Source organism: Antechinus flavipes, chromosome 5 (assembly GCF_016432865.1).
Source record: "Antechinus flavipes isolate AdamAnt ecotype Samford, QLD, Australia chromosome 5, AdamAnt_v2, whole genome shotgun sequence".
Lineage (NCBI taxonomy): Eukaryota > Metazoa > Chordata > Mammalia > Dasyuromorphia > Dasyuridae > Antechinus > Antechinus flavipes.
The window spans coordinates 27580834-27652922 of record NC_067402.1 but is presented as its reverse complement, the minus strand read 5'-3'; the positions used below and the strand labels follow the sequence as shown (position 1 = coordinate 27652922).

At 36.1% G+C, this 72089-nt stretch overlaps 1 long non-coding RNA gene across 1 annotated transcript; it reads left to right on the top strand.

The window, feature by feature from the left end:
• The first annotated feature begins 40122 nt into the window (after positions 1-40122).
• Positions 40123-60466, top strand: LOC127539019 (uncharacterized). The gene is made up of 3 exons (XR_007947808.1): positions 40123-40216; positions 56666-56810; positions 60308-60466. It is a non-coding gene; the product is annotated as an uncharacterized LOC127539019 (long non-coding RNA).
• The last annotated feature ends 11623 nt before the right edge of the window (positions 60467-72089 follow it).

Below are 72089 nucleotides of genomic sequence, written 5' to 3'. Positions count from 1 at the left end.
AAAATCAAAAATGCAAATAGTTCACATTCATTTCCCAGTATTCCTTCTTTGAGTGTAGCTGTTTCTGTCCATCATTTCTCCAATGAAACTCAGTTAAGTCTCTTTGTCAGAGAAATCCACTTCCATCAGAATACATCCTCATACAATATCGTTGTCGAAGTGTATAATGATCTCCTGGTTCTGCTCATCTCACTTAGCATCAGTCCATGTAGGTCTCTCCAAGCCTCTCTGTATTCATCCTGCTGGTCATTCCTTACAGAGCAATAATATTCCATAACATTCATATACCACAATTTACCCAGCCATTCTCCAATTGATGGGCATCCATTCTATAATCAAAATTTTCTATGTTGTGGTCAATAGTGATCTCTAGGTCTTCTTTGGTCATAAATTCCTCCCTCTTCCACAGGTCTGAGATAACTATCCTATGCTCTTCCAATTTATTTATCATCTCATTCTTTATGCCTAGGTCATGAACCCATTTTGACCTTATCTTAGTGTTAAGTGTGGGTCAATGAGGGGCAGTATTTTTATAACAAATCTGGGGGTGCTTCTGATGACCAGGGAAGGAGAGTAGAGAAAGCGCCTTTCATTGAGTAGTTAATGTTCAGCTCCCCAGAACTCTCATCAGAAAAGCCTCATTTCCTTGAAATCATTTTCCCTCTTGCTGAAATACTCTTTGAATTCTGGAGGTTGCCACAGAGAATTAAGTGGAGAACCCCACTCCAATAGTACAAGAACTATTTCCCCTTTCTAATGGAGACTTCAACAGGTCAGACGTTAAGTGAGCAATCACAGGTAGTTGATTGTAACATCATAAATAGTTTATTATTAATAACATCTTCCCTCCATGATATCTTTCACATATACCTTCTCTTCTCTGCTCACTACTACCCTTTTTGGAATAAATAGTCTTTTTATTAGTCTCTCTATTCCACCTTCTTCATTCCACACTTATCCTGTTTATCAGCACATGTTAATTAAAATTCCCCTCTGTATTAGGATCTGTGGATGCAAGAACCCCTCCTCCTAGAGGAGTCCCAGAAAAACATTCTCTGCCTTCATGATGCTTATTATTTTAAAGCAGATAATAGTTATAAATAGAAATATACTTGTATATATACACAGAAATATACTTATAAATCTGACCTGATATAATACAGTGGGGATAATTATCATATACTGAAAAAGAAATATGTAAAAGACATATGCATGTATGTAAATACAAGTTGTATCAAAATAACTTGTGTATAGTTTACATGATTGTACACAATGTATAAAATTTGCATATAATTACAAACTATAATATTTTATATAAAAAATGGCTACAGATATCTAGAATGGTGGTATCTAGACGTAAAACTGAAGCTGAGCTTTAAAAGGTGTTAGGAAGATCTAAAGGACAGAGGAGAGAAGACAGATTATTTCAAGTTCAAGAGATGACCAGGGCAAAGATATTGTTGTACATAGATCGGGCAGGAAGGCCAATCTTAGAAAATGAAGGCCTGAACTAAGGTGATTGTGGTTTGAATGGTGAGAGGCAGAAGAGTGCAGGAGCTCTATTGAAAGCATAATTGGTGACTCTTGGTATTTTAGAAGTGAGAAAAAAGGAAGAGTCAAAAATGATTTTGGATTTGTGAATCTGAGAGATGTATAGAAAGGAAGAAGATGGAAGGACATATGGATTTGGGGTAAGGGAAATAATGAATGCTTTTGGATACATTGAGTGAAATGCCTATGGAACTATTACCTCACAATGCCCTCCCTCTATCTCCATCTTGTACAGTTGATGTTTTTGAATTCAAATCTATGTTGATTTTTTTTGTACCCAAGTGCAAGACTTTACTTTTATGCTCAAAAAATTTAATCTTATATTATTCATCCTCATGTTCTAACTGAAAAACTTTTTTTGTTCCCCTTTTTAAAAAACCTGGATAATGACTTTGTCATCCTTCTAGCTGGAATAGAGCTAATTTTTTAAAAAGCATGTCTTTGTCTAAGCCAATGATAAAAGTCTTTGAAAAGCATGTGTTCAAACAGAGATCTCTCTACTAAAGAGCCTTGTAGTATGGCAATAATCCATTAATGACTACTCTTTGGGTCCAACTATAGCCCATATCTTTCTACTCCTTTCTTAAGAATAGCAAGAAATATAATATCAAATAATGTGGTAAAAATAATAAGTAAAAATTTATCTATAGTGTTCTCTTGACCTATCAGTTTAGTAATCCTATGAAAAAGGAAGTATGTTCATACTGACATGACATTTACTTCCTGAAGCCACAATGATGCATTATGATCAATGCTTATTTTTTCATGTGCTCATTGACCATGTCTTTAATATGTACTCTAGATTATTTTCATAAACTTTTCTACTTCTGTTCCCTTTACATCTGAGAAATTTTTACATTGCCTCAGTATATATGTATAAAAATTGGTATACAAATCAAACATTTACTGATAATTAATCATAATTTTGTTTCACCCATATTCACAATTTAAGAAGCTTGGCACTCTAGAATTTTGTTATACATATATTTGTTATACATATACACAAATTTTAATAGTATTTTATTTTTTTCAAATTCATGTAAAGATAGCCTTCAACATTCACCTTTGCAAAAACTTGCATTCCAAATTTTTCTCCCTCTCTCACTCCCTCCTCTCCAAGATAGTAAGCAATCCAACACAGGTTAAACATGTGCAATTCTTCAAAATATATTTCCATATTCATCTTGTTGAAGAAAAATCAAACCAAAAAAGAGAAAAAATGAGAAAAAATAAGCAAAAGCAACAAAAAGGTGAAAATACTCATCTTTGATCCAGATTCAGTCTCCATAGATTTTTTTGTGTGAATGCATTTGGCTCTTTCTGTCCTTTCTATTGGAATTGTCTTGAACCACCTCATTGTTGAAAAGAACCAAGTCCATCACAGTTGATCATCATGTAATCTTGTTGTGGTGTTCAGCGTTCTCTTGGTTCTACTCACTTCACTCATTGTAAGTTTTTCTAGGCTTTTCTGAAATCATCCTGCTCATCATTTTTAATAGAACAGATTCCATTACATTCATATATTGTAATGCATTCAGCCATTCTCCAACGGATGAACATCCATTCGATTTCCAGTTCCTTGCCACCACAAAAAGGGCTGCTAAAAATACTTTTGCACATGGTGGTTCTTTCCCCCATTTTATGACTTCTTTGGGATACAGACATCACACCCATTTGGAGGTATAGTTTGATAAAATGAAATAAATGAAAAATAAAGACCTAGTCTCAAGTCCTATCTTCGAGATTTCCTGGCTTTGTGTCCCTGGGCTCTAATCTAGAAAGCCCTCTATGATACTAGGTTAAAGAGAAGGTGCAGCTCTACATGGGGAGAGTAATTTGCTTGTCCAGGAATTCCTTGTCCCAGAGGAATCATTGTAGATCCAGCAGGGCATAGAGAAAGAGACCAGGAAGATCCAGCTTCAACTCTAACGTGGCTCTGCTAAGTCCATTTAGTTCTCGGGGTGCCAGGGAACTCCCAGGCTACAAGTGGCAGAATATTTGCCAGCCTCCATTGATATAAGGAGTTTTCTCCCCAGGAAATTCCTTATAATGAAGATGTCACAAGTCCAATGCTGTTTCCTGTCCCTCCCTCCCCATTTTAAATCAATATAACCATTGGGGAGACTGAGGCTGATCATGTTCAAATGATTTGTCATATAGCTTATATGTAAGATGGGGAAAAAATCCTGGTGGGGCTCCTAATGCAGTCACTGGAATAAATACTTATTTAAAAAAATGTAAATACAGCATTGTTCTCATTTCTATTCAAATGGATGCAAAGAATGATCCACCTCCCCTACACACACACACACACACACACACACACACACACACACACACACACACACACACACACACACACACGACCTCACAGGAGCCCACCTTTATGTCTCCTGCTCCATAAAAGATTAAGAAACTTGAATGTAAACGAGTCATCTGCCTATTAGTGAATCATCACCACATTAGAAAGCTTTCAACAACCAATCTTTCTGCTGTTCTTCGACAACCTTGACCTTCCTTCAGTTTCTTGCCACGTGAATAATATTACATCACATCTAAAAAGAACAATGTAATCATCTTTTCTATTTGCAGCCCTAAGACAGTCAACAGTATTTGATACAATCAGCATGTGTCTTGATACTGAAGGCACATGGTGACAAGTGTAACTGAATGTAGTTATTCGGCTGTCATGAAATGCACCTTATGGTGATAAACTTCAGCCATAAAATTGGAAGACTATCACATAAACATGTTTCAGGAAGAAATACACTAACAGAATTCACTGCTAGGTTATTGTTGGAAACCCACATTCTATTTATCGAGGGGGCAATTTTTACAGTACGAGGCAGGGTTGGGATGCTCATTACGTTTTACAATGAAGTAATTACTGGGTGGTAATTTCTTTATTTCAGCCAACAATTCTATCTAATTAGCCAACAATAAATTGAAGAGGCGAGATTAGAAAAATCTGGATGGACAGAACAGAACAGGGTGATGTTTCATCAACACATGTACTGAATTTTTTCAATTTCAGTCCAGCTGTCAAAAAAATATGAGTCCATTTTTTTTTATTTCCCCGGCTATAATTTTCCCTCCATTTCCTTGCTCCTCTCAGTCAATTCTCGTTAAAACCATGGCATCATTCATTAGTTAAAAGACATATTAATTATGTTGATGGGGCATCTGAGATACATTGTGGGGCTGGTTTATAATGATCAGATGTTGTATTTCTATAGCCCCTAAACTGAGGATATAAAACTTCTTTATCAGCTTGTTTCTGCAGACTTCATTACCCCCCTGAGAATGGGGTACCTATTCAAATTTTTGGTCTTCAGGCTGGAAAAAGAGAGACACAAGGGCACTGTCGGGATCTTTTTGACTCTGTTGCTGTATTCCTACATCAAAGCGTGTCCTGCTCGGGGTTTAGCATGAAGTCTTGCAAGGCAGGATTGAGGGTCTTGTCAATGTGGGTATGTGCTCCTCCTGTCATCCAAGCCTGTTGATTCTGTTTAACTATTGTCTCTGCAGCTTATATAACTACCAGAGGGACCACCCTACCACTTGGGGTCCTAGCACTAATTCTCTTGATCTCAAAAGGATACAAATGGGCTAGCCAGTGGTTCTCTCTTGTTCTTATCATGTCAATGGTCTGCATTAAATTATTTTTGGCTCTTACACATCCCCAATGATATCTTTCACATTATTTTGCTTTAATAATTCTTTAATAATAATAATTTCTTTTTAATAATTTAATTCTCTTTAAATATTTATAATGAGTTACAGTAAGGTGAGCAGATTGTAAATTAAATGTCTTGAATAAATATTTCTTGAATGAATGGATAAATGAGTGAATGAATAAATGAATTCAATTTTACTTGATCTAGAACTAGAAGAAACTTTGGAAGTCATTTCATTCGATGCCTATTTTATAGCTGAGGAAACAAGCTTGGGAAGATGGTGACTCACCCAAGTTCACACGGTAAGTATACATCAGAATCAGGATGACAATAATTCCTACCTTCAGGGTAGACAGTGGGGTGTGTTGAATATTTTAATATGTTCTGCTAGTGTGTCTAGTGATATGAGGGGGAAAGGAATATTTCACTCCATCACAAAAGGAGAAGCCTCTATCTAGAGCAGTCTCCTTTTAGTTCAGGAATCCAGGTCCTTGAAGGACTTTAAAAAACAGTACCTCTTCTTAGAAACCTTTTCCCATTGACTGAAAGTGAGATCTAATTGACCTGAAGGCCAATTTTCATTTGCTGGACCTGCAAATAAAAGGATTGCTGATGCATTTTTCAGTATACACAAAAAAGTATTTGAAGTAATGCTTATACTTTTGGGAAACATTTTATGTGTCACATAATGCTCTGCCTCTCTATGGATAGTTATTTGAAGGAGTCTCTGTCCTTGCTCTGGTTGGTTTTATTTCTATCACTTCATTCTTCTCTGGATTCATCTCCTACTTTCCTGACTTTTTTTCTCTGTTTGTTTTTATGAGGCAATTTAGAGTTAAATGACTTGCCATAAGTGTTAAGTGTGTGAGGTCATATTTGAACTCAGATCCTCCCAACTCCATGGCCTAGAACCACTGTGCCATCCAGCAGTCCCTTCCCTGACTTTCTCATCAGTCTTTTCCCCCTGAAAGTTCACTCCCCTCCTTTGGCCCCTTCCTCTGATAGGTTGTTTTTTCCCAAACTAGATTTCTGCTCCAGAAAATAACATTCCAACAATTTTCTCCACCAAGCCCCCAAGTGAGGACATTCTTTACCTTCTCTTAACTTTTCAGTTTTTTTCAGTTGTTGTCATTCCCTATTAGAATGTAAGCTCCTTGAGAGCAAGATTGTAGGTCTTTTGCCTGTGTTTGTATCCCCAGAGCTGTATCATTCTCTTTTCTATTGAGATAGTGACACCTCAGATTCAATGGTAACTTTCCTTTATGCTCCCTCTAGCACAAATAAGCATGAACAGACATTCTACTGGTGGATTTGATGTCTTTTAGTTTAAATTCAGTTATGGAAATGGGAAAAATGAATTTTTTAGTTCTCTGGTTAAAGAGACAGGCCTTCTGACTTGTATAACAAGAAGATAAAGCTAGACCTGGAAGGGTCCTCCATTATAGTTTTATATACGGGTCCCCAGCTTTTTCTGGGACAGGGACCTCTGGCCATCTGGGCCATCCAGAATAATCTTTGATTCAAAATGCATCAAATGAAATGCATCAGATTAAAAAGGAAACCAATCATATTGAAACAGTTATCAATTTCAAAATTTCCCAGACTCTGGGTTAAGAACTCCTGATCTAATCTAATGTCTTCCTTTCACAGATGAGAAACCTGAGATCCACAAACTTGTCCAAGGTCAAACATTTAGTTTGGAGCAGAACTAGGACATTAACCCATATTCAATTCAATAAGCATTTATTGTAAGACATTGTGCTAGGTGCTGGGGATAAAAAAAAAAGTGGCAAAAGGCAGTCCCTATCCTCAAGGAACTTCCAATCTAATGGGAGAGAACAATGCAAAGCAAGATGTATTTAGGATAGACAGGAAATAATAAAAGAGGCAGTTTAGAGAGTTGGGGAGGGCTCCTGGATTCCACAGCCTGTGTTGTTTTCCAATGTTTCATTATATCACTCTCAGCTGTTACCAACGCCAGAAACCTGAGAAACAACTCTCTTGTGGAACTACAGTGCTCCAGACTGAGTTTTTCTTCCAATTTCTTAATTGCAGGTTTTATAGTTGGAACATATGTATGTTTCAGTGATTTCCCCAACACTTCACAATACTACTCACAAACTCAGTTTTACAATTAAATGAAAAATCAGAGGGGAATATAATAAACTCTGCAAAGGCTGCCCTTATTTTCAGATAATTTAGCTGAGCATAGGAAGGAGCAAAATCTAGAATTTAAAAGTGAAGTGATTTCCACCACTACCCCTTTCTCCTCTGCTCCTCCTCTTTCCCTCCTTTTCCTTTCCTTTCTCTTCCCTTCCATCCTTCTCCATTCTTCCTCTTTATCTTCCTCCTTCTCCTTCATTTTGTGTGTGTGTGTGTGTGTGTGTGTGTGTCTAGTTTTATCTTTTTATGATAGTGTAAGTCAGCAGACTTGGATTTAAGTCCATACGCTCACACTTAATTAGCCATGTGACCTTGAGCAAAATACTTTATAACTCTGCCCTTTAGCTTCTTTATCTGTCAAAAATTTGTCTGGGAACCTAAAAAATGATTTTTTCCCCCATTTTTCATAGCTGAACTGAAAGTGAAAGAAATAATATCTACCAACAATATTATTCATTTATATATTTTTTCCATATAATATTTTACAGTATATATTAAAATGCTTCTTAAACTGTGAGTCACAAATCCCTGTGGGGTCACATAACTGAATCTGGAGGGATCACAAAATTATTATTTATTATCAATGTGCTTGATTTGTATATGTATCTTATATATCTATATATCCCAGATTACCTAAAAATTTCTCAGGCAAAAAGGGGTCACAAGTGGAAAAGAATATAGGCTTGATATGTAATTTTGAATTATGTATAAAATACTTTATATAATAAAAGAATTTATATATGTTATAATATACTTTTATCATAATAAAACAATTCTATATACTTTTATGGTATATGTATTAATATGTTGTATATTAAGCATATTATATTTATATATGATATAACATGCATTATATTATACATAAAATAATTTTATATACTTTGTAGCATACATAAAATAATTTTCATAATACTCTATTTACAATGCACTTTTATATAACTTTATGACATATATAAAATAAATTTATTTATAATACATTTTTAGAATTTATTTACAATACATTTTAAAAATAATTTTTCTTTGTGATGTTTTATATTATGTATAATTTATTATTATATATAGAATATAAATCCCTTCTTCCTTTTATTCTCTGTGCTTTTCTCTTTTCCCTGCTCACTTCTCTCCTCTTTTCCCTTCTCCTCTCCTTGCTTACATTCCTTCCCTTATCACTTCCTCATTTCTTTCTTTCAACAATGAAACTGTTTAGGATTCAATAAAACAGATTGTTAAAGGAGTCAGATCCTCTCCTACTGAATGGAGAATTCAAATTCTGATTTATCTCAGTGAATGAAACTAAGAGTTCACATAGGCAGCAAGGGTAGAAGGCGGACTCCAAGCAGCAATGTCTCTTAAGCGCTTCAGCAAAGGCAAAAGAAAAATCCAGCCCAAAGTTAGGGTATCCACCCTTCCCAAGGGAGGACTGCTGCAGCACAGACCCCAAAATCTCATTCTCTAAGGGCCTTCTAGGACCAATCTGGATCTCTACACTGTCCCCATCTCCATTGGAAAGAAGGTGCAACCAGCATGGGGCGAGAATCAAGAGGAGCATTGCTCTTTAGGCTGTTGGAATTCAGAAGGATAAAGTCCTGACACCAAATGGAAACCAATTAAGGCTTAATGACCATGAGTGAAGGGCTGAAATAATAAACAGCTGAGATGCTAAATGAGAGCTGAGGTGAAAGGGAAGGCAAGAGGAACACTAAGACCCATTCCCAACCTTTGGTCATCAAAAGAGGTAAGCCAATGGCAATGTTGGCAGAAAGGGTATCAAAAGGGATATATAAAGGGGTATAAAAGCTGGTGTGGAACAGAAGATTAAGGTGCTCTGAAGTCAGATGTACTACTGATGGAAATAGAAACAAGTCAATCTCAGTACAACTCAAGCTTCCTGCTCTGTAAAATGAGGAGACTTAGCCATATAATCTCTGAAATGTCCTGTGGTCTTGAAACCTTTGGAGGAGTCACAGATTATCTGGATTAAAAAGAATCCCAGAGGAATGATGAGGATGACATTCAAGCCATGGCTCTTTTACAGGAGGCATTGTGGGGTAGTGGACAGAGTATGGAATGGAAGTTAGGTAGAGCTGAGTTCCAGTCCAGCCTCAGATGTTTTTATTGACTGTGCTGCCCAGGGCAAATCACTAAATCCTAGCATCAATTTCCTCATCTAAAAAATAAGGAAAGGAGAGATGGAATCTTGGAATGCTCTTTTGAAGGTAATAGATAAATAGCTCTCCACAAACCTTAGTGTGCCATAGATATGGGATTTGTTATAAGCATCATTGTTATCAGCAGTTCAGTGAGATGCAGGGATATAATCATTCTGTTAGAGTCACTTCATTTACAGATATGAAGTGGACCAAAGGTAAAGACACTTGTCCAGGGCCACAAAATCTGATAGAGTGGCCTGAGAACACTGGGAATGGGCAGCACTTGACTCTTGTCCATTAGGCTTTCCCCACAGCTAACCTTGGGGAAATCAGAAGATGAGCCCTTACTATATAAGAATTCTGAATTTCTCTGCTCATTTTCCTCTGGAGTGACTATCACAAGCTGAGAAGGAGAGCTTCATTGATTTTTTTGTGAGAGGATATTTGTGTAGCTTTATTGGGCTGCTCTGTTGGGCTGGACAGAATAATTCCCATGATCAGAAAAGGAACCTGATATTAAAATCCATAACTCTGCTGGCCAAATGGCCAAAACAAGAAAGGTCCCAAAAAGGGCAATGAAAAAGCATTGGGTCATAACTGAAGCATATGGAATAATGAGTTTAATTTCCCAAATTTTCCATTTTTTTATTAGGCCTAAGCCATGCTTCCTTTTTTCCCTGTATAGACACAACCTCCATTTTGCTTTACTCCCACAGTTTATAGTATCAGAATTAGGTGAATGATCTCTTAATTAAGATGTAAGGCTTAGTCGTTTGATTTTCAGACAAATTTGACAAAACCCAGGCTGCTTTTAGAATGTAGTGGCAAGGAATCTGAATATAATGACCACAGATCTGGAGCCTGAGGACATCTGGGTTTGAAGCTTGGCTTTGCCTGTACCATGTAACCTTAGACAAGTCAGTTAATTTATGTGGGACTTGATTCTTATTTCTAAAATGGTAGAAGGCCTGGATCCTATAACAAGCTGTAATATGGTCTTATTACTATTGTTCTTTGTTATGTCAGGTCGATAGCTCAGGGATTCTTAAACTTTTTCCACTGATGACCTCTTTTTACTTAAAAAATTTTATGCAGTCTTGGGTATATAGGTATATAAAATAGGTACACAAATAAAACATTTACTGCTAAACAAATCATAATTTTGTGACCCTCACATTCAGTTATGTGACCATATGGGATTGTGATTCACAGCGTAAGAAGCTTTGCTATTACACACACAGCTTAGCACAATGCCTGACATGTGGTAGATGCTTAATAAACATCTAATGAATTGAATTATTGAATCATATCAGAAAATTGCAATTCTATACAGTGTTTCAAAATTCATTAGTACAATGTTAAAGCTATAAACTACATTAAAACTTTTGGGATAAATTGTATAATGATTTAGGATATTAAACTATTCTTATGTTTCACATTGTTGCACATGTATAATCTATATAGATTGCTTGCTCTCTTGAATGAAGGGAATGAGAAGGAGAGTGAGTGAGGGAGAAAAATTTGGCATTCAATTTCATAAAAATGAATGTTGAAAACTATCTTTATATGTAATTTGAAAAATAAAATACTATTTACATAAAAATATTATTTCTGACAATGTTGTTAGATATAGTTATTTATTATCCCCATGATTACAGATGAGGAAACTGAGGCTCTGAACCCGGGTTTCCTGAGGTCTTCTAATCAAATGAGATGATATTTATAAAAGCACTTAGTACCATGAGTGGCACATAATAGGTACTTAATAAATGTTTATTTTCCTTCTCCTCACTTTCTAGAATTAGAATTCAGAGACTAGAGATTCAAATCCCACCAATGTTCTTACTACCTATATGACTGTGGCCTTCACTTACATTCTGCTTCAGGTGTTTCATCTGTGAAAGAGAAAGTTGGATTCCATGACCCGTAGTATCTTTTTTAACTCTAAATCTATGATCCCTTTGTCTTCCAATTATGTATCAATCCATTGTTCATCTAAGGTGTTCAGAGGACCTTGGGTGACCTAAGGCTTCACCAACCGAGATGGCCCAAAAGGCTTTGAGGTGGGTTATCTATCAGCCAAGGAGCAACCGTTCTCGATCTATACAAACTCATCATCAACTTGGTGCAGGCGGATAAATCCATTGGTCACAGTCACCCATGTAAAAGAGGTATTTGGAACACCAATAGGGAATAAACCAGGGCCTCTCAAAATGATAATGTTTCCCCATTGTTCACTCAACCTTTTTTTTTTGCCAGATCTGATTTTAGACTTATCCTTGCCCAAATACTGAAGAACAGATGCAAGGGAAGTATAATCTTTGAATTTGAACCAATAGGGACCTTACGGGGGATCAATCCAACAGTTTTATTATATAGTGAAATAAAACAAGATTCTGAGGTCAATTGACATGTCAATAATCACATGGCTAGTTAATGGAACAGCTTCAGCCAAAATCCAAATCATGGGGCTTTTCATTTAGTTCTATTCCCAGTCTGCCATGACTCTACCCAGATGAGGGTGTTAAGGAGTTGCAATCAGGGAAAGTAGGGAAATAATAGAAAAAGAGATTGAAATATGGATGGGACATTGGAGGTTTAATTAGTCCAATTCCTATATTTTGTATATGAAGAACCTGAAGCACAGATGAAAGGAAATTACCCAAGATCATACAATAATGTGGACCAGTGCTAAGGAAGTTTCCTACAATGATTCGGCCTGGGAGTTTAAAATTTAATGACATACTCCTATATCATAAAGTGTAATCCCCCAAAACATTTTTACTAATTAAGAGATTAAAAGAATTAACTTCAAAGTCAAAAAAGGATTCAAAATAGAAAAAACATCATCTAGAAGCAATAGGAACTGATGTGTTCTCTGGGCAATCCCTTCCTACCATCCCAGAATGGAAATCTTATGAATGCCTGAAAAAGGAATTTGGTAATTTCTTACTTTGTTCCAGGCACTTTCCTAAAGAAACTGAGAATGAAAACATTAGGAAGCCTCAATCAGCCTTGGGAGGTAGGTGAAACAAGTATCAGCCCATTTGGCATTTGAGGAAACTAAGTCTCACGGGAACTGTGACTTGTCCATAAAGAGCTGACATTTAATTAGGGAAATCAGCATATAAGGGGGAGTTGGCAAATGGATAGGGGATAAGCTCAGTGCTATGGTCTGGAAATGGTTGAGAAGCGACATAGATGGCCTGATTCCATCCAGGCAAAGATAAAGTTCAGTTCTGAGCTCTCAAGGTTCCAGATATTAAATCTAGTTGTCTCTAATGGGGGAGATTGAGGAGAATGACCAAAGTATAAGCAGTATGTTCTGACAATGACCTGATTCTAGACAAATTTAGAAACTAAAAATATCCTACTCCTCCCTACCTTCCTTATTGGATAAACCTGATGTATTCGTTGTTGGAGTGTCTGCCTAGGATACAAATGCTATATGGCCTCCAAGGAGGCAGGAAATATGAGTGGGGAGAGAAGCAAAGTAAAAAGAGAGAGGGAGTCTCAGTTGGGAGACCACTATAAATCCAGGAGTATGAATACTCTCCAGTTTGATAGGTCAACCTTCCTTTCCAGCAAATCAAGGAAACCCAGCCATGAAAAGCAAATCCTGTCCTTACCACACCCAGATAGTAAAGAAAGTGCAAGGGTAGCAGAAGTCTCTATAAGGCAGAGGAGCAAATCCAGCCATGATGGGACTTGAAATGTGATGGAATCATACGATTTGGAGCCAGAGAGAAATTTGGAGATTACATATAGTCTAACATCCCTCATTGATCAGATGAGAAAACTGTATTTCAAAAAGGTATAGTGACTTGTTTAAGGCCATACTATAGAACTAAGATTTGGACTAATGTTTGTTTCCAAAGCAATGGTTCTATCACAAGAACAAATTGCTTGGTTGCTTGATTTTTTCAAAGCTAGATTTCTGTAGCACGTTAAAGATTGCAAAGCTTTTTTCTCACATCAGTTTTGGGAGGTAGCTCCCCAATTAGGAACTACTCCATTTGGCATTTGAGGAAACCAAGTATCACAGAAGTTGTGACTTGCCCACAAGCATTCAAGTTGTAATTCAGAAGCAGGATTTGAACTTATGGCTCTCCTGAACTTTGGCCCAGCACCCTGCTCACCACACAGTGCCATTCTTTCCTTTCAGAAATATAAGTTCAATGTTATTTCATTATCTCCTCCTCCCCATGTTTGCTCAATGACCCCGGGGTGTCTTTTGCTGGCCACATTCACATGTGTCCTACTCAGGCCTGACCATCACGGCTTCGTCATTCAAGCAGATCCATTTTTTAATTCCAAATTGCATTGAAATGTGCTTATAGCAATAACATTTAAATAAGTTCAGTAGATCACCTTTCTCATGAGTTTTTAAAAGAAGCCACCTGATTAGGCAAAATTTTCACCAGAAGCCATGGATCCCTACTGTTAGAATGTCAATCCAAAGTAATAGGGAGTCATTTTAGGAGTACTTTAATGTACTTTTCAAACCATGTTAAGAAAGGGGTTGCAGACCCATTCAACATGTAAAGGACTGCTTGCCATCTGGGGGAAGGGGTGGAGGGAGGGAGGGGAAAAATCAGAACAGAAGTGAATGCAAGGGATAATGCTGTAAAAAATTACCCTGGCATGCGTTCTATCAGTAAAAAGTTATTAAAAAAAAAGAAAAAAATAATATATAAGAATAAAAAAAAAGAAAAAAAAAGAAAGGGTTGCAGGTCTAAGTTCAAATCCCTCCTCTGTCACCTGTTAGCTGTATGACTTTGTACAACTAACTTAACTTCCATGCCTCGGTTTACTCCTCTATAAAATAAAGGAATTGCATTAGAGAACCTCTACAATCCCCTTCAGTTCTGGAACTCTGATGTCTCCAAAAATTTACATTTGGCTATCATGATTATAACCACTTATCTTTTAGGTGGTGAAAGTAACCCTGATGGCAACTAGGTGGCACAAAGGATAGAGAGATGGACTAGAGTCAAGAAGACCTGAATTCAAATTTAACTAGGACACTTACTAGTTGTGTGACCTTGGACCAGTCACTGGATTTCTGCCTGCCTCAGTTTCCCCATATTATAATAAGGAATCATAATAATACCTACCTTACAGGGTTGTTGTGAGGATCAAATTTTAAAGTGTTTAGCACAGCATTTGGCACATAGTAAACATTGTAAACATTGGTTATGATTATTTTCATCCTGGTGTCCTAGGATTTTCCCAAGAGCTATGGAGAGGGACATGAAATATGAAGGCGATTGGTAGTTCTGCATAAAAATATTCATCCTATTTGCATAGGCAGAACTAAACTGTGCTATCTATTCTCAGGCAATTTCCAGCCTTAAAAGTTTATTGCCCTTTTCCGCCAGCTTGTGGATGTAGGATTTTTCTGTTTTTCCTTCTCATTTCCCATTCCTTGGTATGCTATCATTGACCCAGATTTTTTAAAGCAGAGAGCATGGAGAAGGCACAGGCAGAATCCCTACACGGATCAGAGAATATGACTTTATCCCTCTATAGATTCAAGAAGTAGTGACAGCACTTTGGAAGGCAAAAGTACATAGTCTTGGGGATGGGCAACATCACTCAGTCAGTCAGCAAACATTTATGAAGCCCTAACTACGTGCCAAGTACTATGCTAGATGCTGACAATACAAAGAATGACCAAAACAATCACTTGGACAAGAGGAGGAGAATTCAATTCCAAGGTTTTTTGGGGGAACCCTTACATCTACATTTCAGTTTTCCATTTAACCCTTCAACCTTGTTAGCTGGATAAGAGTGGGAGGGAGAGGGTCAGGACAGAGTTTTCCAGGAATATTTCCTTTCTCTGCATGGTTTTTTTTTTCCTTCTGCTGATCTTAAAAACACTTAAGTTTGCATTTCTAGACAAATTAAGTGATTATTGCTATTCCAAGACAGTGTTGCTGACATGTTTTTTAAAAGTGTTATCAATGGAAGTGCTTTTGGCTAATCCCACATCCAATGTGAGAGACAAGGCTTTCCGAAAGGTGTGACAAATTCCGGGAGGTTGTCAAGCTGCAGCCATCTCGATGGACTGAGGTTTTTGGAGAAAAAAAGGCAACGATATGAAAGAGAGACTTTGAAATGGCTCATTTCAGGACAGCCAAAGCTTTCAGCAGAGGCAGAGATTCTCAATTCAGCCTCACAATTAATTCAGAATGAGACCCCCTCTCATCAAAAAGAGAAGGAAGATGGCCTGCCTAGACTAAATGGGCTTGCTCTAATACATAAGCCCAAATGTTATTGCAGAAGGAGCTTGGGTTTCATTTCTTAAATTTATAACTATATCAACCATAGTTTCATAAGATCTGGCATCGATTATTTTTTAAAGGCCCAAACCCTTATGGAGCTATTCAAATAACTGTCAAGCCATTTTCCTCTGAAATAGGAGTGAGTGCCAAAAGGGGCAGTCCATAAATTAGAGAGAGTGTTGTCTCAAGGAGAAGGCATAAATACGCAACAAACTGATAGACAAACCTGTTGACTGAGAGAGTCAATTTTTTGCCATGCACACTAAAGGAGGCAGCAGGAAATAGATCTCCCTGAACTGGAGATAATATGGAAATCATTTTGATTTGCTTTTTGCATCCTGCTGGAGATACGCACTCCATCAGGTCAATACACAGAAACATGCTTTGACATAAACATATATCCAATCACTCATCTACTTCCTTGATGCTTAATCACATTTTTCCCCCTAGGCAATGCAGTTTAGCCAGTGGAATGCTGGATTTGGAGTTGGGAAGACCTGAGTTCAAATTCTGCTTACAGCTTAGTTTTCTCACCCTGGTCAAGTCATATAATCTCTTCCTATCTGAGTTTCCTCAACGTAAAATGAGAGCACTGTATGAGACTTCCAAGATTCATTCTAGTGTTAAATCTATGATCCATTGACTAAATCCTAATTCAGTTAAATCCTGTGTCCAGTAAATTCTTATTTGCTATATGGCACTATTTGTTCCTAGAGATGACAGAAGGATAACTCCATGCTTAGGGATGTCTATGGTCATATAGTTCAATCCATACCCACGTAGAATCCCTACAGTAGCATCCAACAAGTTGCCATCCTAGATTCTCTGGAGACCTTCAAGGACGAGCCCCTTACTACCTCCTGAGGCAGCCCATTTCACTTTGGACAGTTCTACTTGTGAGGAAATTTTTCCTGATAGCATCTAAATTGATCACTTACTTCCACACCCTACTTTTGATTCTGCCCTTTAAGTCCAAACAAAAAAAGTCTAATCTTCTTCCACATGCCAGACTTCCAAATATATGAATACAGCTGTATTCATGTATACATAAATACAGCTAACACTCCCTTCTCTTCTCCAGGTTAAACATCCCCACTTTCTTCATTTTATTTTTACATTTCATAGACTCAAGGCCCATTACCTCCTAGAAGCCCTACCCTTGTGTATGGCCTTCTTAAAACTGCATTGCCCAGAACTGACCATAATACTTCAGTCCCAAACTTCCTGTATGGAAATTCTACCCACCATTAAATTCCAGGGCCAAATGAAACACATCATATTCTCTTTCTCTAGGACATGTCTCCAAGTATTTTTTAAATATTGACTTAATTTGTCTCTAAATTATGTTTTGCCCAGAATGAACCCCCCTAGTTCCTCCAAGCCACCCTTCTATGGCTTCAAGGCTCTTCTGCATTATGCTCCCCTTCTCAGGATCTGCTTTAGCTCATCAATATCCTTTCCAAAATGTTGCATTGAGAACTAGAGGTGAGATGTGGTCTGGGAAGGATAGGGAATAATGGAACTTCTACTCCTTTCATTTTATTTTTTAATAATCATCTTTTTATTTTTGAAATAAATGCAAAGAAAGTTTTCAACATTCACCTTTGCAAAACCCCATGTTCCAAATTTTTCTCCTTGCCCCCACTCTCTTTGCTAAACAGCAAATAATCCAATATATGTTAAACATGTGTAATTCTACTATACATATTTCCACAATTATCAGGCTGCACAAGAAAAATCAGATCAAAAAGGGAATAAAAAGAGACAAAAGTCAAGCAAACAACAAAAAGGTCGAAATACTGTAATGTTGTGATCCATAGTCAGTCCCCACAGACTTCTCTCTGGTGCAGATGGCCTTCTCCATCACAAGTCTTTTGGAATTGGCCTGAATCATCTCATTGTTGAAAAGAGCCATGTCCATTAGAGCACTCCTTTCATTTTAGACACAAACATCACCTAAATCACAGCATTTTTGGCTGCCACATCATCCTCTCATCTGTTCAGTCAAATTAAAGCCTATTTCGCTTTTCACATGAACTGTGAACTACGTTTCCTCCATCTTGTGTTTTAAAGCTATTTTTTTCAACCTTAGCATATGACTTTTCACTTGTCCTTATTCAATGTAATCTTAGTAGTTTTGAGCTTATCAAAATCATATTTTAGATTTTGATTCTGATATATCTAGTGATATAGCAATTTCTCCCAAATTTTGTTTCATCTGCGGACTTTATAAGCATATCACTTTTGTTGTTTGTGTCATTGGAAAACAGTTGAATACAACAGGGACAGATGTGGAGAAATCACTGCAAACAATGTGAGGTGAATGAGGCTTTGCCTCTGGGCACTTACAGCTGGGGGCATACTTAATTCCCATGAAGATGAAAATCCCTGGGGTTTGTCTTGGGGTCTCTTGGTTGTTGTTTATCATTATTGTATTTGGCTTGAACATCAGTCCCATATAGTCTTTGTTCTTCTATTTATTACAAATATCGCTCAAACACAAACCTTGACACACACAGTGCACCACTGTTTTATTTTCCTTAGTATTAATTATCAGCCTCAGCTCCTTCTTGAATATACCATTTCTCACATCATTCTTAAATCTTCATGCTCTGCTTGCTTTTTTCACCACCAGTTACCTATCCTTGCTTCCATATGCATCTTTTTACAATCAGATTTAGTCAATGAGTTCCCTATGCAGTCACATTGATCTTTTTAGATAGGTCTCCTTTTAATAACTCGTTAGAATCATTTGTGTTGGTTTTATCAGAATTTTGCACCTGAGAGAACATTTTCTTTATTAAGCTGACTTTCTCTGTAGAATTTTAGAGCAAAAAATTCTGCCTGCCCTTTCTCTGAACTTTTAGAAATCTACTATCATAAGATCCAAGGAAGTGATTTCCAAAATTTTTGGTTGTTTACTCCATCACTATTTTTCACTTGACTCTCAATGTAGGTATACTTAGTTAATTGTAATTATTACATATGTTATTTTTTTTGTTTTTTTATTACATATGTTATTACTGAATCAATAATTGTGTATATCACAAATCTTATACAAAAGCATAAATTTAAAAGAGGATAAGATAAAGAAAAGTAAATTTTCATCCCAGAGGTAAAAAGGAATTGCTGAAGTTTAGAGTAGAAAAGTGATGTGGACAGATCTACACTTTAGGGAAATCACTTGGCAGATGTGTTGAGAATAAATTATAATGGGGACAGATAAGGCAAGAGAACCAATTAGGAACCCTTTATAATAGTTCACTTTGAAGGTAAATGGTGGGCATGTGAATAAAAAAGAGAACAAATTTTGTGAAGGCAGAAACAGCTGTGACGGTGAGGCGTTGAGGATGACACACAGAGGGGTCTGAAGATAATGGTGCTCAAAGATAACAGAAGTTCAGAAGACGAATTGATCTGGTAATGAAATCTACAATGTGGATTATAATCTGTCACGCCTACACTACAAACACTATCCACCAAAAATGAAAGTGGGTCTTTGTGGTTCACACAAACAGGATTGTGATTAACTAGCTCAGTGTCTAGAGCTAGCCAAGATGTGCCCATTGTTTCACAAGGTAATCTGTGACCAGAATATGGGTACTTTTTGAGTGGTGGGCTAAGGATAGCAAGGGGGATGGACAATCCAATTGGCACCTGTACGGTACAGTGAGGGTAGTTGGGTTGAGGTAAATTATAACTATCATGAGAGAACCATGCCAGCGCAACAAGAGAATTGAGGATTTTGCATGATTCTGGGAGAGAGCAGAATGGGAAGACATAATTGGTAGAGACAAGCCCCATGTATATGTACCAAAGAGAGACTGGATAGGAACCATCTCACTTTCAATTAGTTGATGATGAACCTTTTGGGATCATGCCATAGCTTCAGAATAGAAATCTGAGCTAGGATTTGGAAATGACTGAACTAGGGTTCAAGAAAAACTCTGGGGCTTTCCCCTTCTTACTTATCACAAATTTGAAGACTACTACTTACTCCTATAGATTCTATCTTTTAAACTTGTTTTTAAGCTTTTTATTTTCAAAACATATGCACAGAGAGTTTTCAATATTAACCCTTGCAAAACCTTGTTTCATTTTTTTTCTCTTTTCATTTCCTTTCCCCTCCCCTAGATGGCAAGCAATTTAATATATGTTAACCATGTACAATTGTTCTATACATATTTCCACAATGATCATGCTGCGCAAGAAAAATCAGATCAAAAAGGGGAAAAAATGAGAAAGAAAACAAAAAGCAAGCAAACAACAACAAAAGTGAAAATATTATGTTGTCTTACACACTCAGAACCCACAGTGCTCTCTTTGGATCACCTTATTGTTGAAAAGAGCCACATCCATCAGAATTGATCATCATAAAATCTTGTTGCTATGTTCAATGTTCTCTTGATTCTACTCACTTCACTTAGCATCAGTTCATATAAGTCTCTCCAGACCTTTTTTAAATCATCCTGCTGATTATTTCTTATAGAACAATAATATTCCATAACATTCAAATAACAAAACTTATTCAGCTGTTCTCCAACTGATGGGCATCCACTCAGTTTCCAATTCATTGCCACTACAAAAAGAGCTGCTACAAACATTTTTGCACACATAGGCCATTTTCCCTTTTTTATGATCTCCTTGGAATACAAGCCCAGTAGAGATACTGCCGGATCAAAGGGTAATACACAGGTTGAGAGCCCTGTGGGCATAGTTCCAAACCATTCTCCAAAATGGTTGGGTCAGTTCAGAACTCTATCACCAATGTATTAGTGTTCAAATTATAAATTATATTTATCATTATCTTTTCCTGTCATTTTAGCTAATCTGAGAGGTATGTAGTGGTAGCACAGAGTAGTCTTAATTTGCATTTCTCTGATCAATAGTGATTCACAGAATTTTTTCATATGACTAGAAATGGTTTTAATTTCTTCATCTGAAAATTGTTTGTATCCTTTGACCATTTATTAATTGAAAAATGGCTTGCATTCTTAGAAGTTTGAGTCAATTCTCTATATATTTAAGAAATGAGGCCTTAACATATTTAACATATATAGGACTGCTTGCCATCTAGGGGAGGGGGTGGAGGGAGGGAGGGGAAAAATCAGAACAGAAGTGAGTGCAAGGATAATGTTGTAAAAAAATTACCCTGGCATGGGTTCTGTCAATAAAAATTTATTATAAATAAATAAATAAATAAAATTAAAAAAAAATTATGAGCATGATAAACAAAAGAAAAAAAAAGAAATGAGGCCTTTATCAGAACCTTTAGATGTAAAGATTTTTCCCCAGATTACTGCTTCCTTTTTAATTTTGTCTGCATCGGTTTTATTTGTACAAAAACTTGTTAACTTAATATAATAAGAATTATCCATTTTGTATTCCATAATGTACTCAAGTTCTTCTTTGGCCACAAATTTCTTCCTTTTCCACAGATCTGAGAGGTAAATTATCCTTTGTTCTTCTAATTTGCTTGTAGTTCGTGTCTAAATCATGAACCTTATTTTGGTATGGGATATTAGGTGGAGGTCAATGCCTAGTTTCTGCCATACTAATTTCCAATTTTCCCAGCAATTTTTGTCAAATAGTGAGTTCTTATTCCAGATAGATGCTGGAGTCTTTGAGTTTATCACACACAAGATTACTATAGTCATTGGCTGTTGTGTCTTGGGAACCTAAGCTATTCCACTGATTAACTACTCTATTTCTTAGCCAACACCAAATGGTTTTGATGATTACTATTTTATAATATGATTTTAGGTCCAGTACAGCTAGGCCACACCTTTATTTGAATTTTTTTCATTAATTCCCTTGAAATTCTTGATCTTTTGTTATTTCAGACGAATAATATTTTTTCAAACTCTGTAAAATAATTTCTTGGGAGATTGATTGCTATGCTACTGAATAAGTAGATTAATTTAGGTAGAATTGTCATTTTTATTATATTATCTCAGCCTACCCCTGAAGACTTGATATTCTTCCCATTGATTAAATCTTATTTCATTTGTATAGAAAGTATTTTGTAATTATGACCATATAGTTCCTGATTTTGTCTTGGCAGGTAGATTCTCAAATATTTTATATTATCTACAATTATTTTAATTGGAATTTCTCTTTGTGTCTCTTGTTGCTGGACTTTGTTGGCAACATATAGAAATGCTAATGATTCTGTGGATTTATTTTGTATCTGCAACTTTCCTAAAGTTGTAAATTGTTTCTGGTAGTATTTTAGTTGATTCTCTAGAATTCTCTAAGTATAACATATCATTTTCAAAGAGAGATAATTAGATTTCCTCATTATCTACTCTAATTCCTTTAATTTCTTTTTCTTCTCTTATTGCTAAAACTAACATTTCTAATACAATATTGAATAGTAATGGTGATAGTGGGGAATCTTGTTTCATCCCTGATCTTATTGGGAATGGTTCTAGTTTGTCCCCATTACATATGATGCTTGTTGATGGTTTTAAATAGATGCTACTGATCATTATAAGGAAATCTCTATTTATTCCTTTACTCTCTAGTGTTTTGAATAGGAATGGGTGTTAGAGTTTGTTAAATGCTTTTTCTGCATCTATTGAGATAATCATATGATTTCTGTTACTTTGGTTATTAATATAGTCAATTATGCCATTAGTTTTTCTAATATTGAACCAGCCATACATTCTTGGTATGCTTGATTGTGATGTATTATCCTGGGAATAATTTGTTGTAATCTCTTTGCTAGATTTTTGCATCAATATTCAGTAGGGAAATTGGTCTATAATTTTCTTTCTCTCTTTTGAGCCAACCTAGCTTTAGGTATCACCCCCATATCTGTGTCATAAAATGAATTTGATAAGATTCCTTCTTTTCTTATTTTTCCAAATAGTTTGCATGATATTGAAAATTATTGTTCTTTAAATGTTTGGTAGAATTCACATGTAAATCCATCTGGCCCGGGGGATATTTTCTTAGGAAGTTGATTAATAGCTTGTTCAACTTCTTTTTCTAAAATGGAACTAATTGAGTAATTTACTTTCTCCTCTGTTATTCTGTACAATTTATATTTTTGTAAGTATTCATCCATTTTACTTAGATTACCATATTATTGGCATATAGTTATGCAAAAGAGCTCCTAATTATTGTTCTAATTGCCTCTTCCTTGGTAGAAAGTTCACCTTTTTCATTTTTAATAACAATTTGATTTTCTTCTTTCCTTTTTCTAAACAAATTAACTAAAGGTTTATTTATTTTGTTGATTTTTTTCCATAAATCTCATTCTTAATTTTGTTTATTAGTTCAATAGTTTCTTTAATTTCAATTTTATTAATTTCCCCTTTTATTTTCAGAATTTTAAATTTGGTATTTAATTGGGTGTTTCTAATTTGTCCTTTTTCTAGCATTTTTAGTTATATATCCAATTCATTGATCTTCTCTTTCTCATTTTATGCAAATAAGCATCTAGAGACATAAAACTTCCTCTAATAATTACTTTGAATGTATCTCATAAGTTTTAATACATTGCCTCATTATTGCCATTCTCTCTTGAATGAAAATATTGATTGTGTCTATGTTTTGTTGTTTCACCCACTTATTCTTTAGGGTAAGATTATTTAATTCTCAATGTTTTATCTATTTTTCCTTGACTTTTTATTACATGCAATTTTTATTTCATTATGATATGAAAAAGATGCATTTACTATTTCTGCCTTTCCACATTTCATATTGAGGTTTTTATATACCCTAATACATGGCAATTATTTGTGTAGTTTCCACGTACCACCAAGAAAAAATGCATATTCTTTTCGGTCTCCATTCAGTTTTTTCCAAAGATCTGTCATACTTAAGTTTTCTAAAATTCTATTTTGCTCCTTAACTTCTTTCTCATTTATTTTGTGGTTCACTTCATTTAGATCTGATAGAACAAAGATTAGGTCCCCTACTCCTATAGTTTTGCTGTCTGTTTCTTCTTGCAGTTCTGAACCTCTCCTCTAGAAATTTGATGCTATGCCAATTGATCCATATATGTTTAGTACTGATATTACTTCATTATCTATGGTACTCTTTGGCAAAATGTAGTTTTCTTCCTTATCTCTTTTAATTAGATTTATTTTTGTTTTTGCTTGATCTGAGATCAGGATTGTTACCTCTGCTTTTTTTTTTTAAACTTCAGTTGATGCATAATAGATTCTCCTCCAGCCTTTTAATTTTACTCTGTATATTTCACTCTTGTTTAAATATGTTTTTTGTAAACGACATATTGTAGGATTGGCTTTTAATCCAGTCTGCTATCTGCTTCCGTTTTATGGGAGAATTCATCCCATTTATATTCCTAGTTAAAATTAATAATTGTATATCCTACCATCTTATTTTCCCAAATTATATTTTTCTGTTTTCTTTCCCTTTTTCCCTCCTCCCCAACCTCCCTCAAGTAGTCCTCCCTTTATGTACTTTTACTTTGTTTAGTATATTTTGTTTAATCTCTTGTTTAACATGTATCTAAATGTTTTCTGCCAAGAGTCCTTCAAGGTATCTATTTGCATAAATTTCAAATGTGCATGTATGTATAAAGAAATATGATATTCTATCATAATATTATTTTTTACACATAATATTATCACAAGTAACTATCACTAAAAACATTATTTATTCCCATTTCCCCCCAAACTAAACTTATTCACCAATCAACCATTATATAGTACTTTAATATATGAATTTCACTTCATATGCATTCTGTCCATTGTTCCTTCCACTAGTTCTATAAGGTAAATACTACAGATATGATTATCATCATTGTACAGATCAGAAGACTGAGGCTTAGTGACTTGCTCAGAATCAAAGGTGGGATTTGAAGGTTGGGCAATCTCTTTAAGGTTCCTGATTTCAAGTCCAGCACTGTCTTCACTATAATTAATGCCTCATATCTTTCAGTAATATATTTAGATTCAAGAGGGAGACATTTCTTGAATCTCTCTGCCTCTTGCCTTTTGTGAAAGTTGTCACTTTGGTTGTAATACCCTGAGTAGCACAATTAGTTAGTCTTGTTAGAACTTGGGGCTAATCCCATCTTTAAGTTCCTTGTGTTCTAAATGTGGATGCCATTCAGATGTCATTATGCTTTAGTTCTGGTTATTTTATTTCAGACATGTTCACTCTCATCATAGTTCTTTGCCCTCCTTTGAATGTTTTATATCTTATCATGACATATAGTTGAATGATATAAAATAAGCACCATTTTTTCTATATGCCATATATCTTACCTAATTAAAAGACGAGAGAATTAAAAAACCTCTTTGATCTGCCCATATCTGTCGATTCTGAAGATCAATAATGAAATTTTAAAATGATAAAAACTTGAATAATGTTGTTTTACCTTTGTTCAATCATATTTTATTTTTCCAAACGCATGTAAAGATCTTTTTCAACATTAAATTTTGTAAGACTTTGTTCCAAAGTTTTTTCCTTCCCTCCCTTTTCTCCCTCTTTGGAGTAATCGGTTATAGATTTAAGGGAGGAAACCCTGCTAGTCCCCAACTTGTGAATGAATTATTGTAACAGAGAGGACTGTTTCTGTGTTTTGAGGGAATAAACATTATTGTTTTTAATTTTTTTTCTGAGAAAAGGGCTAATTTTTAGTTTTTAATCAGGATCCCTCTCCCTGTCTTTGTTCCCTTGAACAATTGGATCATAGACCTGACAGAGAACTCTAATCTAAAGCCTTTATTTTACAAATGAGGAAACTGAGGTTCAAAGAAGTTAAATGACTTGCTCATAGTCACATGGGTAGTAAATGTCACAGACAGGATTTGATCATGGGTCCTCCGACTTTATGGACAGTGCCTTTTATATCCTACTATTTCCTTTAATGACTTCACCATTCTATTTTGAATACAGGTTCAGATCCCTCAAAATTTACAGTCGTCAGAAAGCTTCCAGATTGAGTAAATGTATGTATATTTGGGATTGTCAAACAAATTACATAAATAGGATTTAGAGAACCCATTTGGGGATGGGTTCCAGTTTGGTGGGCAATGTTGTGGGCTGAACCTAATCATTTTTATTTGGGGACTATGAGGAAGCTTTCTGTAAGTTTTTGATCTAGACAGGAGAGAATCTTGTGTTCCAGGAGCTTCCTAATAAATGTTAGCTAAAAATTAGATTGACCATGAAGTTTAATGCCCATCTATCTCCACTGGATAAAATTTTTATACTCTTATCTAATGATCTTATCCAATTTTATTACATAGAATGAATTTTTTTTCCTTCTATATAAACATCTCTGCCAAAACCCCAGATAGTTTAGATGTAGTCAAAGAAAAAAGGGAAGAAATGCTAGTGAAGTGCAAAGGCTGATATGACAGCAGAAGAATATTGAAAATATTTTACAAGTTCAGCATATGTCTGAAGCCAGAAAATTAAGCCAATTCAGTGGCCTAGAACATCAAGGGGACTGCTCTTGGTTCCTGAATACAATGAACAGAGGCTTTAGTAACATAATAACCTCCAAGTTATGGACAAGATCCCTTAGGATGGTTCCAAGAATGGGCATGAATCCCTAGGAAGCTGACCTTGATCAGCAAGGGCTCAGGCCCAGAACAGATTCCTAAAAATTACATTTTACATAGAAATGGTTAGAAAGTAGTCAGCCAACAAATATTTATTAAGTGCCTACTATGTGCCAGACACTGTGATTTGATTTGAGGATCAAAAAGGGAAGTGCAAAAACTTGGTTCATTTACTCAAGGATCTCACATTGTATTGGGAGAATGGAACTTAAAGGTCATTTAGTCTGACATATACAATATCTGAACAAAAAAAAATCCCTCCTGCATAATCCCTACATCTCTATTTTGAACAAACTATATGTGAGGTAGGGTATTAAACCCTGGAAATGTAAGTACAAAGAATGAAGCATTTCCTACTTGCAAAGAACTTATATTCTAATGGAGGAAATAGTAAATACATTCATACACACAAACATATGTGTATGTTTATATAGTCATACATATACATACATGCATATATATACATACACAACATATTTATAAAATTAATAAATACAAATATATATAAAGTAGTTAAATTTAAGGTCACTTGGAAGGGAGGCATCAGCAGCTGGGGGATCAGGAAAGACTTCAAGTAGAAGAGGATGCTAGAATTCTATTTTTTAAAAAGATATCCTCTTCTACCTGAAGAAGATGCTAGAATTATATTTTTTTAAAAAAGAAGATGGAAGTCAAGCACATTACAGTTGGTGGGATGACCAACAGAACGGCAAAGAAAGTAGATGGAATATTATGTGTGAGGAATAGAGGAGAAAGTCAGTATGGCTGGACTACATCATTTGGAAGAGGGACTCAAGGGGAAGGAAAGAAAAATTGGGGTCACATTGTATATTCATTAGACTTTAGAAGTTGAGCAGAGCTTTGGTCTGGAAGTACTAGAAAACCATTGATGGTTGACCAAATACATGGTCATATCTAATCACAAGGAAAATTAATTTGGCAGGATCTTGTAGGAGAAAACTCAAGGTAGAGACACTATTCAAAAGGCAGATAGAATAATCTAATGATGAGATAATGGGGGCCTGAACATCAAAGCATGATGGCAGCTTTGTGAGTGGGAAGAGTCATATGTAAGGGATGTTGTGAAGGTAAAATGATAAGATTTGGCAACTGATCGGCTATGTGGGACAAGGAAGACTAAAGAGTCAGGGATAATGCAGAAGACTCTAATCTTGGAAATGGATATGATTGACAGAAATAAGGACATTTGGAAGAGGGAAGTATTGTGGAGAAATGATAATGAGTACAATTTGGGACATATTACATTTTAAATGGTCTATAGGTAATTGATAACAGGACTAAAGTTCAATGGAGATAAAGAATTCTCATCATCTTGCAAAATGGAATCTGCCTCAGTTTTCTCATGTCATCAGTATCTTCTACCCCTCTGACTGGACCCCTCTGATTATAGAGCAGAATCATGAGTTTCAGGATCTCTCTATTTTAAAAAGGGACTCAGAATAGTCTTCTCCCTGTTCTCCACCAGCTACACTGCTTTTGGATTTTTTTTTTAACTTCATCATACTTTTATGTTGGAAGCCTTCTCCTTCCCTTTTTCTTTCTCCCCCTGCTTTTCTGCTTCCTTTTCTATTCTATCTTCCTCTATTAAATTTAAGTTCCTCAAAGGCAGGGATTGTCTTTGATTTTATTTTTATTTGTATTCCCAGAACTTACCATAGTGCCTGGGTTCTTAATAAATGTTTATTGACTGGTTGTGGCTGGCTTTGCACATCTAGAGTCAAATTATTGTTTAGTAGTTTTTGGTTGTGTCTAACTCTTTGTGACCCTATTTAGGGTTTTCTTGGCAAAGATATCAGAGTCGTTTTCCATTTCCTTCTCCAGCTCATTTTATAGGTCAACAGACCAATAGTTAACAGTGACTTATGAGGGTCATACAACTGATAAGTGTTTGAGGCCAGATTTGAACTCAGGGAGATGTATTTTTCTGACTCCAGGCCTACACTCTATCTGTGGTGCCATCTCCTTGTCCCCTCATTGGCACAGAGATAATGTTTCATTTCATGGAGAGTGGAGGTTGCCAAGAGAAATCATGTAGAGGGAGAAGAAAAGATCCAAAGCAGAACCTTGGAGAGCACTCACAATTAGGGGATGAGAATAAACCAGGAGACTGAGAAAGTGTGATTAGACATGGGAGAAAGCTAGGAGGAAGCAGTGTCTCAAAAACCCAATGAGGGGAGAGAACCTGGGAGCAGGGCAGTGACCAACAATTGGTAACTTTGGAGAGAGCAGTCTTAGCTAAGTGAAAGGTTGGATGTTGGATTATAGAAGATTGAGGGGTAAGTGAGAAGAAAGAAAGTGGAGGAAATGAGTTTAATTTCATTAGATGAATTTCATTCATTAGAAATTAATTTCAGGAAAAGATAATGACAAATGTTAGAGAGGATGTGGGAAAAGTGGGACACTGATACATTGCTGGTGGAATTGTGAATGAATCCAACCATTCTGGAGAGCAGTTTGGAATGATGCTCAAAAAGTTATCAAACTCTGCACACCCTTTGATCCAGCAGTGTTTCTGCTGGGCTTATATTCCAAAGAGATCTTAAAAGAGGGAAAGGGACCCCTGTGTGCAAAAATGTTTGTGCCAGCCCTTTTTGTAGTAGCTAGAAACTAAAAACTGTGTAGCTTCCCATCAGTTGGAGAATGATTGAATAAATTGTGGTATATGGATGTTATGGAATATTATTGTTCTGTAAGAAATGACCAGCAGGATGATTTCAGAGAGACCTGGAGAGACTTACATGAACTGATGCTGAGTGAAGTGAGCAGAACCAGGAGAACATTGTATACGGCAACAACAAAATTATATGATGATCAATTCTGATGGACATAGCTCTCTTCAACAATGAGATGATTCAGATAAGTTCCAATTGGTCAGTAAAGAAGAGAATCAGCTATACCCAGAGAGAGAACTATGGGAAATGAGTGTGGATCACAACATAGAATTTCCACTCTTTCTGTTATTGTTTGCTTGCATTTTTGTTTTCCTCAGGATTTTTTCTTTCTTTCTAGATCCGATTTTATGCAACAAGATAACTATATAACTATGTATACATATATTGGATTTAACATATATTTTAACATATTTAACATGTATTGGACTACCTTCCATGCAAAGGAGGGGATGGGGGAAAGGAGGAGAAAAGTTGGAACACAAGCTTTTGCAAGGGTCAATGTTGTGAAAAACTATCCATGCAGCTACACCCAAAGAAAGAACACTGGGAAACGAATGTGAACTATCTGCATTTTTGTTTTTCTTCCCGGGTTATTTATACCTTCTGAATCCAATTCTCCCTATGCAACAAGAGAACTGTTCGGTTCTGCAAACATATATTGTATCTAGGATATACTGTAACATATCCAACATATAAAGGACTGCTTGCCATCTAGGGGAGGGGGTGGAGGGAGGAAGGGAAAAAAATTGGAACAGAAACGAGTGTCAATATAAAGTAATTATTAAATAAAAATTTAAAAAAAAAAAGAAAAAGAAAAACTATCCATGCATATGTTTTGTCAATAAAAAGCTATAATAAAAAATGGAAAAAGAAAAACAAGAAATTAATGTTCACTAGAATTTTGTGTCCTCATTATTGTTGCCCTGCATTATCAGTTTAATTTTTCCCCCCAAGGAGTTTGGCTAACAAAGGAAGGAGAGATATAAGATAATCACTTGAAAGATGATGAGATTTAGTTAAATATATTTAAAAGATATGGGAAATTTGGTCATATTGGAATATGGAAAAAAGGAACAAATTGATTAAGGACATTAAAAATTCAAGAGAGATATTTGAACACATAGAGAAATTGGCTCTCCAAGAACAACCACTTCTTTGTCAGTGACTGGGTGGGACAAGGGAAAAGAAAGTGGACTACGATGACAAAGAGGTGTTTTAAAAAGATAAGAGAAGAGGGAGCCACTCATTCCATTTTGGGAGTAGTTCTTATTGTTTATAAGTTTTTTTGGGGGGGGCACTAAGCCTAAAGTTAGTTTCTAGAACTAAGAAAACACTTTATTATAAATATAATATTTATAATACATAAACATAAAATGATGCTTAAAATTCCAGGAGAGACTGTAAAGGTTTATTTAACTTAGAGTATTGCTAACCATAGGGTTCATATCCTTTGTCCCTTTGAAACCTAAGCCTAGAACCTTTTGAAAGAAGTCATTTTTAAAATTAACAAAAGGTACTTTCAGAACCCAGAATAATGTTCAATCTTGGGAAGACAAATCTGATAGGCCATTGCTAAATGTCAAAGGATAAATAAGGTAGGTTGAGCCCAGGAAGGAACCCACTGGAAGTACAGCCACCAGGGGGAGAAAGTGTACCTTTTGGTAGTTTCCTATTTTAGCTAATTACTTTTGCAATTGTGTATTAAATGCAATTGTCTCAAGTGCCCTAAAGTAAAGCAGTTTTGTGCCTTGGACCTCTCCCCTAGTTACATCTCTGACCCTGAGGCTGAATACAGAGTCTAGTGTCTGGGTGAATCAATTGGATGGTAACAGATAGAAGTACCAACAGAAGAACTCCAAGTGCAGGGGCGAACTGTGTTTTAATGCAAGGACTCAATGTGACAGCAAATTTTTATTTATTATTCATTTACCTAGGTGTACACATGGGATGTGCTGGAAGAGCCTAGGGACAACCTATTTTCTTTCTTTTTCTCCCCTTCCCTCCCTTCTTTCCCTTCTCTCTCTTCTCTCCCTTTACCTCTTTACCCCCTTTCTCCCTTTTTCTTTCCTTGCTCCCTTCTATCTTCTCTTCTGCTGTTCTTACCTCTCTCATCTTCAAGCTAGAAGTGCAGTTCACTCAATAACTCAGTCACCTTATAAATCAGGCTTGGGACTTTATCCTGTTCCTTGTCTTACTTTAGGATCATTCACTCCTCTGAAGGCAGCTTGTTAGTCCACTCCCACTGGTTCCCAATACTAGTGCCAGATTTAGGGGGCCCACGCCTGATCCCAGCCTCAGGCTCTCCAGCAGCTGGGATTACAGGCATGCGCTATCACTCCTTGAAACACCCTAATATCTTAACAAAGGACTTTAATCCTTTAATTTGGTTATATGATACACTCTCTGTAAGGGCTGAATTGCATGCTCTAATTGCAAAAATACATAGAAGGTCCATGTTCACTAGAATTTTGTGTCCTCACTATTGCTGCCCTGCATTGTCATTAGTCTTCGTTTTCTCTTTCTCTATCTGCAATTGGAGCTAGTTCATACTATGTTTAAATTTTTTTTAAAAATCTCTATTTTTCTGAGATAAAGTCTAGTGTGCTTTCCATTGAACTGAGTATGAATGTGTGAACCAGTGCATATGTTAGTGTTCTAATTCTTTAATACATTCATAATTTTATCAATGAGAATATTCTCTCCAATAATACTGACTAAAACTCTTCCACATTTGCCAGTTTTGTTCATATCTCCTCTTGGACTTGCCACAGGGTGTCGAGGTCCAACTAACTGGGTTCTTTCCTTGAATCTCTTGATTATCACAAAAAAGCAAAAGACATGCACACTATCTGCCCATTGGTTATCTATTGATCTCTCCATAAAACTACTCCATTTTCTTTTTCAATTACATTTCTTTGATACCTGTGTTTGTATTCTCTTCTTCATTATGGTTTCATTACAATGATAGCAAGATACAAAACAGATGGTTCAAAATGTGAATTTGCTGCAAAAGTCCCAGACAAATTCCCAATTCAGGAAGCAATCAGCATTATGAGCAAAAAAGAACATTTCTTTAATTCAAGCCTTTGATATACCTTTTTTTTTCTTTTTCACAGAAGCTATTGTCTTTGAAAACTGCAGCAACATGTCAGAAGTGTGCGACTGTCCTCAGTTCACTACCCTGTAAAAGATGTGTGGCAAAAAAAAGGAAAAAAAAATCGAGGAATGCCTGCGTAAGTAATTTTGTTTTTTATGATTCAAGCCCCCAAAAGGTCTTGAACTGTCAGATTTATTGTCTATCCAATTTTATGACTTTTCGTTGTATTTATTCTTTGATGTTTACCATCAACTGTGTCGACGTGAGCTCTGGGGTCTGTGGGCTCTCATATTGCTAAATCATTTTTTAAGCTTTAGCTGTAGCTTCTATTCAACATCAATCCCCAGAGACATGCCATTAACATGAATCATTTTTGAAAGTATTTGGTGCAATATGAACCTCTTGTTGAGTCTATCACTCATGGTGATGGAAAGAAGTGATGACCTTCACAGAAGTGCCCTATCCCAGGGAAATATCCGAGGACAGAGCTCCCCTCCACCAGCAGGGGCTTCAGTATGGCAGATTCAAGCAGACTTAATCACAAGCTCCTGAAGAATCCAGAGATGCTTCCTTTAATAGTAGGGGAGGTCAACTTTAGAAAACACGCTGACCTAAAATCACAATTATTTTATCTTATGGGCTGTTATTTTTTAACTCCATAAAGGTTACTTTCACAACTGGATGAGCGTTAGATCAACTATATTGTGTGTGTGTGTGTGTGTGTATCTGCATATTATGTTATATAATATATAAATATATTGGTAATATATTATATATGTGTATATAAATATAAATATGTGTCTGATTATATGTGTGTATATATATATAAATATGTGTTATATACTTGTTGAAGTGGAATATAATAAATGTCAATTCATGTGACTGTTTCTGAAGAGTAGAATTATTGGAAGGGGAAGAAAAGAGAAGAAAATAAGCAGTTATATAACACCTACTATGTGCGAGGTGATTTACAAATATCTCATTTGATCCTCATAATACCTCTTAGAAGGAGGTACTGTTGTTATTTCCATTTTGCAGTAGAGGAAACTAAGATAGAGGTTTAACAACTTTTTTTCCAGGATCCCACAGCTAGTAAGTGTCTGAAGTCAGATTTGAACAATTTCTCTTCACTTCAGGTCCAGAGCTCTATCCACTGAACCAACAAGATACCTGTAGTTATACAAGGTTTCCCAAAAGTCTCAGTGCTTTAATAAGCTTAATAAATTAAGAAGCTAGTAAGTGTCTGAGGTCAAATTTGAACTGTTTCTCTTCACTTCAGGTCCAGAGCTCTATCCACTGAACCAACGAGATACCTGTATTTATACAAGGTTTCCCAAAAGTCTCAGTGCTTTAATAAGCTTCAATAAATTAATAAGTGTAAAACTGCATTAAGACTTGTGAGAGCCTGCATGACTTGTCAACCATATATAGATTTAGAACTGAAATATACCATAAAGATCAACTCATTTGACAGCAGAAGGAATTGAATCTCAGAGAAAAAAGTGACCTCCTCAAGATCATACAAGGAGTAAGAAGCCCAAGTTGTTTGATACGGTATCTGGTGACTTTTCCATGACGCCAAGAGGGGACATAATCTATGCTGTGCTGTCGCTTTCCAGTATGAATGACCCAATCAGACACTGATATTCCTCAAATTGACTCGAAGGAATTGAGTGGAATTCTGGAGACAGAGGAACTACGGAAACCAAGAAGTCAGAAAAGAGAGTTCCAGGAAGGGGGTAATGAGGATCACCCCGTCCATTAAAATGCTTGCAAACGTCTCTCGAACACATGGAGAAACTCGGAATTGCTCAGAGTCCTTCCATCCTCCCGAGCTGTTCCCTAGATCCAGCATGCCTTAAAATTCCTCCTATTGTTATTTGGTTTGATGCTGTAATTAAATGAGACGCTTACTCCCAGGGATGATAGATGCATCTGATTGGAAAGAAAGCACTGTTACATTGTAATTGACTTATGAAGATCCATGGCTTGTCAGTTTCAGTGGCGGTATCAGTTCTCTGTGAGGAGCTGGGACTAAAATTCCCTCATCTGCCCTTGACGTGTTTCGCTCGTTGGTGGATATGCTGGTTTACCAGTTAAGGCTCTTCCGAGTTAAAAACGTGGGCTAGAAAAACTGACGTCATAATGTTCATTAGGTTTGTCGGGTAATTGAGAAAGCAGCATAAAAAGCGAAAGATGGAGTAGGGTCCTCTCTGCTTTGGGATTTAACAGCAAAGAGGAAGGCTATATGGTACAGAGGGCGGCAGAATGTAGTGGCCAAAGGCGGAGCCAGACTCCCAGGCTCTGGGTTCAAAATATGATTTTCCCACTTACTAACTGCATAATTGTAGGAAGTCATGTAGCCTCTATGGGGATCTGTTTCTTCATCTATAATGAGAAGGGTCAGATTAGAAGATGACATATAAGATTACTCCTGACCTTAAATCTATGACCTTTGAGAATTACTTGCCTTCCTCCTTTTCTGTAGAGATCAAAGACTGTAGGTATAAAATACTGTATATATTATCATACGTAATTGATGCATTGATTGTTTTTGCTGAACAGATTTATTTTTTCTAATTGAAAAAAAAAACCTTTGTTATAGGGGATGGCTTGCTAGGAAGGGCATGGGTGAGGGCTATATCCAGAAGAAAAGTTTTAGATAAAAACACAATTTTATTTTTTTTATTAAAGCTTTTTAGTTTTCAAGTGGACAATAGTTCAACATTAGTCCTTGCCAAAAACCCCTTTCCCCATGCCCTCCCCTAGATGGCAAGTAGTGCAATATATGTTAAATATGGTAAAAAATATACAAAACACAATTTTAAAGAAAAAATTTTTTTTGCAATATCTTCTACTATGACAGTCGCAGGAAAACTAGAACTCTTTCCATTTTATTCTCTTCTGTGACATGAAAAAGAAAACAAAAGGAATGCCCCATTAATTGCCATGGTAACAATATGTAGAACATGCCACGGACAGCCTAGCCAATAGAGAACCTGTTGGCTTTAGGGAGATATGAGTTCAAATCCTGTCTTTGGTACTTTCTATCTGTGTGTCCTTGGGCAGCTCCCTCTAGTCAATCAATCAATCAATCAATCAAGCAAACAACAAGCATTTCATAAGCCAGGATTTGTATTAGGCACTGGGATCATAAGGACAATTAATGAAACAAGTTCTACTCACTAGGAGTGTACATTACAATAGGGAGCTAACATAAAAGTATATAGAACAGATATAAAGAGAATAGATTCAGATAAATCTAAAGCAGTTAAAAACTTGTAAGTGAATGTGACAAAGAGATGTCTGAGTTGTATATTAAAGGAAGCTAGCAATTCTATGAAGGTAGTGAGGAGGGAGTGCTTTCCAAGCATGGCAAATAGCCCCTACAAAATCAGAGACAGTAAATTGAATATATTGTGTAAGTGACAAAATGAAGGGCAACTAGATAGCCCAGTAGGTAGAATTGTTGGCCTGCAATCAGAAAGCCTGACCTTCTTGAATTCAAAGCTGGACTCAAGACACTTACTAGCTGTGTAATCCCGGGCAAGTCATTGTTTGCCTCAGTTTCCTCAACTGTAAATTGGGACTAATAACAGCACCTACCTTCCAGAGTTGTTGTGAGGATCAACTGAGATGATATTTGAAAAGCACTTACTACAGTTCCTGTCATGTAATAGGGACTATATAAATGCTAGGTATCATTATTTTTATGGATCATAAAGTGTGGGAATGAGAGTAATAAGCTTGGAAAGATAGTTTGGGGCAAGGTTAGATAGCTAAATGGAGGAGTTTATATTTGAATCTGGATGCAAGAGAAAACTGTTGGTTTTTATTGAGTAGAAGAATGATCTTACTTAGAGCTGTGCTTTAGGAAAATCATCTTGGCAGCTAGGATGGGAGGAAGGAAGAAACTTCAGTTCTTTTTTTAGATCTGGTCGATGCCAGATCTAAACCTATCGCTCTATTGAATTTAGACTGAAATAGTCAACAAACGTTTTATTAAACATTTACTTTGTGCCAGAACACTTGCCAAGAACTAAGAATAAAATGAAAAGCAAATATATGGTTTCTAACCTCAGGGAGCTTATAGTCAAGGTGCAAACAATGATCATTTAAGATAAATATAAGATCCAACCATTCTGGAGAGCAATTTGGAACTATGCCCAAAGGGCCATCAAACTGTGGAAACCCTTTGATGCTGCATTGTCTCTACTGGGCTTATATCCCAAAGAGATCATAAAAGAGAGGAAAAAACCCACAGTTACAAAAACATTTGTGGCAGCCCTTTTTGTAGGGGAAAGGCATGGGAAATTGAGTGGATGCCCATCACTTGAATAAGTTACGGTGTTGAATGTAATGGAATATTATGGTTTTATAAGAAAGGATGAACAGGCTGATTTCAGAAAAACCTGGAAAGACTTACATGAACTGTTGCTGAATGAAATGAGCAGAAGAAGCAGAACATTGTGTATAGTAATAAGATTATGTGATGATCAACTGAGCTAACTGACTTAGCTTTTCTTAATTTTATAGTGGGATAGAAAATGTCATCTGTATCCAGAGAGAGAACTATGGAGGCTAAATGCAGATCAAAGCAAAAAAAAAAATTCATCTTTTTTTTCTGTTTGCATTTTCTTTCCCTTTTTTTTTCCCTTTTGGTCTGATTTTTCTTTCACAACATGGCTAATTCGGAAATATGTTTAAAATGATTGTATATGTATAACCTATATCAGGTTGCTTGTTGATTTGGGGAGAAGAAAAGCTAAAAGAGGAGGGAAAAAACTAGAACTCAAAAGCTTACAAAAATGAATGTTGAAAAATATCTTTACATGTAACTGGAAAAATTAAATTCTATTGAAATAAAAAAAATAAATATAGTAAATTTTTTTTTTGAAAAAAGATAATCTGGGAGAGAAGCAACTTAGAGTGAAAGGAAAGGAAGAGACTAGGAAGGGCCTGCTGTGGAAGGTGAGATTTGAGCTGAGTTTCAGCCAAGAAGTGGAGGTGAGCAAGGAGAGCTTCATAGATATGGTGGGTGGCCAAAGAAAAAGCCAGTGTGAGGAAGAGCAAGAAGTCTGTATGAAGAGAGGATAGGAGAGGGAAACATGAAAGTGAAATGATGGAAGAAGCCAAGTGGGGAAGAAATAAGAAGCCCAGCAGGATTGTATATTTGCAACTGGAAGTCATAAAGAGTCATGGGAGTTCATTCAATAGGAGCATGAAATAGTTAGACCTGGGATTTGGGAAAAATCTTTCTGAAGCTGAGTCAGGAATAGATTGGCTGGGGGGGGGGGAGAATGGAGGCCCCAAGGCCAGCCAGAAAGCCACTGAAGAGAGCACACACAAGTGGGGGTGGGTATATGAGTAGATAGAAAGGAAGATGTTGTGAGAGATCATGAAGTTAGAAATAATGGGATTTGCTGATACTTGGTCATGTAGAGTGAATAAGTGAGTTGAGAATGAGAGAGATAGAAAGCCTGGGTACCTAGAAAAATGATGGAGCCCAGACTTCTAATAGGGAAGTTGGGAAGGGGAATATTTGGGAAGAAAGGTATCAGCTCCATTCTGAACATGTAGAGTTGGAGATATCTATGGAACATCCTGTTGGAGATGTCCCAACGGCAGCTGGTAATGCCGGAATGAAAGGGCAGCTAGGAGACACAATGGCCAGGGCACTGGGATTAGAAACAGGAAGAATGATGTTCATGAGTCCAAATCTGGCTTCAGGTATCTACTATGTGACTCTGGGCAAGTCATTTAACCCTGTCTGCCTCAGTTTCCACATCTGTAAAATGAACTGGAGAAGGAAATAACAAGCCACAAAATGGAGTCACAAAGAATTGGATGTGACTGAATGACTGGACAACAATAACGAAAACAATGATGGAGCAGAGCTCAGAGGAGAGTCTAGGACTGGATATATAGATCAAATGCTGGCTGCCTTGCCCAAAGCATGGCACCTGCCCTCTGGCCATTATTTCCTTTCTCTCTATTACCTTCTGATCGGGTCCTTGAACTCCATCCTGGGCTCTAATTGATGAACTATCACTTTATTTCTCTAGAAAGCAGACCTCCACAAAGGTGTGTGCTCAGGCCTACAAGAAGATAGATTATTAAATTTTCAGTGAGAGCTGAAAATAATTATTTGTGATTCAGTCAGTTATTTATCTCAATAATCATCATATACTTTAAAGTAAGGATTGATTTATTTTGTTGATTGTTTAGACTTTTAAAAGGGATGGAGAAAATGTTAAGAAAGCAGATTAAACTTAAGTTTATGCCTATGTTTTTACCCCTGGAGAGCTGGTTGTTAAACATTTATCAGCACATTCTTGCCTCTGGGTCACTTCCCAGTTACTATTTTCAAACCATGTTGCTTTATATATAATGTGCCTTACCACCTTTCCTACTCCCTGTTAGGTGTTTTATTCCCCTATCATTAAAATCTCGCATCTTGAGCTAGTATCCCCAGGATTTAGCACAGTGCCTACCACATGGGAAACTCATAATAAATCCTTCATCATTCATCATTTCTTCATTCAAATGCTAAGTTCTGAGACAGGTACTATGAATACAAAAAAACTGAAATATGAGCATAGAATTTTGCTTTGAAAACAAAAAATATTTTAATATTTTACATGTAATTGGGAGAACATACAATATTATTTTTTTAAAAGATGGCCTATTTGCATTTTCTTTTCCATGATTTTTTTTCCTTTTGCTCTGATTTTTCTTTCACAATATGACTAATATGGAAATATGTTTAAAATGATTGTGTATATATAACCTATATCAGATTGCTTGTTGATCTGGGGAGTGGGAAAGGTAAGAGAGGAGGGGGAAAAATTAGAACTCAAAATCTTATAAAAATGAATGATGAAAATTATCTTTATATGTAATTGGAAAAATAAATTGAAATTAAAAATAAATAAATACAATAAATTTTTTTAAAAGATATAATCTAGGAGAGAAGCAACAAAACAAAACACAATGCCATTAATATGTGACAAACTTTCATGATTAAGGAATAGTGGTCAGCATTCAAAGTCTAACTCTCACTTGCACTTTAATAATACTATTTCAAATCTAGCCAAAGATCAAATCATTGAACCACTATTCAAAACTCAAAGTATTTGGATTGTTCCAAGAAGGCCTCAGTAGGAAAGATTGTTTCTCTCTGATCACTTGGAATTGTCCCATTTAAAGGTCACCTAAAAAGCATTCTCCTGACATATCCTTTGAAGATTGACCTCTTGATGTCTTTACTGATAACTATTGTTAAAAAGCTTTTTCTGATAAATGGAAATCAAAATATTTGCCATCCAATATTTTTCATTCCTTGTATAAGTTTTAAAAAAGATAAGTCACGAGATTTATTCTTCCATCTCTTACTGTATGTGCTCATTCTTATCAGAGTTTAATCTCTCTATAGAAACTGGGCCTTTAAAGATATTATAGCCTTGAGTGGAGTTTTTAACTATTAGGGCTATAAATGTTTGTGTCCGTTGCCAGCATCTGTGATGATACGAAGTGTCCCTCTGGTAGTGTAGTGACAAAGGGAACTTTGAAGAGGAACCTACATGTTTTAGACGGGGGAAAGCTACATTTTCTCCTAGGCAATTATGTCAGCCTCTGGATAGATGTATTTACACGACTATGTGCAATAGCTGTCCTTATGAAACAGATAGATGGATGGTGGGAGTTTTTACGTGAACCCTAAACATGGATCTGTAAAGAGTAGGGATATTTCAAAGTGGCAGAAATGATAGGGAGCTGAAGGAGAAAGCCAAGAACAAAGTCAGGATGAGCCTCTCAATGGAGAAATTGTGTAGCAATGGAAAACCCACTTGAAAAAGAGACAGTTCTCCTTGCCGATGCACTTATGCAAGGCTAGAGATGAGGGGTGAAGGTCTGAAAAAAATGAAGCATTTCATAATAATTACTCTCCTTCTCTCTCTGCAGGGATCATCTAAGGGGCCCATTGAATGAAGGCTGCGTTTATATTGAAGTGCATGTGCTAGTACATGTCTGACAGTCGGCTCTGGGTAAAAAAAGACAAAAAAATATATAAAGTATCCAGGACATACTTTTAAGTTTAATCTGTGTTATTAACATTTTCTCCAGTATTTTCATAAGTGTAGAAATCAACAAAACAATAAATCCCTCTCGTTTTGCCAATTTCCAAGGTCACATTGAAATCTTAATCATCTGTTACTGAGAAACAGTCCAATATTCCTATTATGATACTCAAAGTCACTTTGAGTGACTTTGTGTGACCACATTTTGCCTCGGTTTGCTCTTTTGTAAAATAAGATGGCTGGATTGGATGTTCTTTTTCACAGCGTCTGACATTTGAGATAGTTAAGAAATCTTGACTAACTGATTTTCAGCATTAGGATCCCTTTCAATTATAATGTTATATAATTCCATAATCAAGAGAGAAATTTAAAATGTTGCAATACTGAGAATTTTAATATCATGTGACAATTTTCTGAGACACTTTCCCATTTTTCCTAGGTTTTCTTTCTTATAGATGACACTTATTTTCTGATCAAATAAAAGCACATTTTTTTTAAAAAGTGTGTATTTTACATGTGCGAATATATGTTAATATATGTACATATTTAGAAATCCTAGCTAATTTCTGAATGGAAAGCCATTGGAGATTCAGAAATCAACTTTTAAAAAATAAGTGTATTTTTCAGCACCTCTTGTGATCTAGGAGCCCTGGGGAATAAAATATAAAACAAGGCTTAGTCCCAGTTTCTATTCAGATTTCTATTAACTCAACAATTTAATCTTTGGTTTATGTTTGGATTACAGTTAGATGATGGGAAAGTGTAGAGTGAAGTATTTGTTCTTGCCTCTGCAAGGTGTGTGAAATAACACCATATCATTTACACAATCACATAACAAACAATTAACAACTGTTTTCGTGTATCTGTAGAAATAGAGGAAATGGAGACTTGAGATTTCATTGATTAAAGGGAGCTCAGATGAGGAAAATCTGCCTCCCAATGCATGTAACACCATCTACTTATAGTAGATGCTACTTATAGTCTTAGTTACTTAAATCAGTGGTTTGACATCATTGGATGGTACCCTAAAAAATGGGGGCCATTAATCTACACATATGAATTCCAGAAGGTCAGTATTGATTTAGTTTTTAAATGGAGTATTATTTATATTCTCTTGTATTTTTATTTTGTTAAATATTTCTGATTATAGTTTAATTTGATCCACTCTCCAGTATATGTATTGGGGCAAGAGGTATCATTGCTTAGATCACTGAAAGCTAAGACACATCACAACAAAGATTTGAATCCAGGTCTTCATGGCTAACAGTATGTGCTACAACATGCTGCCTGTGTGTGTGTGTGTGTGTGTGTGTGTGTGTGTGTGTGTGTATACACAGAGAGAGAGAGACAGAGACAGAGAGACACAGAGAGAGAGGGAAGGAGGGAGGAAGAGGGAGAAGGAAGGAGGAAAGGGGGGGGAGAGAGAGAGAGAGAGAAAGAGAAAGAGAGAGAGAGAGAGAGAGAGAGAGAGAGAGAGAGAGAGAGAGAGAATATAAATAAATACTAGGCAGTTTAGGGAGGGAAGGCATTAGTAGCTGGTAAGATCAATTAATAATGAATTATTACTGATAATAATAATGCTTTTTACAGAACTTTAGGATTTAAAAATTTCCTTACAAATCTTCTTTGATACCTATATAACCCTGGGATATAGGTCTTGGTATTTTCCATCTAATTCTAGTGCTTTCCTTCCATTAACTATCTCCAATTTATCCTATCAATAGCTTGTCCATATATAATTGTGTATTTTGTTTGTGTGTATATTTGTGTATGTATATGTTGCATATGTTTGTGTATATTGTATGTGTTTGTATATATCATTTGTATCTCTCCATTACACTGAGTTCCTTGAGAGCAGAAATTGTCTTTTGCTTTTCTTTGTAATCTCTGAGCTTAGTGCTGATACATAGTAGCACTTAATGTTTATTCACTGTATTTTCACAGATGAGGAAGTTGAGGCAGACAACAGTTAAATAACTTGTCCACGGTTACCTAGATAGCCAGATTCTGATCTTGGATTGAATTTATGGAATTTTAAAGTGCAATTTAAATTTAAATTTAAAGTAAATTTAAAACTCTGTTTTTGGCATTGAGAATCAAGAGACAAAAGTGAAATAGTCCCAGCCCTGGAAAGGCTTCATGTACAGTAGAAGATAATACTTGAATTCAGTCTTGAAGGAAATAACGGATTGTACGAAGTAAAGATAAAAAATGGTTCATTGATAGCTACAGAGCTTAATTTTTTTAAAGTACCTATGGTCTATAAACTCAATGTATTTGCTAATTGTTCTTCTCTTTGCTATGAACAATAGCCAGAGTTTGATTATAACTACAATCTGCATAGTCATTCACTAATAAATGTTAAAGATTCTTACATAGAGATTGCATTTGATGATCTCTGAGGTCCCTTCCATATCAGATTCTATGACTTGGAGTATTAACACTTTAAAAAATCATTGCTAAAACAACACAGGAAAGCTATATATCTAGACCTCTGCTACTTTATATTTCAGTGAAATACTACCCATTCATTCTTAGTAGCCATTGGCTTTCCACTGGCATGGGAATTTCCTATACATCTCCAATTTCACCATCTGCTATCAAATTAAGAATAAATCACAAATAAATACTAATTTTCTGAGAGGCAAATCAGATAAGAGCCCTAGATCATGCCAGTCTTCCATCAAAGAACATTGCTCTTTCTAGATTCTCACCATAAGTGACTATCACATAAATGTTACGCTTCCTCTCTCCCCCAAGATTTGTAACCCATCATTACATTGATCCATGTATCGTGTCAGCAACAGCAGTGAAATTCATAGTATTTTTTATGTGAAATACACTGTTTTATTGCATTAATTCACATTTAATGTGTACACAGTAATAACCATAAAGTATGATAACCAAAGTTATATATTTTCTTCAGAACCTTCATTTAGAGAGCTTTCAAAAGAGTCCTAGGAAATTAAAATATCAGTCAGTTTACCTGCAGGATATAGAGCTAAAGTAGAAAGTAGTATAATATCTTTTACAAGCCTCCTGTTCTCCCCCTATAATGTCCTTACTCCTGGCTGATAAAATACAGTAGTCATAACACTGTACATATTTTTTTAACTACTGTACACACAACAAAGGCTTGTGAAATAAAGGAAAATATACCTCCATCGGTAAAAATGTGTTACTCCTGCGATTGCCAGGAGGAGGAAGAAGACAGAAAGTGGAAGAGGGGTGATGAAAGGGGAAATGTGCCAAGGCTGTTTTCCCTGTAGTGGACCCCAGAAAGATGACATCCATAAAGGGAAGAAGTCACACAGCAAAAGCAATGGGATCTCTGGGGATGGCAAGAACGTAGGAGCAGACATCTGGAGGAGGGAAAGCCCCCCTAGGGCCATCTTGGACCTACCTAGTTTGGAGAAATGAAGAGTAACAGCAGAGGGAGAATTTTTGTCTGTATAAAAGGGGAAAGGAAGAAAAAAAGAAGGTTTTTAAAACTGAATTCCAACCAAAATGATTCTAGGGATTATAGAAAGCAGTTCACGGAATTAAAAAGAATAGGGGTTAGGGAACATTTTCTTCCTATTATTGTCTTTTAGCTTCCTTTTTCTTCCAATTAAGTCAAGGTAAATCCTGGTTAATTGCCTGTTCGGAGCTCACTTACTGTCTCCAAGAGTCAGTGGTATGATTCATAGATTGCTGAACTGGAAGTCAGAAAGACCTAATTGTGGAAACATTTACCAGCTGGGTGAGCCTAGGCAAGTCACTATCCCTCTCCAGAACCTCAGTTTTCTCATCAATAAAATGGGAGTAATAATACCTTTAGCACCCAGGGTGATTGTAAGGATCTAATGAAATAAAGCAATATTCATATATATGTATGTGTGTATGAATGTATATACATGTATAAACATAATGATTTTCATTTTGAATATCTTCCGAATAAAAATGATTCTCAATCCCTCCAGCAGACACTGATTCTACCCATTCCCCAATCTTTGAATTCCTGTGCCTTTTATCATCATTTAGAATCATAAGATTTAGAAGTGGAAAGAACCCTCTTATTTTACAGATGTAGGAAATAAGGGAATATATCAGACATTTTGAAACCAAATTTTCTGTAATGAACAGAAGATCAATTGAGGAAATGGACCATCACGTGCTATGTTTCCGAAGATGGGACTTGGAATCAGGCTTGATTAGTGATGATGGCAACATCCGAATAACTCTGTGGGCTTTGGGCAAATCCCCAACTTCTCTGACTCTTGGTTTCCTCATCTATAAAATAGATTTAACGATATGTCTTATCTAATTAATAGGGTTACTGAGGGAGAAAGTTCTTGATGAACTTTTAAGTGCTACAAAAGTACAAGTAATTATTTGCAGTGTCCATTATTCTTTAATATTTCCACATACAGTCCCTAACACTGCTAACACATTCTGAACAAATACTTGTTAAATAGAATTAACCCACCATGTCTTATGTTATGTCAGTTGCTACAAACCCATGTCATTATCATTATTACATAATTTTTATTTAGAATTTCCCTGAGTCTGATTCTATGTTGGAATTGGTCCCACGGCAGGTAATGGTCTTTGCCATGTGCAAAAAGGAAAAGCTTCTTATGTTATGAGGTCAAGTGGAAGCAAAAACAACACAAAAAATCCATGAAATGAAAGGCCTTCAGCAAGCATGTGGGACATTGAAGACGCTTAATAAATGATAGGTGACTCACTGATTTTCCTATCCCACTTCCCCATTCAAGAGGCAGCGATAGTTTTTCTAGTCTCCCTTCCAATTCCCCAAATCAAGAGATTATTAAGGAGTTTAGTGAGTTCTGTGTTGGTCATTTGCATATCCCTTTGAAAATAAAAGGAGAAACTATAGGATCTAAATAATCCCATCTCAGCCACTCAGTCAGGCAATAATCGTGTATCAAGCTTCTTCATATGTGCCAGTCACTATTCTGAGCACTAGGGATACAAAGGAGGCTGCGTTATGTTGGGAAGACAACCGCAAACACGTATGGACAGAGAAGATATTCACAGAATAAGTTGGGAAGAAAGGCCTCAGAATGGAGGGAATGTGAAAGGATTTCTTTGGAAGCCTGGATTTTGGCTGGAACTTGAAGGAAGGCGGGATGAAGAGGCTAAGAATTCTTGTAAGTTCTTGGTTGTGGTCTGCTTCCTTTTGGGTTTCCCCATCTTTCAGATATCAAGGATACACTGGGTCATCGTGTGAAACCCCCAAAGCTCTAACTCTCCATACGTAGCTATTTTCTTAGGCGGCACAATGAATAGAACCTCAGGCCTGGAGTCAAGAAGACTCATTTTCCTGAGTTCAATTGCGGCCTCAGACTCTAACTGTGCGACCCTGGGCAAGCCATTTAATGTTTTTGCCTCAGTTTCCTCATCTGTAAAATGAGCTGGAGAAGAAAATGACAAACCATTCCAGAATCTTTGTCAAGAAACCTTTAATGGGGTCACAAAGAGTTGGACATGACTAAAATGATTGAACAACATAACAAACACTAATAATAGAATGTTCCTTGAATAATTTTGAGGCAGCTCCATTTACCAAAGCAGTTCTCTCTTTAGGAACAAGATAGATGAGAAAAGATTTCATGATTAATGGAGCTGGAACTTGGGTAATTGTTCTGAAGAGCTGCTTGTTAAGTTATCAGGAAAACGAACCTAAAATATTTTAATTTTACTTACTGTAAAATTGTCAGTTTGTCCAGTTCTACAAAGATGGGAAAAGCTCTCAAATGAAGATTAACTCCTGATTATCATGTTGAGGAATGAGTTTTACTAGACAATAGTATGCAAACATCTTGAAAACAAGACTCTTTCATATTTGTCTTTGCATTCCCAGTGCTTAGTATAAGCAAACTGTGTGGGCCATGAATATATTCCTATAAAAAGAACAAAAAGGAGAATCTATAGGGTCTAAATAATCCTATTACTGACATTGTCAGTCTATAAATATATATTAAACTCTTCTTATATGCCAGGTATATAAGGATGGAAATGAGCTCAGAGTTGTGAGCTCCTTGAAAATAAACATGTACAAAGCTCTATGTGGAAGCCAAACACAAACATTTTTGAGGTACCCTCAGGGAAATCAGCTCCTCAGAGAAGAGCACTTAAGAAACAGATGGTTTTTAGAGAACCTGGGAAAAAAGCAGATCTCAAAGAATAAAATACTTCCTCAAGTCAAAATTTCTCAAACTAGAACTTTGAAGTTGAAAGTTAGGAAACTCTGATAAAACTAGAACTTTTGTTAACTATAGAACAATTGTATATTATCTATTTGGATACAAGATATATATATATATATAGACATAATCTTAGAAATATAGATTACTTAATGAAAAAATTTGCTAATTGGATATTAAGCCACACATTGTGTTAAGTATTGAAAATGTAAGAGAAAGCAAATAAGATAGTAAGAAAGTCCTGCCCTGAAGGTGCTTTTTTTCTATAGGGGAAGACAAAATCCTACATTCTAGGAAAATATAGTCTGCTGTGTTTCCTTTACTGATATGTGGGGCTTAATTGGATGCTATGGAGAAAAATCCTTCAAAAATTGTTTTTCTTTGCCTTTTTGTGCCACTTATGTCTTAAGAGCAAAATATTGATTTAGAGCTCAACAAAGAAGTGAATAAGAAGAGCAAACAGTAGAGAAGAGGCTTTGCCAGGTAATTTTTATTTTAGATTTCTCCATTTATTCACGCTAAGAGTCCAAGGACATCAAGACATACAGTCCAGAATCATAAGAATCATAGTTTCCTTATTTATGTGCTTTATTGATAAATATGTTTGTGTCCAGTCTTCTATGTGGATATTCTTCTATTAGAAGAGTGTAAGAAGGTTTATGTCTGGATAGCTATCTTATTATTTTTGCTTTGCTATGCCTTCTGCTTAGTCTATGTTTCATGATTAAAAATAACTGATATCATCTTGGCTAATTTGTTTAATTAGGAACCACATCAGTGGGGGCTCGGTAGCTACATCTGTGAATTGTTTACATATAGCTCTCCCACACCAGGGTTATCTCTAGAACATTAAGAACATTACTTGTATCACCATGAAATTCTCTTCTGGAAATCTGTCAGCATGGGTGCAAGTTGAGGATGACTTGGTGGGGTTGAAGGGAGAGAGGAAAGAAGAGAGGCAGAAAACCAGCCTACAGAGAACCGGGGCCTTGCTCTGCCTGTGTTATATTAACATAAAGTCTGGCCCATATTTTTGATAATTTTTTTAATTTTTTATTTTTATATTAATATTATATTATATTAATTAATTAATAATTACATATAAAACTAATTATATATAATATTATATGATAAAAATAATTAATAAATAATTAGTGAATTAATATATTAATGTTAATATTATTAATTATTGATTAATTGAATGTCCAATTTATAGTCAATTTTGTAGGCAAATTGGAATTTCCAAGCATATACTCAAATGAGCCGCACAAGTGTATGTTGTCAGTTCCAGAGTTGGTCAGGGGTTAGCAAAAAGATGGGGTATCAAAATATGACAGAAGTAAGGGGAGGGATAGTACTTTTTCTCATAATACAATTATCCTCATTTTACAGAAGTGGAAACTGAGGATCAAAAAGCTTAAGTGTTTTGCCCAACCGAGATCCCAGAAATTGTACCTGCTAGATCTGAGAAGTTCTCTCCAGAAATTCATCCACCATGACTATCTATGAAAAGAGGGATTGTTTTTATATTGGCGAAAAGAAGCAGGAACTCTAAATGCTGGTGTTGATATACTTAGATAAATCTAAAGACTAATAGTATATTTAAATGGGAATAATTTCAATGATCATAAGCCCCATAACAGAATGTAAATTCCTTGAAAGGAAGAATTTTCTCAGTTATGTTTCTCCATCCCCAGCATCTGCCATAGCACCATGTACACCAAGCATGATTAATAAGTGTCTGGTGACCACTTGGCTCAAACTTAGTGTTCTGCTTTGAGCTCATGTATCTTCAATCCTGCTCTCAATGATTATCTCACTTGATCGTTAGTTTTTCATAGTTTCATTGGCCCTACTAGTTATGGCACTTGGGGAGAGCATCCATTGCCAAAAACTCTGAGAATATCAGCCTCTCCAACTCTGAAGTGAGAGATTACAGGCCACTGGACTATATATAATGTACCCCAAAGAGTTGGTCAAACACAGTCAGAAAGGTGTTATATTTTAACAGAATTTTTGGTGGGTGTCCAATGATTGGGAAAAAAAAACATGAAAAATTTGGGGTACCGTATGGATATGGGAGAATACTATTGTACACTGGAAAATGTTGGACATGGGAGACTTGGAAGAAAATGGGGAGATTTAGCATGAACTGACAGTGAAATAAGTATATCTAGAAGTTTTTGTATTAGAAACTAACACAGTACCTGCCATATTATGGGCACTCAATAAATGATTAATAATTAATTGATTCAATTAATTGGCTCATTTTCTGGTTATCTTTCGTTTAATAACCCAAAGATTCTATTCAGCCTTCCCCATTGATGGCGGCCTAAAGACATTCCACTGCTGGTTAACCATGACTTAATTTCTGAAAATTGGATTATTTACTCTCCATCTTCCAACTCTCTCCCAACCAATCTGCTGACCAGGGCAAAATTTCAGGGCAAGAGAAAACGTATTTCCAAGGGATACATTTTCTTTGACTACTTGAGTCACATCTAAATTCTCTTTGAAGTTTTGGTTGCCTCAGCTCTCAGTTGATTGCATTGGTTTATTGTTGCTTTTAAGTTTATATTGACAGATTTTCATTCCTGCTTATACATTTAATGGCAAAACATTTAAAGTGTGTGAGTTGCTATGATATGGCAAATGGAAAAATGAAATGTACTACAGTGTATAAGGCTGATTTATCTTTTTTCCTCTCCTCTCCACCCCCTTATTTTAAAATTTATTTTTCCTTCCAATGAGAAGTCAAATGGATAGGGTGACGTGTAGTTTCAGTAAGAGAACCAAATTACTTGTGATTTGTGGGCACATAACTTGTACATACTCAGATGAGAATGAAGGGAAGGCCAAAGTTAGCCAGCAAGATTTGTAGAGCTACTATCTTTTAACAGTAAGTTCTTTGCGGAGTCCATTATGGATGCCATAAATTCAAAACACACATGACAGGAAAGGGGGAAAATATGGGCTGAAGTCAGAGAAGAAGCACTTCTATTTCTTGGAGAATTTTGTTATCTTCTCACTTTGGTACTTCTGATGAGACTTAGGATTTTGGACGTCTAGAAATACACACATACTTCCATGTGCACACATACATGCATGTCTACATACCTAGCAACATGTGTATGTACACACATGTGTACATACACATGTTTGTGTATACATGCACAATGTGTATGTGCATTGTACAAAATTTATACATGTATGAATGCATATGTGAGCACACACTTGTGTATGTATATAAATACATGCACACATACACATATATGTATGTGGGATATGAAAGACCCTGACTTTAGCAATTCTATGCACAGCTGGTAAATTGCAGTGGAGTACACATCCTACTGTGTGCTCTAGCATTATACTAGGACTTGAGAAAGGTTGGAGAGATTCAGGTCTCAGTTGAGCCTCTTGTTGCAAAAATCCAAAATTAGTTTCCAAGTGAACTTTCTGGCCCAATGTAGATCCCATCTAGGTCATCTTGTCTTAATACATTTTTAAAATATTCTTACATATGTACATCTTTTCTCCTTTGCTAGAATGTAAGCTTTTTAAGGGGAGGGATTCTTTCCACTTTTGATCCAGTGTGGAATACAGTGTTATTTGCTTAACAAATGCTTGTTGATTTATTAAATTAACTGCCTGAAGCTCAGAAGTATTACATAATCTACCAATGATCCCAGAGTAAGTACCAGGACTTGGGCAGAAACCTACTTGATTCCCAATCCTGCACCCTGTTTATGATGTCTGACTTTATTAGCCTCCAGAAATGAAGAATAGAAATGCTCTATGAAAATACAAGCCATATATTTTTCTTTTCTTTTCTTTCCTTTTCTTTTCTTTCCTTTCTTTCTTTCTTTCTTTCTTTCTTTCCTTCCTTCCTTCCTTCCTTCCTTCCTTCCTTCCTTCCTTCCTTCCTTCCTTCTTCCTTCCTTCCTTCCTCCTTCCTTCCTTCCTTCCTTCCTTCCTTCCTTCTTTCTTTCTTTCTTTCTTTCTTTCTTCTTCTTTCTTTCTTTCTTTCTTTCTTTCTTTCTTCCTTCCTTCCTTCCTTCCTTCCTTCTTTCTTTCTTTCTTTCTTTCTTCTTTCTTTCTTTCTTCTTTCTTCTTTCTTTCTTTCTTTCTTTCTTTCTTTCTTTCTTTCTCTCTCTTTCTTTCTTTCTTTCCTTCTTTCTTTCTTTCTTTTTTTTTCTTTTCTTTTTTCTTTTTTTTACAAATGTCTAACATATCGGCCCAATATAAACCAATGAGTTTAGAGCATTAAAACTGAATCCATAGAGGTAAAATTTAGCAAGCATAAATGTAAAGTCTTATAGTCATTTTTTTTCCTAAAAGTAACTCCTTATGTACAAGAAGGTAGAAGTTTGGTTGGGCAGTTATTATGAAAAACTTCTGAGGTTTCAGGGGACTGCAGACTGAGTATTTGTCCACAGTAGGATACAGTAAATAAAAAACATTAATGTCATCTGCGATCTCAGTAAAAGAAGCACAGGGCGCAAGGTGGCTCAGTGGATAAAGGACCTTACCTGGAGTCAGGAATACTCCTCTTTCTAATTTTAAATATGGTCTTAGAATCTTACTAGCTGTAGACTCAAATCAGTTAACCCTGTGTATCTCAGTCTCCTTATCTGAAAAATGAGCTGGAGAATGAAATAGCCCACCACTCCAGTATCTCTGTCAAGAAAATTCCTAATGGAGTCATGAAGAGTCAGTTACAACTGAAACAACTGGAAGGAGGGAGAGAGGAAGGAAAGAAGGAGAAACAGATTGAGACAGAGACAGAGATAGAAGAGACAGAGATGTATTTTTTAGGAATAGGGTGGTTATAGTCACACTACACATTCTCAAATTGACAAAGATTAGAAACAATAGGAAAGCCAATGAGTTGTGGACACAGACATAGAAAATAAACTGTTTTCAGAATGTGAATTATTGCAAACATTCTGGAATACAACTTGGAACCTGACCAAAAAGATGACTGAAGATCCTATCCTTTGCAGAGATCCTACAGCTAAGTATCTATCTCCAAAGAAATTGATGAAAAAAAAGGTAGAAATATACAAAAATATTCCTAGCAGCACATTGGTAGTTCAGAACCATACACAAAGGAGATATTCATTGATTGGAGAATATAATGCAATATTTTTATGCTTTAAAAAAGATGAACATGATGAATACAGAAGAGACTTATATGAACTAATGCAAAGTGAAGTGAGCAGAACTAGAAAAATAATATACATAATACTACAGGTAAATGGAAAGGACAACTAAAATAAACCCCCAAATTGTAAAATGATCAAGAACAAACTTGGCCCCAAAGAAGAGAAATAAGAAGACACTTCCCTACCCTTGCCCAAGTCTTTTTTCTGTGGGAGCTGGGCATTGATGTGGGACATTGCATGTAATGTCATCTTTTTAATGTTTTGATTACTTTTGTGGATTTTCACCCCATTTTTTTTCTTAAAAAAGAATTCTTATTAAGGATGACTCTTTGGAAGAGAAATGGAGAGGGACATAAGGGAAAATTTACTCCACTTATTATCTTTGTGTCTATTACCAAGTTACTTTATCTCTTTACTTCTTAATTACCTCATCTATAAAAATGAAGACTAATTGACCTTAGAGGTGCTTTCTAGTTCTAAATTTCTGACCCCAAAATAAATATTTCCAGTCTGTAATTTTGTTTTCTTGGGTCCATATTCTCTTGTGGGTATCAAAAAGTGTGCAATCATTGCATCATTCTTGCTTCTGTATCCAGGGTACTTGATGTATCCCAGACTAATGAGCCAGGGAACTAATTATTTCCTTTGGCTATGATGTTCTCCCATTGGGGAATTCAGGGGGAGATGTAGGATGAGAAAAATTTTTTTCCATCATAATAAGAATCAGTATACTTGGGTATCTGAGGCTATGAAGAAGTTCAGACCAAAAAAGATTCAGCTACAAGAAACAATCATCAACTGTGTGCAGGAAGAGGGTACCAGGCTAATTCCATTAAATTTCATTCAATCTGTATTTTCAGTAAATAGTATGTGATAAACACTGAGTCAGATGTCCATGTCGGAAGGAAGGAAGGAAGGAAGGAAGGAAGGAAGGAAGGAAGGAAGGAAGGAAGGAAGGAAGGAAGGAAGGAAGGAAGGAAGAAAGAAGGAAGACAGGAAGACAGGAGGGAAGGAAGGAAGAAGGGAGGAAGGAAGGAAGGAAAAAAAATAAATGCATTATTAAACATCTACTGTGTGTAAAGCACTCTGCAGAATGCCGGGGGAACAAATTAAAATGTTTCTTGGTAGCAGTAACAGTATCCCACATTTATCCTTCACTTGGGGTACATTTCATTGGCCAAGCACTATACATTCATGATTTAACTGACTCTCCACCCAACTCTCCGAAGGCAGGTATAATTATTATCACAGCTGTTCAGTCTTTTTCAGTCATGTCTGAGTCTTTGTGACCCCTTTTTTTTTTTGCAGATACCTAAGTGGTTTACCGTTTCCTTCTCTAACTCATTTATAGATTTGCTGGAGGTCCCGTAGATGGTAATTGTGTGAGGTCAGATTTGAACCCAGGATGACGAGTCTTCTTGATTCCAGGACTGGCACTGTCCCCACTACAGCACCACCTCACTGTCCTTACTATGATCACTACTTCCTAGATGTAATGGGCTGAGGCTTGAGTTGATGCACTGAGGTCCCAAGCACATGAAGCTAAATAGTAATTGGACCATACTCTATTAATATATAAGCTTGGAGAAAGAATGGCTCCCGCCCACTCTTTGTGCAAGTCCTGATGTGTTGTATAGGAAATGACGATTTTGGTGGGTGGAGGCAGGGGAGTGGAAAAGGAAGGGGAGGAGAGACTGCTTGCTTTTTGCCATTGCGACAACCTTTCTGTTTGTTTCTCTTTTTCTTTTTGCTTTTTGCTGAGGCAGTTGGGGTTAAGTGACTTGCCCATGGTCACACAACCAGGAATTGTTAAGTGTCTGAGGCTGGAGTTGAACTCAGGTCCTCCTGACTTCAGGGCTGGTGCTCTACCCACTGAGCCAGAAAAAGTCGTCACAATCGCAATCGCAAAATGCAAGTGGGGGGGGGCATTCTTTCTCCAAGCTTATATATTAATAGAGTATGGTCCAATTACTATTTAGCCTCATGTGCTTGGGACCTCAGTGCATCAACTCAAGCCTCAACCCATTACACCTAGATAATGAGAAGTAACTTCCAAAGTCACATAATAAATGAATAAAATGCAATTTGAATCCAGTGCTGAGAGAAAAGCAGACGAACAGATGGACCTTGGGCTATAAACAACTGCAGTCAAGATGGTGTAGCAGGAGTACCACGTTGGGTCTGAACAGAACCCCACAGGGCTGGACAGATTCTTCTGGATCCATTGCTGCCTTATCACTTCATTCTCATTAACAGAAGCGCCGTGTTTCTGCATTTGACCTTCCCAACAACCATTGTAAAGGGTATAAATGGTCTGGGCTATAGACCAGCTTCTGAGCTCTCCTTAAGAAAGCACTCTAAAGCTGGAAGGGACCTTAGGGTCATCTCATTTAACCCTCTCCTTCTGTATACAATATAACTGAGATCCAGGGAAGGGGCTTCCATGGGGAATCCCACAGCTAGAAACCCACAGGATTCAAACCTTCTCTTCCCAGGTTTTTTCCATTGTACTAATCACACTTTGGGTCTTACTATTGTTTTTCAGCTTCAAGTCCTAGTCCAGACAGATGCTTTAAAAATCCCTTTGAAAATTAATCTCACTTGAGGCCACAGATAATGGATACCTGAGTAACCAACCAGTCATTTTTCCACACAGTTTCTGGCCCGAACACTCAATCAGTTTGAGTTTCCATGTTCCTGACTCATTTTAATGCATAGAGAATCCCCCAAAATGTATTCTCTCTGCCCTGGGATGTTGTTCAAATAAATGCATAACAAGTCTTTTCTTTAACTCTGAGCCCCCAGCCAGAAATCTCCCTGTGGCAGATAAAGCAATTTAAAATCTCTCCTCCTGGATCACTTCCAATTATACACCTCAACAATGCTACAGAGCAATAGGAAATGTAATTAGCAATTAAACTGATTAATGCATTCATCTCATTTGTTGACTTAACAAAGTCACTTTTAAACCAATAAGGGTAAATATCTTCTAAATCTTTGGGAAAGCAACAAGTTAAGCTCTCTGGAGAGAAGAGGGAAAGGGAGAGAAAAGGAAGGTAACGAATACCAGTATTGAGCCCAAATTGATTCTGAAAATCCTGTCTTTAAATTTTAGTCATTCAAGCTTCATGCATATTACCTTGGCATCGGAGTCCAGACACTGGCACCCTCTTGTCCATTTATCTACTTCTGATTCCTCAGATCCCTGAGCTTTTCCATATTCTTTCCTAAAAAAAATCCAAAATGTGGGAGGGACAGTATGGGAGTCCAGGTTGGCCAACTCTACCAATGGAGGAAGTCATCTCCCAAGCTTCTTACCTTACCATTCTGCGGGACATGTAACGGGTGATGCTAATACACAAGCATGTGGAAAAGAGATATGATTCTGTCATAGGGAATTCCATGAGAACTCCCTCCACAACAAATCACAAGCTGCCTCTAAGTTGGTAAATGAATCCCATGGAATTGCCTAAGACGCAGGAGTTAATTGTCACCCATTATGAATCTTTGTGAATGAACATTAAGGTTAAATAACTTGAGCAAAGTCAATTCAAATCAATAAATTGGACTCCATGAAGGTTGAGATCATTTCATTTTTATCTTTATATTCACAGGGCCTGGGATGCAGAATGATTTTAGAAAAACATGGAGAGACTTGTATGAAATAATGAGAAGTAAAATGAGCAGAACCAAGGGAATGCTGGCACATAAAAATTAAAACAACTTTGAAATATTAATTCATCTTGAATATCATAAATGCTCAAACCAATTACAAAAAATCTATGAAGGAAGATGCTATCCGATTCCAGAGAAAGAACTGATAAATAGGAATATTTAGAGTATGGTGTTTTTACACACTCACACACACACATGTGCATACACACACACAAAACATCCTTGCTTCTCTAGAGTAGGATGAGGAGATAGGGAGAAAAACAATAAAAAGTGCACAGCAGAGAATAAAAGAAATTTAGAGAAAAGCAAAGAAAAGTAGCATAGCTTTGAAAATAATGTGTAGTGTTTATTCTGTAGCTTTTTTTAAAAGTGAGGCTCGAAATGGAAATTCAGGGTTTTATATTGTGTGTATACAAGGAAATTTTTTTTTTGTCTTTAAGTTCATAATGAATAAAAACATTTAAAAAATAAAGTAATGAATAGAATGTAGTACTTTAAAAGCACAAGAGGTGAAACATATATTCACAGCTTCAGATTTCTTTTGTGTTCTGCTGTGTATGGAAGTGTTTATATATACATATATATATATATATATATATATTCAGTATAATTTTTTAAGTCACTTCTCCAAATGAAGGACCTAGATTAAGTATCTCTGCAACTATGGTATTCCCTCAGTTACAAACTAGTTTTATATTAAATTTCTTATTTTCTTGACCAAAAAAAATGCTTGTTGAATTGAATTAAGTTGACAACAGACTGGGTTATATGTTAGCTTCCTTTATGTCTTCTTCCCTAATTTTCTTTGCTCCATCGCCCTTTCTGCCTTTTTCTGCCTCATTCCCGCTGATTTCCACTTATTTTTGAATGGTGGATTTTGGCTAAAGAGGTAAAGAGTTTACTCCAGCTTTCCCTCACTGGAGGGATCAGCTCCTTCCTTTCTTCCTTTTCTCTTCTGTTCCCCCTCTGATCTGAAGTCTCCTTCTTGCCTTGGACAAGTGAGACTGTGAAATCTATCGCAGTGAAGGTTGGAGGTGGGATGAAGGGACCACCATTTATACTACTAATAATTGCATTCACACATTCACACATTTGACATAGATGAGGGAAAGCATCAATTGAGAGAGAAACGGTAAATAGGATGGAAAAATCATGGAGGCCTGTGTCAGCAAGAACTAGAGGGATTTGGTGTTTGGGGATCAAAGTAGTATCACTGTATTGGGGGTCCAATTGTGGCTGATCGGCCCCCTATGAGCTGGGAAGGTTCTACCACTGATCAAGCGCAAGTGGTCTATGTGAACGTTTGCAGCAGAGTTGTCTCTCAATCTGTGCATCTCTTGGCTTTCTGTGTTTGCTTTTCCAAGCTCCTGCACTTTTGCTTTGCCTCCTTTGATGTGGACACACCATGATGGGCCATCCTTTGCCAGCTTCTCCCACTCTCACAATCAACTCCAAAGTTCTTCAGAGAGACCTTGACAGTGTCCTTGTATCACTTCTTCTGACCTCCAGGTGAGGGCCTTCCTTTCATGAGTTTTCCATAAAATGGTCTTTTAGGCAAACAAATGATCAACATTTGGACTAAGGCCAGAAAAAGGACCTTGTACAAAGTGGCTTTCTGTGTTCGTGCCAGTACATTAATTAAACTTGTAACATTCTTTTTGCTTTTACTTTTAGATCAAATAATTTAATTTTTAATTACGGTGATGTTTTAGTAATCCAATTCAGTAAATAGTTGTGAGTAGTGCTTACTATGTGTGACATATGATGGTTAACAGGTAAGGATCCAAAAATGAAATCTTACATAATACTGGCACTTAAGAAACTCATCTCCTCCAGGAAACGGTTTCTAACATTTATATAGTGTTTAGGGTTTATACACTTGATCTCACTTGGACTTCATAGTCAATTGTGAGGAAATTACTAAAGTTAATTTGAAATAGCTTTTATTGATAGCTAGTCCATAGAAACCAAATCTGGTCTCAGATTCTTGCAGATAAGTAAACAAGATCTATGTGATACTGGGCAAGTCCTTTAACTTCTATGTGCCTCAGTTTTTCCATCTGTAAAAATGGGGATAATAATAGTACCTAGCTCCCAGGATGTCTTGCCCAAAGTGTCATAGGTGATAAAAGTACAAGATTTGAACTCAGATCTCCCAGATTCTGACTAGTACACTGTTTTCTTCTTTTTCAATAAGATAAATGAATACATAGATGTCTCTAATACACATTCTAACAAGAAAAGTGGAGAGATCCAAACAGAGAGAGCTGAGAGATTGTAGGGGAAATCACTTATATAAATTGTTCCCTTTCCCTTTGTAAACCCAAGCATGACAGAAGGGCTCATGATTCAGTATTGACTTTATGTAAATGAACTCTGGGTTGAAACCTAGGGAGTAACTCTGGAGTGTAATTTAAATCCCATTTTGGGTATGTTGTCTGAGTCCTATCCTAGTTCTTGGGATCTATTATTGTGAAAGATAGGCTTCTAATGTTTCTAAGCAGGAACAGCAATTAGCAAATCCAGGTCCTGTTTATTAATAATCAGCCCTGTCCTTTGGGAGAGCTACCCTTTTGTAACAAACCCCCTTGCCTTTCTAAGAACTATTGTTTTGTGGGGAAAAAATATTGGCAGAGGGTGTTCCCATCAGGAAATGAGCAGCGTGATGGACCCCAGGCATTCTGGAAAAATAGTAAGGGTAAGTCTAAGTCATTGCAAACAAACAAAAGATGGCAATTAACTGTCTAAGTGTTAGTATGATCTTATTTCATTTTCTAATAGTCGTTTCTGTTTATGGGTCTTTGCTCAGTATGAATTTTCAGTAAGGAATAAAAAAGAAGGTAATTATTCTTCTCACAGAAAAAAGAGTTCCCAGTATTTTAACTCGGGAGATAAATGTGAAATATTGGAAAGCATCCGATTTGTAGTTGGAGGACTTGATTTGGAGTTCCACTTTTACCACTTACTAGCTGTATGACCTTGGACAAATTGATGAAGTTCCTTATCTATAAAATAGAGACAATAATACTCACATTACCTACCTTATAGATTAATGTGAAACAAAATGGGATAAAATATATAAAATTCTAACAAACTGTGTCTTCTACTACTTCTGAAAGGCACAGAAAATAGAGTATTAGAACCAGTCAGGAAGATCTGGATTGAAATCTTGCCACTTACATCACATATGAAACCCTGGGCATGTCATTTAAACTCTGAGCCTTGTTTACCCATCTGTGAAATGGAGTGTTAATCACTAATAGCTAACAGTCTATATGTGACCCACAACAAAAAGGAACGTGAACTGAGATAAATTTTTTCAGCCCGAGACTTGAACTAGAAGAGTAAGTCCAAACTTGAACTAGTTTAGTGCTCCCACTTTCAAAGAGAAATGGATCTCTGCAAGCACCATGTTAATTTAGAAAGCCACAGATTAATGTTGTCTGTGTCATAGTATATTTTTATTTATTTTGTTAGTTGTTGTTCATTTGTTTCATTTGTGCTGAATCTATTTACTTTTCTTGGCAGAGAATCTGAATGGTTTTCTATTTTCTTCTCCAGTTCATTTTACAGGTGAGGAAACTGAGACAAACAGGGTTAAATGGCTTGCTCAAGATCACACAGATAGTCAGTGTTTGAGGCTAGATTGGTGAATCTTCCTAACTCCAGATCTAGTGCTCTTTGTACCATAACGCCACCAAACTGCCCATATTTTTAAAGCATCTCCTAATTACATTAAAAAATTCAACAGTATTTTATTTTTCCAATTACATGTAAAAATGGTTTTCAACATTCATTTTTGTAAGATTTTGAGTCCAACTTCAGATATACTATATGACCCTGGAAAAGTTATATCACCTTGTCTTCCTCAATTTCCTCAACTGTTAAATGGGGATATTAATTCCACTTACTTCCCAGGGCTGTTGTGATTCTTATAATATTTGTAAAATGCTTAATGAACTATCTGATAATTGTTGTTTTCAATTATTGTTTAGTCATGTCTGCTCTTTGATACTTCATTAACTATGCATGGTATGTCAATGCTATTCATAGAGCTATTCATTAATGCTACTCATTAATGATTAATTAATCATCCAGGCAAATGATACTGGAATTTTTTGTCATTTCCTTCTTCATTGTATTCAGCTGAACAAGTTAAATGACTTGCTCAAGGTCACATAGCTAGTAAGCATCTGAAAATGGATTTTAAGTCATCTTCTTGATTCCAGGCCCCACTCTATTCACTATCCACTTAGTAGGTATTTAATAAATGTTTGTTTTCTTCCTTCCTTAATCACTTATAAGTTCTTGGTGGAACTAATCAGCCCACTTATTTATGCAAAGTTGTTGTTTTTTAAATTCTGGGAGTTTGAGTGCTAATTAGCAAATTAGTGACTTGAAGAGAATTTCTATTTTGTGGAGCCTTGGAACCTCTTGGTGGCTACACATATGTAGAGAAAGAATAGTAATAATGAATTTTTATGGCAAACTTTCTTGTAAGTTTGTTCTGTTCAAACATGTCTGTTCAAGCAACTATTTCGTAAAAATTTTCATACATTTCTAGAAATAGCTACTTGTCAAATGTCAGGATTAAAATAAATTTTAAAATATTTTATTTATATCTTTTGATTTTTACAAAGATTTGAATCTATGATCCTTTAATCAATGTCTTCATTTGTAAAATTAGAGTTTATTATGATCTCAAATAAAGACTTTCTGGAGAAGGAAATGTATATTGAAAAATGAAAATGTTATAAAAATTCTTTAATGATTATTGAGTCCAGCCCCATCAGTCAGGAAGCATTTATTAAACACTTATCATAGTCCAGTCTTTATGCTATTGACACATTTTACAGATGAGTAAAATGAAGCCCATAAAGTCTATAGTCACACAGGTAGTGAGCAACAGATTTTGAACTGAACACAGGTTTTTTGGCTCCAGTTTCAGCAATTTTCCACTATACTACACAATAACCTTCACATCTGGTCTTCTCCATGTTTTGCAGCATACTCAGCTTCCCATTTCCACACTCATGCCTTTCTCCATGGAATCATTTTAGTTTCACTCCCTACCTTGTCAAGATGAACAAGCCCAGTACGTGGAAGACAAAAGAAAGTGGGAGCTCTTTCAGCATGTGAACAATATAGCTAATACTCTATCAGTCCAAATACCCTTCACCAGTGCTTCCTGTATTAAAAAATATATATATTCAAAAACCATTTTTGTACGAGTCATTTTCAGAGAGCTAAATATTATTGTCTCTTATATTAGCTCCAATCAAAGTAAAGGAAGATGGCCCATCCCTACATATGACAAATTCAACATCTTGGTCAGATTGCATTTTTTTATTCCACAAAACTCGAGTTCTCTGCGGCTCCATTTCTCCCCCCCCCAAGAAATCAGTTAAGAGATAGCGTGCCAGTCACTAGCACTGTAATGTCGGAAAGTGATTTACCGCTGATGCTTGCGTCTCTTAATGAATATTCCACAATTATACAGCTGTGGTTTATCAAGTATCATTTATAAGGCATTACATGACAGTGATCTCCAGAGAATGCATGTGCAGGCTTATAAAATGAAACATAATGGTTGGAAATTTTAAAAATATATATTCATTTTAGATTTAATTGTTGAATAGTTATGTTGATTTATGGCACACAAGTGGGGATTTCATAGCTGACAAGATGACTTTGGATAGACAACTTGCAGTATGTCACTAAAAATATTTCCTGGGTCTAAGCTGATTCCATTACCTCTTGAAATGTACATGGGATTAGAGCTTTAGGGTCTTAATGATCACCCAGCTCAGCACCTTTATTGTAGAGGAGGAAACATGGTCAAATGAGGAGTGACCTCCCAAGGTCACACAGGTCATAGGGTCAAAGAACAATTTAGAGACCTGAGAGGTCGTCTAGTCCAATCTCCTCATCTTGAAAAGAGGTCAAGTGGCTGCCCAAGGTCACCCAGGGAATTATGATAATTTAAAAAGTTTGATTGGGTAATTTAATCATTCTATTAATAAGGTCAGCACATTACTAATAAAAGGATGGTCACTTGCTCATTTCTTCCAAACCAAAGACAATCATGGCACTGGGCTCACAATATGTACATACATACATATGTGTATATATCTATGTCTATGTATTTATCTATATCTTTATCTATTTATCTATCTATCTCCTTCAAAGAATAGGTCCTGAGGGGTAGCAATAAACTCTGATTAGATGATCCAATAGAAGGTGAAGTACGTTAAAATGAGGGTCTTGGGGTATGTGACCTGTGTCCCCAAATCTTGACCAAAGAGACATCAATATTCATATCACTTGTTAACTCAAAGAGAGAATTCACATTTTTGTGTCTGAGCAAACACAATAAGTAGCAATATACTTATTAGCCCAAACTTAAGATTTTCTTTTATTATCTTTTTATATCTTGGCCCGGGTAAATCTTAAGGGACATTTCCCACACTGGTTGGTTTCTGGATGAAGAAGTAGAAAAAGGAGAAAACTCTTGGTCTTAATCCAAATTAGTTATTAAATATAAGAAAGAAATAGGCATTTCTCACAGAACAAGTGGTGGAGATGAAGTTTGAAACCAGATCCTCGAAGAGGAAGTCTAGAGCCCTGCCCATTAGCTCACACTGAAACAGTGTGAGATCACAACCTGGTTGTGATGTCATCATTCAACATTCAACAGTTATGTAGTCTTTGCCAGTTATTCCAAATCCCTGAATTTTGGCTAATTTGAATAAATTGGAGAACATGTGGAGAGCAAGAAAAGGTCAAAGAAAAGGAGAACAAGTGGCGTGTCACCTTTAGGGAAGATACTTTTGGAAAACATGAAAACCTGCAAGGTGGTTGAGAGACTTCTTGAAATCAAAGTAATACTATTTTGCCTACTTTCATTTCCCATGTATCTTTTAGATATGCAGAAATAAATCAGTTTAAGGAAGCAGCATCAATAATATAGATGATAGCTAGATGATAGAAGAAAGATTTTAAGTGATAGAAATATAGATGAAAGATAGGAAATGGATATATGATAGAAAGAGTGATAGATTGATAAATCATGGATTGATAGATGAAGGAAGATAGCTGTGATAGGTAATAGATGAGAAATTGGTAATTTATAGATTATGGACAGAAAGACTTAAAGATGATAGATTTATAGATAATAGATCAGTAGAAAAATAGATGGTAGATGATAGAAAGACATTATAGAGATAATAGAGGATAGATTGATCTAATGAAAACTTAAAACACTGCCAAAATATTTTGTTAGGATTTGAAAGGTTTTTGAAAGGATTTACTTATGAATACATGAATTTCACTAGGAAAAAAAATTCATAACTTTTGGTTGCTTCCAGTCCCTCAACTTTCCTTCCGTTCATCTGTTTTCTGATATTTATTTGTTTATTTTTGGCTGGGGCAATTGAGATTAAGTGATTTGCCCAGGGTTACACAGCCAGGAAGCTTTAAGTGTCTGAAGTCACATTTGAACTCAGGTCCTCCTGACTTCAGGGCTGGTGCTCTATCCACTGCGCCACCTAGCTGCCTTCTGATATTATTTTTTAATTTTAAAATAAAGTGAAAAATTTTAATTAATGAAAATCTACTTTCTCTTTCTCTATAACCATTGAAGATAAGAAAGGGGAAAAAAAACCCTTCTAAAAAACATGCATGATCAAGCAAAACAAATTTCTACATTGGCCATATCTAAAATTAGGTGTCTTATCTGTACATCCTTGGTTCATCACCTGTTGGGAGGTAGATTCCATGTTTCATTATGAGGCATTTGATATTATGGTCGTTCCTTCTATTAATTAGAGTAACAAAAACTTTCAGATTTGTCTGTGTAATACTATTCTTCTATATCTTGAGTTCCCAGTTTTGCTCACTTCATGTTGCATCAATTCACACAAATCCTTCCAGACTTCTCTGATCCAGTCCATTTTATCATTTCTCATGACATAACAGGATGCCATTATGTTCTCTTATCATAATTTCTTCAATCTTTCTCCAAGATTTCAGTTATCTGCTGCTCAAAAAAAGGCTAATATAAATCATTTGTACATCTGTATCTCTTTTTTTTTTCTTTGATCTTGTTGGGGCATAGACTTAGCAGTTATTACTACTAACTTCTTAGTAGTAGTTAACATACCTTGTTAACTTTTAGAGCATCATTCCAAAATTTTTTCCAGAATTACTGAAACGATCTATTCCTACTTCCAGCAATGGTGCAATAATGTTTTTTGTTCAATCATTTTTTAGTTGCATCCAACTCTCTATGACCTCATTTAGGGTTTTCTTGACAAAGATACTAAAATGGTTTTCCATTTCCTTCTCCAAATCATTTTACAGATAAGATAAGGAAACAAGGTTAAGTGGCTTATTCAGGATCACATAGCTAATATGTGTATAGTTGGATTTTAATTCAGTGTATTAATAGGGCTGTTTTATTTGGACCTGAGTTTAAATCCTAGCTCTGACATTTATTACCTATATGGCCCTGGGCAAATAGCTTTGCCATAATGGGCCTGTCTTCTCATCTGTAAAATGGAGGCCTTGGGTAGGATGGTTTTAAGGTATCTTCTAGGTATACTAAGATTCTATGAACCTGTCAAACAGTGGAATCTATTGCAATTGAATTAAGTATATGGTGTGTGGGTGTGGGTGTTTTGCATTTAAAAATGGTCTTCAAAATTTTGAAGAATATCCACATTCTCTTTTTAGAATGCACCAGGAGTTGTCCTGAATAAAAGCTATTTGTGGCCTGCTTTTTCCTGTCAACACCACTTTCAACTGGGAATAAAGTCAGCAATCCCTTTGCTATGCCAGCTCAGTGGCTCGCTTGAATATTGACATCCTGACATGGATTCACTTTTTCTAAGTGGACAAATTGGTACCGTATCATATAGTACTCCATCCCCTAAGGTCAAAGCTGAGTCCCCCAAATCATGACTCCCCATAGACTTCCCTCTCAGAGATAGGTCTCAGCCATAAGGTCTCCCCATCTGCCTAAAATAGATTAACAACCAGCTTGAAATTTAACTTTACACTAAGAAATGGAAGCTTTCATTCCAGGTGTAAGAAATGAGTTTCCAAGCAGAATGTCATTGATATAAAAGGGCTTTTAAAAATTATTTACAATATGTTTTCAGGATGGATGTTAAGAGCTTTGCCTATTTCATCTTCTATAGACAGATGCATTAATGAATTTTAAAAGTGTGCTTCCCTCCACTTTTAATTTATTATTGACTTAGTTTGGCCGGGAGGAGGAGATAAAAGGGATGTAACTTCCAATGAATCTCTCCCCACTGGAGGTATCCCTGTTCTTTTGAGGGGCACTTTGTTAGTTTAATTTTTCAAGTCAATATCTCGTTTGGAAAGTACCTCGTGGACAATATCCATGTTGTTGACTGCTCTTAATATGTCTCCTCACAGTAACTTCTTCATAGTAAAATCTGTTCTACTTCTGGTGAAAGTAGATTTTGCTTCTGCATTCTCTCATAAGACCCTGGGATTGGACCACTGATTTTAATTTGCTATTGTAAACAAGACTAACCAGAACCAACTGCAAGAATGGTTTAGCATACTGGTTTTAAATGTTTTCATTGTGTACGTCTATCAAGGGAAGTTTCTGAGTTCAATTTTACTTATTTACACTTAACCCTTTTTGCCTTCATTTCTTCTTCCGTAAAATGTGCTGGAAAAGGAAATAGAAAACCATTCCAGTATCTTTGCCAAAAAAATCTCCAAAAACAAAAAACAAATGGGATCATCAAGAGTTAGATTGCTGGAAAATGACTGACCAGCCACAAAAATCAATGAAACTTATTTCACCATATACCCCCAATATAGAGATGTGTTGGTATTAAGACCAGCTCAACAATTGACTATCACTGGGAGAGTAGGATATAACTTATTACTGATGTTTATTTATAAATTATACATGTCCTGTTTAACTAATGACCTTCATAATAAATCATCTACATTAAATGAATCTTGAAAACAAATGAACAAAATGAAATAAATATTTTATTCTAAATTTTAAATGTTATTTTTCAATAGTATTGTATTTTTCCAAATACAATGTAAAAATAGTTTTCAACATTCATTTTTGTAAAAACTTTGTGTTCCACATTTTTCTCCTTCCCTCTCTTGCAATCAATCTGATATAGATTAAATAAGTGCAGTCCTTTTAAACATATTTCCATGTTTGTCGTGTTGTGTAAGAAAAATCAAATGAAAATCACAAGAAAGAAAAAGCAAACAAAAATGGTGAAAACACCATGCTTCAATCCAAATTCAGTTTCTATCATTCTTTCTCTGGATGCAGATAACATTTTTCATCTAAAGTCTATTGAAATTGCCTTGAATCACTGCGTTGTTGAGAAGAGCCAAGTCCATCACAGGTGATCATCACATAATTTTGTTGTTACTGTGTACAGTGTTCTCGGTTCTGCTCATTTCATTAAGCATCTTTTCATGTAGGTATTTCCAAGCTTTTCTGAAATCAGCCTGCTTTTCCTTTATTAGAACAATAATATTCTATTACCTTCATATACATAACTTATTTAATCATTCTGCAAATAATGGGAATTCACTCAATTTCCAGATTTTTTTTTGCCTACAAAAAGAGCTGCTACAAACATTTTTGCATATATAGGGTTTTTTTTTAAGTTTTTTATTATCTCTTTGGGATATAGACTCAGTAGTGAGACTGCCAAGTCAAATGTTATGCACAGTTTTGTAGTCCTTGGGACATAGTTCCAAATTGCTCTCCAGAATGGTTAGAACATTTCACAACTCCTCCAGCAATGCATTAGTGTTCCAATTTTCCCACATCCCCTTTGACATTTATCATTATTTTTCTCTGTTATCTTAGCCATTCTGAGTTGGCTTAATTTTTATTTCTCAAATCAATAGTGATTTAGAGCATTTAAATGTTATTTTTAATTACATAAAATAACCCTTTTGCTCTTTGGAATAATGTTTTGGATATGTGTCCTTATTTTTAAAAAAATCCTTCCCCACACACATGTCCTGAGAAATAAGATAGACAGACTCAAAGATATTTGTTAGTTAACAAATTTGATCACTGAAGTTAGTCAAGAAAGGGATTTTTTCTTTTAGTTTAAAAATTGAAATCAAACATAAACCAAATGATAGGGAGTCATGTTTCTCTGGTTGTTGATGTTTCCCATACTTTCCCATACATTTCCCATATATTCAACTTAGCAAAAACTTTTGCATATCTTTATTCTATTTTTTAATATAGGTGTGTTTCATGAAGGACATTGTACTTTCCTTCCCTATTGATGCTTGTATATTTAGGCTGTGCTTTTGTATGACTGTGAGGGATAACAACATAGGAGGCAGCCTGTGCTGCCTGTAGGGTCCAGGAAAGCAATATATGTAGAAGAAGACTGGAAAGGGATAGATCAGAAAGAGTTTTTGTTGTTGTTGTGTGTATCTGGTTTTTTTTTAATTATAGCTTTTTATTTACAAGATATATGCATGGGTAATTTTTCAACATTGACAATTTTGCAAAACCTTTTGTTCCAATTTTTCTCATCCTTCTTCCCACCTCCTCCCCCAGATGGCAGGTTGACCAATACATGTTAAATATGTTAAAGTATAAATTAAATACAATATATGTATACATGTCCAAACAGTTAATTTGCTGTATAAAAAGAGTCGGACTTTGAGGTAGTGTACAATTAGCCTGTGAAGGAAATCAAAAATGCAGGCTGACAAAAATAGAGGGATTGGGAATGCTATGTAATGGTTCATACTCCTTTTCCAGAGTTCTTTCGCTGGGTGTACCTGGTTCAATTCCTTACTGCTCTATTGGAACTGATGGGGTTCATCTCATTGTTGAAGAGGGCCATGTCCATCAGAATTGATCTTCATATAGTATTAGTGTTGAAGTATATAATGATCTCCTGGTCCTGCTCATTTCACTCAGCATCAGTTCCTGTAAGTCTCTCCAAGGCTTTCTGAAATCCTCCTGCTGGTTATTTCTTACAGAACAATAATATTCCATAACATTCATATGCCACAGTTTCTTCAGCCATTCTCCAATCAATGGGCATCCACTCAGTTTTCAGTTTCTGGCCACTACAAAGAGACCTACCACAAACATTTGTGCACATACAGGTCCCTTTCCCTCTTTTAAGATCTCTTTGGGATATAAGCCCAGCAGTAACACTGCTGGATCAAAGGGCATGCACAGTTTGATAACTTTTTGAGCAGAGTTCCAAATTGCTCTCCAGAATGGCTGGATGTGTTTACAATTCCACCAAAAATGCATCAGTGTCCCTGTTTTCCCACATCCCCTCCAACATTTCACATTACCTTTCCTTGTCATCCTAGCTGATCTTACTGGTGTGTAGTGGTATCTCAGAGTTGTATTGATTTGCATTTCTCTGATTAATAATTCTTGGAGCATCTTTTCATATGGCTAGAAATAGTTTCAATTTCTTTACCTGAAAATTGTCTGTAGAAAGAGTTTTAAATTCAAAAGAGAAGAGTATTTAATCCTAAAAGTAATGGGGAACCACTGAAGTTTATGGAATAGTCATGGTGGGAATGAGATGACAGACCTACAATTTAGGAAAATTACTGTGGAGGGTATATGGAAAGAAGGAATCAAGCCTTTCCATATGCTCACTTCACAGGACTCTGGATGGCCTCGCTGGATTGGAATAGAGAAAGAATTGAGGCAGAGAGAACAATTAGGAGGCAATAGTCTAAATGACAGGTGATGAAAGTTTGAACTGGGATGTTTGCTGTGTGAGTGGAGAGAAGGTGAGACATGCTTCCCTCAAACATGATACATCATCTACTTTGGCGAGCTGGTCCAGTGGATAACCCCTCATCAGATCTGCATCTTAATATGGCCTTAGACTGCATTATCCTAGGAAGACCTTCAGCCTCTCTCAGCCTTTGTTTCCAAGTCTGTAAAATAAGGATTATATGGATTCTTCCATTGTAAAATTGTTGTGGGAATCCAATGAAATAATTCTTGTCAAGTACTTTGCATATCTGGAGGTGGTACAAACATTAGTAATGATGGATATAAGAAACATCCATTCTAAAAGAACCCAGTTTTTCGACCATCCAGTCTGTCCTTTTAGCTCCTTCCTTCAAAGAGTTAATTATAACAGATGACAAACTGAAGGCAGTAACATGAAGAGGAAGAATGATAACCAGGAAATGAAAGAGACCTGTGTCTTTCATTTCTTGTCCTGACTTTTCCGGCCTTCCCACTTCCTGTTTTCTTCTTCAATTCCTAATTTCAAAGAAGGGGAGCGAATTAGAGACCTCCAAAGAATCTTATATTTCTAAATCTAAATCTAAATCTAAATGTTCTTATATAATGATTGGACTGTGTGAATATGTGCGTTTGAGTGAGATATCCAATATGTCAATCCCTACTTGAAAGAAGTTCTTATGATATCTAGAGATGAAATTTCTATGTAGTCTACACATATTTCAACTATTTCATTCCTTAATCTTAAACCCTATTTTCCAACACAGTTCACTATCCTCCAGATCACTGACTTGCAGAATTTCTTTATTTGATTTGGAGGATTTTTTAGATCCTAGAATTTCTCTCCCTCCTCTTCTCTGCCTGATATTGGTACATCAGTGGCAATTACTTTGGCAAGGGTTCTTCACAAGCAGTAAAATACAAGATGACCAAATGCCCTATAAAATAAGATTCCTCATTGCTTTTGGATACACAATGGCATGAGCTTTTCAAAGAAAATCCACGAGCATGTCCTTTCATTTAGCTGTAGCTTCCTTTTGTTTTCTGATTCAATTTGATAATGCTAATATTGAGGTGATCCAGCTCCACCATCAGTCTGTCATCTCTGCCATTGGCCAACAACGGTACATTATGATTACATTAAAAGTAGCCCGATTTTCATAGCATTAGTGGCTGAGCATCAAATAGCTCAGATATTTCCATCTGTTTAGCAATCTGCCACCCCCAACTTTTTTAAACAAAACATCCTGGAGTCCTTTTACAGGTGAATCTTGCTTTAAGAAAACAAGTAGCAGATAAATTTGTGGGTAATTATTTGCATTAGAAAAAGAACTCACTGAAGGGTCAGACACCTCTAGTGAATTCCAGTGTCATTTCACAGCTCATTAACCACTTGACTGAAGGGCTTAATTACAGAGAAATTTTGATTGGAGGGTTGGGTTCTGTAATGCTAGGTACAGTGAAGAAACTTAACTGTTAGAAGCGGGCTCTGAATGAGCAGCAGAGATAGAGAAACTCTGAAACAATGAGAAACCAATTGGAAAATTTGATGTAATCTACAAAATTAGATCATATCTTTTCAGGAACACAGTTCATGTAAAACGAGGTAGACATAAGTTCAAGCTTCCTTTGTTGCTTTAAAAAAAAAAAAAAACAATAACGAAAACCCAACAGCTTTAGTGTATTAACTAAATCTCTTGATGTTTCCTCTTCACACAGAGAGATGAACACAAATAATGTTTATTTTTAATATTACACAACCCCCACAGGTTGGATATTACTAGTATATTTTTTAATTTGAGCTTAATACATTCATATGTATAAATAGAATTTGAATGATGGTATATGTTACAAATAATTGTAGACAATATCCTTATGTCATTAAACGCCCTAGAATAAATTCTTTTTTTTTGTCTCTTGAAAAATGTCCTCACATTTCAATATGTGATATTATTAATTACTAAACAGTCGGCAACATCTTTTTGAAGGGTATGGAATTCTCAACAGGTAAACATCTGTGATCACATTAATCAAATTCTGAAGGAATTTATTAATTCCCAGGAGCCTTCTGAGAAACTAACCTAGTTCCTAACACTAGTTTCTTATCCCTTTCTTCCCTTCCTCCCTCCCTCCCTCTCTTTATTCCTTCCTTCCTTCCTCCCTCCCTCCCTTCTTTTCTTCCATACTTCCTTTCTTCCTTCCTTTCCTCCTTCCCTCCTTCACTTTCTTCCTTCCTTCCTTCCTTCCTTCCTTCCTTCCTTCCTTCCTTCCTTCTTCCTTCCTTCCTTCCTTCCTTCCTTCCTTCCTTCCTTCCTTCCTTCTTCCTTCCTTCCTTCCTTCCTTCCTTCCTTCCTTCCTTCCTTCCTTCCTTCCTCCTTCCTTCCTTCCTTCCTTCCTTCTTCCTTCCTTCCTTCCTTCCTTCCATCCCTTTTCCCTCCTTCCCTCCCCCCTACCCCCAGCACTGAAACAGAATGTGAAGCTGGTGACTTTGCACAGCCTTCCTTGACTTAAAGCTAATTCACTTGCAAGTGATGATATCACCTTCTTGATATCATGGTTCTCTTCAAGAATGAAGGAGAAATAACGAATGAGCAAACCCCTCCTATACTCCTTTGCTCATCTAACTCATCGATGGTTAAGGGAAAAGGTGAAATTTGCATGAATCATTCTGCCACTTTTTGGTAGTCCTTTTCTATACTGGGATCAGGAGGAGCATAGAAAAAAAAGACAAAAATAATATTTGTGCTTTATGATATAGTTTCAATAATACACTCAATCCATGAGTAACTGAGGATGGTGAACGTGCTTTAGATTATAGCCAAGTAGGAAATGAAATTCAACAAATTTATTGACCACTGCATATATGCATAACATAAAATATAATTTCCTAGCAGTCTACCACCGAAGTAGTTTTAGAATACACTGGAGATGAATCACATGCTTTAATTAAGGCTATAAATTTCCCTCTGAGACTTTCAGAACTTTGATACACGGTGACATCGTGCAGTAGCCAGGGCAAATCTTAAAGAAAGACTGCATGGACTTTTAGGATCATAGATTGAAAGTTAGAAGGGACCTTGTAGACAATCTTTCATTTTAAAAGTCAAGAAATAGCAACCCAATCCTTATATTAGATCACAGATTTAGAAATTGTACAGGATCTTAGAAGCTGCCCAATTTTTTCCTTTTATTTTGTAAATTAAGGTCCAGAAGTGTCAAATGATTCATCCTCTGGTCATACAACTAGAAAGTGACAGAGCTGAGATTTGAATCCAGGCCCTTTGATTCTCAATCTTCTTCACTTTTCACTAGCTCTGTAGCAATACTTTTTAACAATAGCAAACAAAGAAACAAAATAGATGACCACATTCTGGGGGATAGTTGGGTAAATTCTGATATGTTGGATATATTATTATTCAACTTTTTTTGGTTGCTACAAAGGAGAAGTGAGTATAGGGAATGGGTATTTACCAGGAAATTATTGTAAAAAGCAACAATCATCAAGGGAGGCAGTATGAGCAGATAAAAATAGTGATGCATATGAAATTGGAGGACTTGAGTTCAAATCCCAGCCTTGTCCACTTATTGCCTTTGTGATCTTTAGCCAGTTATGTAACCTGTGGGTCTCAGTTTCTCTTTCAGCAAATGAAATAGTTGAAGGTAGATGACCTTAGTGATGTTCCAGTGATCCTGTGAAATATTTTAAAGAAAAATAAAATAAAGTCATAGAGCTTGAGCTCTGAAGTCCCTGCTATTTAGAAAATTCCATAATTTGTGTTTAAGAAATAGGAATATGGCACAAAAGGCAATTTTTTCCTATTTAGCACTTTTACTAATTTATTTTGCACTTAGTAGTATTTTACTTTTCCATAACATGTAAGGATAGCTTTCAACATCCATTATTATAAGCTTTTGAGCTCTAAATTTTTCTTCCTTCCTCTCTTCCCTCCTTCCTCCACAAGACATCAAGCCATCTGATATGTCATACATATACAATGATGTTAAACATA